We start from the raw sequence: 72,089 nt of genomic DNA, 5'->3' as shown, positions 1-72,089 counted from the left end.
ATGGGGTGGGGCCACAACATTAGTAACAAAGCAACAGAATTTCCGGAGGATGAGTCCCAGAAATCAGGATTTTAAAAAGATTCCCAGGTGATTCTAATGTGCAGCCAAGGTTGAGAACCCTAGAGAGAAAGAATAGTGCTGGAAATAGAAGATAAAGCCAAAGGTTAAAAGCTGGATCATCTAGGAACAGTGTTGAAAGGAGAAGAGAGGGACAGAATGGGACTGAGTTGGAAGAAATAAAAGACCTTCGATGTGGAGTGCTGCCTGTACAACCTAGTTTAAGGATGTAGCAGTAGGGGTGGGATAGGGAGAACAGAATCAACACCCAAGCAAGTGCTTGGACTGTGCTCAGACAACTGCAGTTGGCTCCCTCTGTAGAGATAGAATTTGGGTGGCATTACTGAAAAAATTTCATGCTGTCAGTGATAATCTACACCATCCAACAACTGGAAGAGTTCTGTTTGCAGTTAACACAAAGGCTACACAGCACACTATTCTGGACATTTTCCCAGGAGAAGAATAACCATTAAACAACTGTTCCTAAATCAGAGTCAAAGGTCGGAGGCAGTCCGGAAGTGACTGAGAAAGTTCTTTTCCAGAGTTTAGTATGAGACTAATATGAGGAGGAAATTTTGGAAAGGAGCTCAATACATCAGTAACCAGTTCACTGAATTCAGTTTACTGATTAAAACCTGTACTGTTAACCATTCTTTTCTGTCTCCAGGATGAAATCTTGGATGGATCCCATGTTTCACATTCATTTGTAATTATTAGCAAATAGTCTCATTTTCAGATGATACAATGCAAAGCTTAATTTCCCATTTATGCTTTGAGAGTTAGTTCTGTGCTTGCTTGAGCCTGATCCAGGTTATAAAGCCTAAAGTGCGGAAGGAATGTGTGGTCAATCTTTTTCTTGATTTGTCCCAATTCTTATACTTATCCCTTTTCATTATGCTCTTTTATGGCTCCTTCAGAGTTGGAAAGCAGGGAAATAGATATGTCGAGGAAAATGAAGATTATTTCCAAATTGAGTTCTTAATACTGTCATCTGTGGGGATACCTGACACAGGCCCTGTTTTTCTGGGCAGGCCACTTGCCATTAGCCTTCCATTCCCTTCCTCTGGCAGTCCATTACAGATCCTTTTCAGTCCATCGCAGGAATGAAGGGGTCACGTCCTTCCTCTAGGTATGTCTTTTGGGTGTGGTATCTTTAGACAATTAAGACCCTTTGGTCATACCCACAGCTGGTCTTCAGAACACCATACCTTTCCCTTGCCATTACTCCGAGTGCAGGGCAGAGTTCGACTCACGTTCCAATTGTTTCTGGATGAGTCAGGTACCAGTCCCTTTGTCCCTCAAAGTCCATGTCAGGTTCTCCAAGTGATTCTGACTCAACACCAGTTTTGCCTATGGGTGGTGGAAGTGGAATGCCTGGCTCTTGTCAGCTCCAGGGAAGGAATTTAGACAGCAGTGTGGGAACAAAGCAAGCAAATTTATTAAGGAAGCAAAGCAAATGGGTTTATTAAGAATACACTTGGGCCCTAGTCAGTTTGGCTCAGTGGATAGAGCATTGGCCTGCGGACTGAAGGGTCCCGGGTTTGATTCTGGTCAAGGGCACATGCCCCGGTTGTGGGTTCGATCCCCATTAGGGAGTGTGCATGAGGCAGCCAGTCAATGATTCTCTCTCAGCATTGATGTTTCTTTCTCTTCCCCTCTCCTTCCTCTCTGAAATCAATAAAAATATTTTAAAAATAATAATACACTTGGCATAAATCATAAGCATGCAACTCAGCTAGTCTGAGTGCCCCACCTGGTGGAGATTCAAGAGTTTTATACTCCCCCTACCCCCATATGTTTCAAGGTTCCCCTCTCCGATAGGATAGATTTCAAAGTCCCCCTTTTCATTGTAATGACTTTTCCCAGAATTTGTGAGAACATCTCCCGATTTTATCTTGGCAATTACCAAGACTGCTGACTTATTTGTTCAGTGGTGAGATAAACTCCCCTTTTTTTCTTTTTTTTTTTTTAAATATATTTTATTGATTTTTTACAGAGAGGAAGGGAGAGAGATAGAGAGTTAGAAACATTGATGAGAGAGAAACATCGATCAGCTGCCTCCTGCACAACCCCTACTGGGGATGTGCCGGCAACCAAGGTACATGCCCTTGACCAGAATCAAACCTGGGACCCTCCAGTCGGCAGGCTGACGCTCTATCCACTGAGCCAAACCAGTTAGGGCTCCCCTTTTTTTCTTTTCCCCTTCCCCTCCTCCTGCCCTAACAGCTATCTTTCCTACCTAAAATCCCCCAAATGCTTTTGGGGTTTTGTTTTTTGTCCCCCAGACTTTATCTGTCCTTGGGATTAGCTGGCACAGGTGGTATTAATTGGGTCTTTGTTCTCTATTTTCCCAGGGCAGGGTGATTTAAGCTATGTATTCTCTGGTTGGGGAGGAGAGGTATAAACCATTTGCTCTCAAGTGTCTTTGGTTGGGGAAGATATAAGGACTTGTGATTCACAAGCTGGCTACAAGCTGTGCAAACTGTTTGGCTTTGTTTTATTTTCTTTTTTCATTTTCCTCATTCCACTTGCCCAGGAATTTTCCTAGCTTCTTCCTATCCTGCCATAGTACTCCGACAGCTCTCTCCAAAGGAATTCTCACTATGAGCGTCAAGACCAATCGCCTGGCCTCCACTTTTATGCCCTGAAGGTAGATGATGACTTAAGAATCGCAAAATCAGTTTCTTCACAAAGTAGTTTCTAAAACTATCTGCATTTAGAACTATGCTCTACTATTTACTAGCTATATGACCCTAGACAAGATACTTAATATTTTAGTGTCCTTATTTACAAAGTACTGAAATCTTAAGAAATAAAACAATAGCTATAGCATAGGTTGTTTTAAAATTAAATGCATTAAGTAGTTAGAAGAGTGCCTGATCACGAATAATAAAGCAAACTCACATCATGTGCCTTCTGATAAGATGTGCTGTGAAATATCTAACATCATTAATGTGGGATTCATGGTAAAAAATATTTAATCGGAATCTAATCATGAAAAAATAATCAAACAAATCCAAGTTGAGGTGCATTCAGCACAACTGCAGTCTATATTTTTCAAAAATATCAAAATAATGTAAGAGCAACACTTTAGGTGGGGGAGGGGAGCTGTGGAATTCTTTTGGATTGGATTAAGACACTAGAGAGGCATGGCAACTAAATGCATTGCATAAACCTTGATTAAATCCTGTATCTCATTTTAAAATAAATACACACACACTCACACAGAGAGAGAGAGAGAGAGAGAGAGAGAGAGAGAGAGAGAAAGGATAAAATCAGGGCAACCTTGGATATTTAGCTATTAACTGAATATTAGAAAATAAAATTGTATCAGTATTATATTTCTTAATAGTTATGTTGTGGTTGTGTAAAAGAATGCCTTTGGGCAGTGCCCTCAGCAGTCCTGGATCTGTCTCTTGCTTCAACAGTGTTTGGACGGGAAAGACACAAAGATGCCCCTTCTTCCAACCTCCGGCCACTCTCCTGCATTTTATCCAGTCACCACCTTCAGAGCCAGCTCTGGGATCAGCCAACACAGAGGTGTTTGTTTTCCTACCTTAACTCCTTATTGCCGAACAACCATGAGCTCCCAAATTCGTCAGAATTATTCCACCAAGGTGGAGGCTGCGGTCAACCCCCTTGCCACCAGGCATCTGCGGGCCTCCCACACCTACCTCTCTCTGGGCTTCTATTTCCACCGTGACGATGTGGCTCTGGAGGGCGTGGGCCACTTCTTCCGCGAGTTGGTGGAGAAGAAGCGTGAGGGCGAGGGCGAGTAGCGTCTCTTAAAGTTGCAAAACCAGGGCAGTGGCTGCTTTCTCTTCCAGGACGTGCGGAAGCCTCCCCAAGATGGGTGGGCCAAACTCAGGACGCCATGGAAGCCGCCCTGGCCTTGGAGAGGGACCTGAACCAGGCCCTTGTGGAGCTGCAGGCCCTCGGTTCTACCTGCACAGACCCTCGTCTCTGTGACTTCCTGGAGAACCACTTCCGGGATGAGGGGGTGAAACTCATCAAGAAGATGGGCGACACCTGACTCACCTCCACAGCCTGGCCGGACCCCTGGCTGGGCTGAGCGAGTATCTCTTCGAAAGGCTCACCCTCAAGCAGGACTAGGAGCCTGTGGAGCCCAGAGGCCTTTGAGGGGCCCCTCTGCATTCCCCTGGTGTCTGGCTTTTACCTGAGCCTTTTCACTAAACTACTATCCATTCTTTTAACCACACTGAGGCCCTCTCCCATGCATTGGACCAAATAAAACAATAAAGCTTTTTGGAAAAAAAAAAAGCCTTTGTCCTTTGGAGACATATTGAGGTATTTAGGGGTAAAGTGTCATGATGCCAGTAGCTTATTTTCAAATCGTTCCTCAAAAATAATAATTTAGTGCCACAATACATAATAAATCTCTTAGAACAGTATTTGGCACATAATAATAAGTGTAGATTATGTATTATTAGTACAGATACTTAGACAACAGAAAAAATCACATAATATTACTCATTTGTTAAATTGAATGCACTGAATCATGATTTTCTAATTCCCTCTTCACCCATCACCCACCTTTTCCAGCTCCTAACACCCATCTTTCATTAACTTCTCCACTCCTCCCTCTAGACCACTAATATAGTTCCTAACCTAATTTACATTTTGGTAGCTAATATGATGAGAAGATGTTTTTCTAAATATGCTTTAATCTCTAACATTTAGATTCACAGCTGACATATTATAAAATCTTTGTACCATCAAACTCATACAATAACATGGCTTAGATAATTTTAAGGCTACATTTTATGGAATAGCTTTGTGGATCTCAACCATTTTAGAGTCAGGATTCTTTCATTCTCTTAAAGATTGAAGACTCAAGCTTTTGATTACTTATAGCTATCAATATTTACAATATTAAAAATTAAAAACAAATAACAATTTAAGATATGTATTTATTAATTCAGTTAAAAATAAACCCATTTCATGTTAATGTAAATAATATATTTATGAAAAATATATGTCCTCAAACATAAATCTCTTTTTAATGTTTGGCTTAATAAAAGACATCTGTTTTCTTTTTAAAATAATTGTAGTAACATACACATGACATATAATGTACCATTTTAACCATTTTAAAGTGTACAGTTCAGTGGCATTTAGTACATTCACAACCATCACCACTATTTTCAGAACATTTTCAGCACCCCAATAGGAAAACCTGTACCCATTCTTCATATTTTCTGATTTTCTTCAGTCAAAACAGCATATAGCAACAGATTAAATGTACAGCAGTGTCATTAGAGCTAATAAATGCTTTTAGCAAAATTGCATATTACATGGTCAATACATAAAAATCACTGGTATTTCTGTACACCAGCAATGAATGCATAAATAAGTGGAATGACAAATTGACCTTTCTCTCTCTCTCAAAAATCAGTAAATAAAAATTTTTAAACATCAAGAAGAATTAATACTTAGAAGTATATTTATTTAATCAATAAAATGCAAAAAAAATGCTGAAATGAAAGAATATAAATAAATGGAAAGACAGCCTGTATTCATGGATTGAAAAACTTATATTGTTAAGGTGGCAAATGCTGCCAAAGAGATCTACAGTTGATATAGCTATTGAAATGTCAGTTTTGCACAGATTGCCTTAACTTCATAAATGTTGAAAGAGGTAGATGTTAACCATTCTTATCATAATCTCCTGGTTGAAGTTTTCCAGTCCATTAGCAATGCATTTGGGATGCTCTCATTACACACATCCAACAAAACAATAGCAATCGTTCTTATGAAACTAGAATTTTAATGAGTAAAGAGGAGATATTTAGAGAAAGGTGAATATGGATCAAGGAAGATAGGACAAGGCAGGAAGAAAAGAAAATTTACTATAAACTGTTTTAGGTATTCATATCATATGCACCTCCAAGCTCTAGCCCATCCGGTTGCTATTAAAACAAATAATGTAGAAGGGCTAGTTAGCATATCTTATTAGATTAGGTGATGGTTTTACGGCTTTGCCTTATAAGTGACCATGAAATTTTTATATAAAGAATGATCCTTTCTCAAACTAATATCTTCTTTTGTTATCAGCATTAATTATAAAGCCTACATAATTTGTGTTTGACAAAGCCAAAAATAACACACAAGAAATTTTCTTTTGATGACTGGTATAGTAAAATATTCATCTTTCAATGAAATAAATGAAACAATAAGATGTAGAAATCTTTACAAATCAAATATTCATTTATATGATGTTATGATATACTAGTAGATAGCCAAATCTGTGGTATGGCCTTCAGGACAGGATAATGAAAGGGAAGTTAGTAAAGTTTCTATTAATAGACTAGATTCTCCTACAAAATAACAGGTTAGATTTAGAATTGAAAATGAGTCCTTTTCAAACAACAAATCAAAGAGATGAATTTCAGTGTGTTTCTTTTTTAACAGACTACTCACCGATCACCATATATCATTGCCAAACACTACTTGGCATGGAAAGGAAGGAAGGTTCCACTACTCTTGCTATATACCCCACTGAGTAAATCCAAATGTAAAATACTCTTTAAAGTCAGCAGGAATTCTTTGCTTCAAATAATTCTGAAGGGATTTAGAAGCCAGATAGGATTAAAGCGTGGGAAAAAAGGTGGAAAAATAATCTCAACCTTAACTGTACATAAAAGAAAACATGGTAAGAAGGAAAAAGAAAAACTTTATTTACATCCAACAACTGCTATAGAGGTTAAGTATGGTATATTTAAAATTAATGGGGGAAAGGGGCTTTAAATATAGACTCACTAATCAAAGTATGCAAGAAGGAAACAGTAAAAAATATCTTTAAAACCAAAATTGAGCAACCTCACAAATTTGTTTGCTTTGAAAACAATATTTTTAAACTAAATATTTGTAATCCCAATCAATCTGACATTTGATCTTCTCTCTGACTCAAGCCCACCTCCCTCTGCCTGAGTTACTGCAGGAGCCTCCTAACTGATCTCCCTGCCTCTACATAAGCCCCCTAAGTGATCCTTTTAAAACGTGGATCATAATATCCTGCTCTGTTCAAAATCCTCCCACGGTTTCCCATCTTACTCCAAGTAAAAGCCCAAGTCTTGGCAATGGCCTACAAAGTCCGATCTCCAATTTGGCTCCCGCTAACCTCATTTCCTACTGCTCTGCTCCCTTGTATAAACCTCTCCAGCCACACTGACCTTCCTGCTGTTCCTCCAATACACACTAGGCACAGTTCCTCTCAGGGACTGGGCTGGCAAGCCACTTGGTTGTTCCTTCTGCCTGACAAGTTCTCCCAGGTACCAACATGGCTCACACACTTACTTTCTTCAGGACTATGCTAGTCTATCATCTGTTAAAACAGGTCTTTCCTTACCCCCCCTATTGCAGATGACAAGTCCTCCCACCCAAAACACTCCAACCCCCTTCTCTACATACTTGTCCTCCATTAATTTATCACATGTAACATATCAATATTTTTTTTATTTATTTGTTTTTCTTTCTCTTCTACCACAAGAATATAAGCTTCACGAGAGCAAGGATTTGGGCCTGTTTGTTCAGCACATATACCCAATGCTTAAAACAGGGCCTGAAATACAGAAGGCACTTTAGTAATATTTGTGGAATGAATAGATGTAGTTTCTGTCTTGGTATATTCAGCAGTATCTTCACTTTAGATATATACAACCCACAGTTCTATGATTCTTTATATGAGCACGAAAGCTTTGCTTTTGAACTTCTTGCTTGGTTTTTCAGATACAGTTGTTTAAGCTGTGAATTGTCACAGTGGTCTGTAACTACTTGGAAAGAACCCAGACTAGAATGAGAAGGCACTATTGCTCTTCCATTCTCCCTTTATGCTTCCCCACCCCCTAATCTTCCCAACTCCATTAACACAATACCAAACCCCTAAGAAATTTAACTGGATGGCTGCTCTCTAGACTCTATTTTGACTTGCACTCTACTTCTGGATGATCACCTTCTGCCCTCATCCAATTCCATATACTGGGTCATCCCTCATGTTTTCCTTTGGTTAAACAGTTATTTAAATTCTGTCTGACCACCTTAGGTCTTTGGAGGAGTAAACACAACAGCCAGCAGTTTATAGGTTATAGGTTATTCACCCGCACCAATTTACCTATGTGGCAATAGTGATTGTAAAGATCACTGGAAACAAAGCATTTCAAGTTATAGTCTACTTAATTATAAACATGTAACCATTTCTTTCTGTGTGCACTATCTAGCTAAAGAATTTAAGAATAGTATTTGTGAATCTACTTTTTATCTAGTAATGTCTATGCAGACGGAAACATTAGGATGATCATTGTCAAGTCATATTTAATATCCTTGAATGAGTTACTAGCATTTATAAGCAATTCTGGATGCCTGAAGTATGCTTGACTGTTAACCACATTATTGCAGAATGGTGATTATGATAATCACTATGCTTTACTTTTATAAATTCTTTATTACTTCAAGTTATTAAGTATTACACATGTCTCCTCCCTCCCCTCCATTGACTGCTCCCTGACCACTCCTACCCCCTAGCACATGCTTTCACCAACCCGCTAGTGTCTGTGTCCATTGGTTATGCTTATATGCATGCATACTAGTCCTTTGGCTGATCTCTTAACTGCCCCCTTCCCTGCCTTCCCTCTGAGGTTTGACAGTCTGTTCGATGCTTCTTTGTCTCTGGATCTATTTTTGTTCATCAGTTTATGTTGTTGGGTAATCACTATACTTTAAAATCAGAGTGAACAGCAATTAGGCAGGTCATCTGGTGGTTCACCTCTAGCGGAACATATCTAAGTCATGCAATCTGTTGGGGATTTTTTTCTTCAAGATTTCTAGAGAAGAATCACAGTAATTTTCTCTACATATAGTTTGTTTGAAGGTCAAAGATGAGGGAAATTTTTTTAAGGTTTCATCCCATAATCCAGTTTTAAATTCATTTGTGCTTAAGTATCTCCTTAATGTATTTGCTAGTTTTGCTGCTAGAAAGAAGAATTAGAGAGAAAGACTGATAAAAGGATATAGGAAGGAACAGAGTAAAAGGGGAGGAATGAAAGAAATCAAGAAGAAATATAAAAACAATTCAATGTTTTGTTACTCTTTCATTTTTTATTTCCAAGGCTCTTGATCTGGTTCTTTTCTCTAGGCAGTCACTACTTGAATGCAAAGTACACACTGACTCAGGAATGATTAATAGATGGATGGTTGATTATTTGTTAACTGTGGACACAACAAGTCCACTTATTCAATGATAATATATGGTCAGTCCTAATATTTTTTAAAGATCTATTTTATTGATTTTTTACAGAGAGGAAGGAAAAAGGATAGAGAGTTAGAAACATTGATGAGAGAGGAACATCGACCAGCTGCCTCCTGCACACCCCCACCGGGGATGTGCCCGCAACCAAGGCACATGCCCCCGCCAGAATCGAACCCGGGACCCTTCAGTGCACAGGCCAATGCGCTATCCACTGAGCCAAACAGGTCAGGGCAGTCCTGATATTTTTTAATAATAAAAGCATGTGGTAATAAAAACTCAACTTATATATGATAATAAAAACTCAACTTATATAGAGAGGTCTAAGAAGAAAAGGAAAAGTCTCCTGCCTATTCCCCTGCCACATCTAGTCCTTTTCAACCACTGTTAAAAATTCCTTTAGTAATTTTCCAGAAAGAAAAATAAAATGCATTATCCTGTATCGATATATGAATATGTGAGGGGGTGTACATTTAAAATTTTATTCTATAGAAATAACATCATACCTCCTATATGGCAACTTACTTTTTTCTCTTTAAAATTCATTTTGGAGATCTTCCCATGTGCCTATTCATGGAAGTCCCACGTGTAAGGAAACCTTCTCTTTTTAAGCAGTGTATCCCAATGTCTAGAACAGAGGTCTCACATATACTTTCCTCCCAACAAGAAATTGTTAGGTAAATGAATGAATAAATCAGAAAATACAGATCAACTTCATTGTTTTGAACAAAAGAATAATATTACATTATTTAAATGTACAAGAATATATAGTCTGCTACTGATGAATATTTAGAATATTTGCAGGTTTTGGACTATTACGATAGTAAAATTTCCTAAACATATGTGTTGAATCATATCCTTATATATCTGTATGTGAATCCAAGGTAATTACTTAACAATAGTTCAGTCAATTGCGTTTTTAACTATTATACATATTGCCAAGTATCACTCCTAACCAGCTGTGTGAATTTACACTCTCGTTACAATACAATTTTTATTCTGGAGCAAATCTGAAAACTTAAAGGTAGTGACAGAAACACACATTCTTAGAAAATACATATTCTTTCATCTACAGCCTTTTAATGAAAATTGTGTCAGATGAAATCTCAAAAAAAAATGAAAAGCCTTTTGGCTTTGCTAAGCACTGGGGACATCCTTTTTCTCCAAGACAAAGTATTTGTTCCTACTGGCCAGCTTTTTGGAACTTGGCCAACAATTCATGGTTAACTGCCTCCTTTGTATATTTTAATAATAAAATATAATTCTATTATTGTTTTTTTTGTAAGAAGTTCAATAACTGCATCTTTGTGAAATATAAATAACAATTCAAGAGCATGCAGATGTCATTGAGAAAGTATTTATTTTAAAAAAAACAAGCTGCAGTCCTGTAGAAGTGCTTGAAACACTATCACTAGGGCTCTCACAAGGATCCCACTGCCTATTGACATTAAAATAAGAAAAGTAACCTATATGCAGAAGGAAGGTTGTATTCACATTAACATTCATGAAGGCTGAGCAGCTGAAGCCCTACACATCAAGTAGGGAATATATCCTTTGTCTCCTGATGAGAAAATGTCGCAGTGATAAATGGTTACAGACAGGGGTGTCACAAGGGCAAGGGCACACAGAACAGCTCTGACAAACTTAAAAAAAAAAAAAAATTAAATCTTCCTCTCCTGCAGTTCTTTTTGTCGCATTGTGGAGCACAGTGCCTATTCCCTCAAAGAAAAGAAAAATATTGAATACCGAATTCCTAAGCTTTACTGAGACACTTCCCAGAAAACAAAAAACATACACTTTAGAAATAATTTAAAACAAATCTTCAAAGGCCTCATGATGCATAAACACCGTATTCAGACATTTTGAAAAGAAGTGGTCTACACCCTGCACATTGCCTGTTTGATCTAAAACATATATTGTCATATGGTCGTCAAAGTAAAAGTCTGTAACGTCAACACTGGGAGACCTTAGGCCCATCACTAAAACGTTTTACACCAGCGATTTTCAACCTTTTTCATCTCATGACACACATAAACTAATTGCTAAAATTCTGCGGCATACCAAAAAATATATTTTTTGCTGATCTGACCAAAAAATAGGCATAATTTTGATTGATTTACAAAAAAGGGGGGGGGGATTGCTAACCCTTTTTGCTCCAAAATGACTTTTAAAAAAATCAGGTGCCTATCTATACTTGTATATAAGGGTTTCTGGTACCTAGATTTAACCAATCAGATGCAACTTATTATGCATGTGACTAATAAGATGCAACTCTATTATATGACATATATGTCCCCAAAAATGTATACACACACTTTGATTAATTATAAAGGCAGTGTTTACTAAAATACATTTTATTTTCAAAATTGAGCTACCAGCTGTTAAAGTGTGTATATATTTTTTGGGGACATCCTGTATTCATGGTTCAAGACAGGGCATGGACACCTAATGCTATTGTTGTGTTGGTTGTCGTCATTTTTTTAAATTTGACAATCTAAAAGAAAAGAGCTCAGTGGCCCTGACTAAATAGTCAAGTGTTGCATGTTTAAAAATCCTTGCAGCACATACACGGGTTGAAAATTGCTGCTTTACACTTCTTTACCTAAATTCAAATACTCATTTAGTAAAGTCCTGAGGAAAATCACGTATGAAGTCATTGGACAAACTAATCTGTTCGTTATTATCTCATACACCTCAACTGTAACCACCAATGACTTTCAGTTATTTTTCAAAACAAAATAAGTTACAATTTGTATGTAGTTGGCTTTGTCTCATTGAAGAAAGGAAGCCTGAGAACCAGGGCTAGAGGGCAAACATTTCCCAGGGCCTGACTCTAGGTGGCTCGCTTTCTTTACCTATAAACACCAAGGCTGAAATAATCATCTTTCGCCGCCAAAGGTTTTTTTCCTCCAGTGTTTCGCCTCTTCTGCAGAGGTCTAGACTCTAGGCTTCAGCATGAAGAGAAATAAGCGTAGGACAATTTTATAACACACAGGCGCCAATACTGTGATTATGCGCGTCCATCCCCACCCTGCAGAAACCTCCAGATGCAGCGCAATAAGAAATGCACAACAGCCTTCGGCAAGTCCCCCGCGCCGCCTCACTCGGCGCTTTCCCGACAGTGTGGTCCGCGCTGTGCAGAAGGACAAAGACACCGCCGCGGGCCCCCCGGGAACCGCGTTAGCTGAGAACTCGGCCGCGGTGCCTCCAGCGGGGCGGGTGGGGCGGAGCCTCCAGCGGGGGCGGGTGGGGCGGGGGCGGGGCCGCGGCGGGGGCGGGTGGGGCGGAGCCTCCAGCGGGGGCGGGTGGGGCGGGGGCGGGGGCCGCGGCAGGGTGGGTGGGGCGGTGCCTGCAGCAGGGGTGGGTGGGGCGGGGGCGGGGCCGCGGCGGGGGTGGGTGGGGCGGAGCCTGCAGCACGGGCGGGTGGGGCGGAGCTTCCAGCGGGTGGGGCGGGGCCGCGGCGGGGGGCGGGGCCTGCAGCAGGGGTGGGTGGGGCGAAGCCTGCATGGGGGGCGAGTGGGGCGGGGCTTGCAGCGGGGATGGATGGGGCAGAGCCTGCATGGGGGGCGAGTGGGGCGGGGCTTGCAGCAGGGGCGAGTGGGGCGGGGCCGCGGCGTCCCTGCGCCTGCTTGCCAGCATGGCAGTTGGAGACCGGGTTCGGAGCAGGCTGCTACGCCCCCGCCCTCCGCCTCCCCCCACCCGTCCCACCTCCGCCCACTGGACGCGATGACGCACCGCAGGTTTGCGGACGTGGCGGCGGCGCAAGGCCGGGAAGGCGGAGACTTTGGCCTTGGCGGTGGCGGCGGCGGCGTAAGAGGAAAACGGTGGCAGCCAAAGACGGGGGTTCGGCCATGAATTTGCGCGGGACGGCAGCGGCGGCGGACTCTGGTGCCGTCTCCTCGTGGCGTCCCCCTTGCTAACGGGACAGGTAAAGATGGCGGCGAGCGGTGGGGAGTGGCTCCGTCCCGCGCGGCAGGGTTGGGCCCCCGCCGCGTTCTCCCCGGAGGCGACGCGGGGCCATTGGCCCCGGCTGTGGCGGGGGCGGTGGAGGGGACTGAGGTGGAGACCTGGGAGACCAGCCCCCACCAGAGCCCCGCGGCACATTGTTGGGGAAACTGAGGCCCCGGGGAAGGATTCCTACGTGCCGGGTTCCCGGGTCCACGCAGTTTCCGCCCCAAACACTTTCTCCCACCACTTGGTGTCTGTATTGCACATTCGCTGACGGCATCTTGTCCACATCGCCCCAGTGTCATGGTGTGTGACATGGACACCTGGGGTTGAATCGTCGCAGGGGGATGACACGGAAAGGAAAAGCTAGACGAGCGGAATGGGGAGGGAGGGAAGTTACGTTTTTAAACACGGAATTGGCGCTGCTGCCCCGGTGCTGAGCTCCCTGGTCCCCGGGCGGGCCCTCCGGTTCCGCGTCTCGGGAATGTCGCCGCGAAACGCCCCCAGCAGTGACCCGGAGCCAAGGCGTCCGAGAGCCGCGGTCCCCCGCAGGCCGGGCTGACGCAGCCGGTGGCGGGTTTGTGGCTGCTCGAAACCTGCGGACAGGCTGGCTTGGCTTCCTCTCCCGGAGGGGAGATCCGTGCCTTCTTCTCGCCCAGAGAGAATGAAGACCAGTGAAGAGAAGCGAGTCAGAGGACCGAGGACTGTGTCCCTGCTAATCTCTCCACAGCTGCTCAGATGGTCGTCCGCCCGGCCAAAGTCTAGCTTCTCGGTCAGTGAGACACAGCCAGTCCTTGACGATTCAGAAACAATGCCAGCGGGTGGTGTTCTGCTGCCTGCATCTCACTGCCAGGGGGAGTGAAGAGATAGTGAGACAGATAAAGTCCAGTCTTCAAATATTATAACTACAGGCCCGGTGCACGGATTACAGGGGTGGGGGGTGGGGGTCTCAGCCCAGCCTGCACCCTCTCCAATGCAGGGCCCCTTGGGGGATGTCTGACTGCGGGAATCGGGGGCCAACCAGGCAGTTGGACTTCCCTCTCACAATTCAGCCGGCTGGCTCCTAACTGCTCACCTGCCTGCCTGACTGATCACCCCTAACTGCCCCCCGCCCCCAGCAAGCCCGATCGCCCCTAACCACCTCTGCCTGCCAACCTGATCGCCCCTGACTGCCCCCCCACCCCCACCCCTCTGGTCTGGTCCCGCCTCACTGCCCCCTCCCCAACCCCTGCCAGCCTGGTCGCCCCTCATTGCCTCCCCCGCTGGCCTAGTTGCCCCCAACTCCCCGCCCCTGCGGCCTGGTCGCCCCATGCAGCCTGCTGTTTGGTTGTTACTGTTACTGTGACCGCGTCCCAGACAATTTGCACCTTCCTCTATTAGTATAGATATATCATGGACAGAGGTTGATGTAAACATCTAAAATGGTTTTTGGGCATTGCTCAGTGACTTTTAGCTGTATGTACTGAGCCATTGTGGGGTGCAAAATATAAGGTAGAAAAATTCTAACAGGTGGCATAACTGGGACAGTATAGCCATGTTTAAGCTGCGGTATATTAAGTGGTTATTAACTTTTTAAAGTCATGGACACCTTTTGAGAATACGGAAATCATAAATACTTTACCTAGAAAAATATGCACACATATATAATGTGCCTATGAATCAGGATTCACAGGCATTCCCTAGATTAAAGACACAGGATAGAAAATACTTGATTAAATAAATGGAAATAAAATAATTATTTAAGGTGAAAGTGAGATATTCTTTCAGCTTTTTGAATATTAAAGCATCCCTAGTTTATTATGGTGCTAAAACAAGATGAATCACTTTACTTGTTCAAATTTCTTGAAAGAATTGACCAGGCCTTCAAAATTGCTTTTGAGATGCAAAATGTGGGGAGCTTTCTTTCTTTCGTAGCTGTCAGGAGTCAGGAGTCCCAGTGAACGGTAGGTAATCAGTAATGTAGCACCTGGAGGAACAGGTGAGATAATCTACTTAATATATAACTATTAGTTATCTGTTGTCTGAATGGAAACCTTTGAGTTTTTAAAGCATTTTGTTGCCATAGAGCAGGGTCAGAAACTGGTTTTCAAGGGTTGGGTTCAATTATATGAAATTGTTCCAAAAAATCTGTAAGTATGTGCCTACATAGAAAGTATAATTTATTGTCATCCAAACTTCACAGACTTTTGGAGTTTGTGTTTTCTGATTTATTTTTTTTCATTTTCTTTTGGTTCTTGTTCATAATATTCACAAGTGAACTAAGTCCTTCTTTTTGAGACATCATTTTGCCTTGGCTTTTATGACATACGGTTTCTTTCTCCTCTGAACACTCCTTTCCATGTTCTTTGCATGTTGATTGTCCTTCACCAGGATATTAAATGTAGCAGTTCTTCAAGCTAAAATGGGAATGTGGAATTAGTTTGTTCTCATATATTTCATTTTTAATGAGAATAGATCAACTTGATGAAGGTGAGCTGAGAGTGAGTGTGCAGTAAAGCAAAAATAATTTATTGATACATGTTTTTAGCTTAGGCCAGCTCTCATTCAGTCTTACAATGCCTTTTCTGAAAAGCTTCCAGAGAAGAAAAATCCCTGGTCAAGAGCAAAATCATGACCTATGTAGAAGTCACCTACTGTAGTAAATATAAAAAATGATGTCAACATGATCCAAGGAGGTAGGTAGATAGTACAAAAGATATTTCAACCCCACATGAACTTAAAGTGCAGAGCAAGCCAAAAAGTTTTGGGTTTATAAAAGTATTTGTGTATGTATCTATAAAACATTGTGTGTGTGTGTGTGTGTGTGTGTGTGTATACACATACATACATATATATATTCTCACATGTTTTTAAGATAATGTAAAAGTAGTTATTTTATTCTCATACTCAAAATAAGGGGAACTTAATTTTTTTTACCTAAAAAATGATTGTAGCAATTTTTTTCTTGTTAGCCAGGCCAGTGTGGCTCAGTGGTTGAGCATCAACCCATGAACCATGTGGTCACTGGTTTGATTCCTGGTCAGGGCACATGCCCGGGTTGTGGGCTCGATTCCCTGAAGGGGCCGTGTAGGAGGCAGTTAATCCATGTTTCTATCTCTCTACCCCTCTCCCTTTCTCTCTGAAAAATCAATAAAAAAACATCTTTTTTAAAAAAGAAAGAAAATATAATCACCTTACATGTTTTGTGATATATGGTCTAAAGAATGGATTACCTCTTCATCCCATACCATTGTCTCCACTGCCAAATATATTCACTGTACTTCGTCAGGTATAAAACTTGAACCTAAATTTAAAAATAACTAAAACCATTCTTTAAAAAAAAAAACACCGAAGTGTCCTGAATGTATGATTCATGTAAAGCCAGTCAAATGGATCAGCTATATTTTAAACTTTTCTCTGCTTTCTCCCCCCAGGTTTTGACATTATGGCAGGGAGGCATCAGAATCGCAGTTTTCCTCTTCCAGGAATTCTTTCCAGTGGTCAAGTATATACATTTGGAAATTGTACAGAAAGTGATGTTTTGGAGGAGGATGCTGAAGTATATGAGCTTCGATCCAGAGGAAAAGAGAAAATCCGAAGAAGTACATCAAGAGATAGACTAGATGACATTATAGTATTAACAAAAGATATACAGGAAGGAGATACTTTAAATGCAATAGCCCTCCAATACTGTTGTACGGTAAGTTTTGATTTTGCAGTAGCAGTCCAAAATAAATTATTTGTTCATAACACAAATTGAAATAAATTCTGTGCCTTTTTATTTTGCTCCTCCTCCCCTTTTCTTCTTTCCATAGAAATCTGTATCCTGTTGGTGGATGTTAACTTTTTAAATTTTTAAGTGAATACTTGATTTTCTTGTTATTCCTAAATCCATGCTTCTATTTTCAGTACTGAATAACACCCAAATATGTTATCTTTTTCTCCTTATCCAAGTAATAAGAGAATGTAAAATCATATAAGGAAGTTTTTCCTTGCCCCAGTTTCCTGATAGCACGTTGTGTATCTTTTCATACCTTTTTTCTGCTTTTAAGAATACATATATATAAAATTCATGGGAGGTTGGTGGTTTTTGTGTTTTTAAAATTGGTTTATAACATGCCTGTTACTCTGCAAGTTACTTTTGCCTTTTTCACTTCTTAGTTTATCATGGATATTCCCTCATAGATCTAACTCGTTATTTTATATAATTATATTTTATATAATTTTCCATAGTATGAATGTACCATAATTATTAAGCCATTCTCATACTCATGGGTAGTCAGGATTTTCGCTGAGTTTTCTGTTGTGCTGTACATATCTTTACAACTATATCTTTAAATTGAGGTACTTTTATTTCTGTAGAATAGATTTCCAAAAGTGGGACTGATAAAGGAAAAGTCTATTTCTTATTTTAGTAGATACTAAACTAGTTTAAACCCATTTTATACCTGTGTCATTTCAATCTTGCATCTTTAGCATGAAATCTGTTTTCATGTAAACACACTGATAGGGAAACTGTTTAGAACATTGGTTTTCAAACTTTTTGTTCTCATACGTCCAATAGAATTTTGAAATGTATGTACCTCGCACATTTATTTTTAATTTAAATTCTTTATTGTTTAAAGTATTACATGTCTCCTTTTTCCCCCACAGACCTCTCCCCAGCCACGCCGCCCGCCCCCCAGTACCTTGTACATTTTAAAGTGAACTTCTTAAATACTTCCTAATAACTTAAAATAGCTATTACAAAGATATCATTTCTATAAAGTCAGTATTGATATTTAAAAATAAGACTGTTAGAATAGTTTTGAAATGTATGCACGGAATTCTAAATATTAATTTAGGATTTGCTACCTGAAATTATTCATGTAAAATATAGATATAATATATATGCTTTTTTATAAGTATGAAATTTCATACCAGTTTTTTCTCTTTGATTAATATTTTCATCCTCACCCCCAAAATTTTTCAAAATGTAAATTATTGCTATACTTGCAAACATTTTATGACTACCTGTCATAGTTACCTGAAATAGAAACACACACATACAGGATGTCCCCCCCAAAAAATGTGTACACACTTTCATAGCTGATAGTTGGTGAGTTGTATGTATTCTTTGTATATTTTGGAATATTATCCCCTTGTCAGAGCTGTTGTTTGCAAATAACATCTCCCATTTGGTTAGTTGTCTTTTTGTTTTGTTGGTTGTTTAATCTTTTTGTTTTGTTGGTTGTTGATGAATCATTTGCTTTAAGAAAAAACAATCTTGAGGTAGTCAAATGACAAAGACCCTTTATCTTTACTGTCTCTCATCTCTTTACTCTTCAATCCTCTCTCCCTGCTCCCACACACATACACTTCAAGGGAGATGATTTTTCCCACAAGAAATTCTGTCTTCATTGGACTTGATCAGTAATCCGCCATTGATCCAGTTCGCCACTCCCTCCTAAAAACTCTCTTTGTTTGACCTGGATACTGCAGGTTTCTGATTTTCCTGTTACTGATATTTAAGAATAGCTGATATTTACATAACATACTATATACCACTTTTCTAAATGTTCTTTCATTGATTAATCTTTACAACAACCTTATATGGTAAGTAGTAGCATCACTGTCATTTTACATGTGGAAACTGGATTTCAGAGAGATTAAACACCTTGCCCCAAATCATACAGCTGGAAAGTGTCAGAGCAATCGTTCAAACCCAGATAGTCCATGCTTTTAATAACCACCCTCATCTATGACTTTCCTGGTCACTCTTAATCTCCTTTGTGGATTTCTTTTACTCAACATACCTCTCAAATGTTGGTGTTCCTTAGGGGTCTTTCTTATGTTACCTTTTACTCCTGTCTTTTTCTAGTGAATCCATCCTACTCTTGTTGCCATTTTGCTGGTAAACCACAAATATATATCTCTAGTTGAGATCATTCATCTGCATTTCAAACTTATATGCTGGAATCTACTTAAATAGCTGACATCAGGCTGTTAAACATGGGAGATAGTAAAAAGTTAGTTGGTGATTTCCTAAGACTGGTAGATCAAAAGTTGTGTAGAACTGTTATCCACAAATAAAATATAATCTCTCTGGGTATGATAACTTAATACTACTAATAATTAAGCAACTCTTTTTCCCCCCTCTCTGAAAATAAGTGGGATGAATGATTATTGCTACCTCTATTTTGATTTAGAATTCAATGGAATGTTTTGTTTTGTTTTAACAGGTAGCAGATATCAAGAGGGTCAACAATCTCATCAGTGATCAAGACTTTTTTGCCCTTAGGTCTGTCAAAATTCCAGTAAAAAAGTTTAGTTCATTGACTGAAACACTTTATCCTCCAAAAGGAAGACAGGCTTCACGTCCTTCATCTGTTGAATACGTTCCAGAGCAACAGGAAATTTTGTCACTTAATGATTCTCTTTCTTCCAGTGAGTCAGCTGGTAGCTTTTTAAAAGAAGTAGACCGAGACATAGAACAATTAGTAAAATGTACAGACACCAAAAGAGAGAACCTTAACGAGGTAGTGTCTGCCTTAACAGCACAACAGATACGTTTTGAACCTGATAACAAAAACATTCAACGCAAGGATCCTTATTATGGAGCAGACTGGGGAATAGGATGGTGGGCAGCTGTAGTGATAATGCTGATAGTGGGTATAATAACGCCAGTATTTTATTTGCTCTATTATGAAATTTTAGCCAAAGTGGATGTTAGTCACCATTCAACAGTGGATTCTACACATTTACATTCAGGAGTCACACCCCCATCACAGCCGAGAGAAATGGAAAATGGAATTGCTCCAACTAAAGGAATACCATTTGGCCAACAAGATGATCATAAACTGCATAGTCACAATTCTCAGTCTCCTGATGCTCAACACAAAACATAGCAATTAGCTCGTTATTACAGTGTTTATGGTCACAGGTTCATCTGGAATGTGGTGAATCAGTTATATTCAATAACCACTTCAAAAGCAGAAATTCGGAAGATTGAAGATGCTTTTGTTTTTCAGGGTTTTTTTGAGCCATTTACAAATGGATTGAGTATAAAATTCCTGCAGTTGTTAGTTGATATTGAGAACAGTAAATTTATATGTTGTATCAATGTTTAAAGCAAAAATGTATTTTATGTGTCCAGGAAGTTCTTAACTTGGAAAACATTTTTCTTATTCAAGACCAGTTATGTTTAAATTTTATTTAAATAATTAAGGTTATTAATGTTTATTAAGTAGAATAATGATAGCACCAGATATCTGCAACTGAAAAAAATTTACTACTGTGAACCATCAAAATATTTACTTGCAGAAGTTTGTAAAATTATTTATGATAGCACATACTTACTACTCTATTTTAAAACTTTTGAAAACAAGTGTAGCACATATGCTATGAAGACGTAAGTAGACACGATGTAGGAAAGCGATGTGTGATGTCTGTAATAGAGGCTAAGGTAGAAATTAAATATTTTTAAGCCCTAAAATAATGTGTTATGGTTGAGAAGTTGCCAATTGGTCACTAGAACACTGGATTGGGTAAAAAACCTAAAGTGATCCTTGTCTCTTAAAAAGAGTGCTGCCTCCGCTTTTGATTTTTAAGTCATTATATTGGCCTGATATTTGAAGCACTTTTGCAATTCTTTGAAAAGTGGTATACTTGTATAGGTTAGCATAATTTAGAAAATAATTTCCTACATACTGTGATAATATGTTGCTGTGTTACATACGGTAACATGCCTTAATTACATTTAATGCCTTATAAAAATATGTAAGCTAATATTTTTAGAATTAAAAGGCATTATTTCAGATGGTCCAGTGGGATTCATTACATAGGCTGTATAAATTTGCCTCCACTTTCACTATCAAGCACAAATTAATGGGGTCAAAACAAGTTTTCACTGTCTGCCTCTGATGTCTGTTGCAGAAAATGGTTCATTAAGCAAAAGCAAGAGTAAAGACACCTTTGGCATTAGCAATAACAGACACATTGCTTTATTTGTTGATACCTTAAACTTTTTCAAAGAGAAAAATGTTCAACTTAAATCTTTTTTCCCCTTGAACTATAGCATGAAATTGAGAAACAGAAGCCAAAAGTGTAACGGGGCCACTTTTTAAAATCTGCTATGGATCTGCCAGATAAACATTTGCATACTGATTTCATATAGTTTTTTAAAGTATGTGTTTTTTAAAAATGTAACTAAAATGATTAATTAGAAGCAAGAGTTGGTGGAATCTGGATTGCCTGTTTTATGTATAATAAAGTATGTACCTTAAGATCTGTAATACAACCTCATTTTCTGGGCATTATTTCCTAATTTTAATGTTTCAGCTTTTTGACCACTTTGTATTTCAAACTCTAATCTTGATACAAAGTGGTGTAAATAAGCATATGTGGTAAATAGGATTTCATGTATCTTCAGCAGCAAAGTGTAAAAAGACAGGACAAAGACATGAAGTAACAAAGCCTTTGCATATGTTTGAGGACCTTAGATAATGACCAAAAAGTGTTAATGTGGAAATTGTAGCAAATTGATTCTTTGAGTAACTCTTTAGTTTAAAATGTAAAAAATTATTTTAATGTGCCTTGGGCATCTTGAGAAGAAGAGTGCGATCTTTGTAATTTATGCTCAATGTTAACTTGGTCAGTTTACATTGTATTTATTAAGCCTGCTGAAAAATCAAGTTTTAGGGAAGAAAATACCAATATTTTAAGGTAGAATGGATTAGATGTCCTTTGAAGAACTTTGTTTACATCAAAGTGATGAAATTAAGGAAAGTCAGTGATTCCTTTTTGCTAGTGGTACTTTGAGATTGTGATAGAGAGGTCTGGTTTCCAGGATAAGTTATTTTTAAAGTAGTGAGGTGTACTGTGTATTTATTAGTGTCCTATTCCTTGAAGCACACATTATACCTGAATTATATATTTTTAATTGAATATAATTATAATTCTGTTATATATAGAATTATAGATTCTAATTGTGTCATTTTTAAAAGAAAAAATTCCTAAACATTTAGTAGAGAATAATTTAGCTTTTAAAAAGTACTAATATACCTCAAAACTTGTAGCAAATGCAGATTACTTTGTAAAACTTAATAAAATAAGAAAAATTGTGAATTTTAATTGTGTTGAAACCCTTATTTGAATTTACTTTGAGGTTTCACAGAATATATATATATATATATATATATATATATATATATATATGAAAGTAACAACTGTGTGAATCATTGCATTTGGTTCACCTAAAAAATGAGTTACAAGTGAAGAAAACTCAAGGAGGAGAGTTGTTTTTTTTTTAAGTTGGTACCAATGGTTAAGGTTGTTTTGAACTAACGAATGCTCTTTAAGGAAATTTGATGATAGAGTCTGCTGGACACATTAAGAATTAGAAGACTGCAATGTTAAATTAATTTATCCAGAGGACTTTTTGTTTTCTAAAGCTTTTTCTTTTTCTGGATTCTATTTGCTGTTCAGTGGCCTGAAGAGTTCTTTCAGTGAACCATAATAGTTCATTGCTTAACAATTATTTTTAAAGGTATCTACTTCTAAAATTACCTACTTGGGAATATGAAGGATACTGCTGGAGTTTTAGAAATATGAAGCAAGGATTCAAAGTGCTATAGGGTTAAGATGGAGTTTTTAGCGCCAGTTTTAAATGGCGCTTTGTGATGGGAATCATTTGCAATTACAACAATGTTGCTCAGGAAGTTAGTATTTTCTAAGTATGTGCATATTGCACTGTTAGATCATAGAAATATCTGAATGCAATATTTAATTCTTTATATATGCAAACACTATAAGTCTTTTGTATAATGTATTTTATACAAATGCAAAATGGAATTGTAGAGCATTATTAGTATGTACATTTGTAAAACTGGTTTTTAAAACTTTTTTCCCCTTTTCATATTTTAAAAAGATCTTAAAAATAAAGTTTCTATTTTATTATTCAATCTAAAATGGAAGCTGGTGAATTTAATTGAATAAAGCAAACCTTATTTCCTCTTTCAAACTAGTTGATATAAAGACACTATGCACTATGTATCCTGGCCGGTGTGGCTTGGTGGTTGAGTGTCAACCCATGAATCAGGAGGTCAGGGCACATGCCTGGGTTGCGGCCTTAATCCCTAATAGGGGTTGTATAGGAGGCAGGCAAAAAGGTGATTTTCATTCATGTTTCTCCCTCTCCCTTTCTCTGAAATCAATTAAAAACAAACAAAAAAACACCCCAAAACACTATGTAAGATAGAGCGAATTGCCAAAGGTTTACTAATTCAAATTTCTCCCTTGTTATACTGAAAATTCACTGGATTACTTATAGGATGTAAATGAAATAAAACAAATTTCAGATGAAATTTCTTTGAGGGATCTTGGATCTCATGGAAGAAGACCTCTTAAAGCAGGGTTCAGAACTTATTAGTGAGTTGTAGCTCAGTCATATAATAATGTGCTCTACTTATGTGTAAATTTAATTATGAAACAAAAAACCTTTATACTTAATTTTTAAAAATTACCTACATTAGCAAAAGAATTGAAGTTCTTTGGAGTTTTTATTTAATGGAGGGGTTTATGTAATCCTTTTAGCATTTTTACTATCATCTTGCTCTTAAAACTGTAATTACATCTTTTTTTGATAAAAAAAAAGTTTTTATTAACTCCAGGACTTCTACCCATATTAAGGGCAAACCACAGACACTACATTTGAGGTAGTGGGGAAGGAAGGTTAATATCCTCTGAATTTGTTAGCATTCTCTTGAATGCAGTGTTCGTCAGTTCATGAAGCCAATGATCACACTAATATTACACTGGCTGCCAAATCTCTTGGTTTTTTATCATGACTGTAATTACCTTGAGTTTCCTGTTGATTTGTGCAAGAATATTTGATACTGGCATCCCTGAGTTATTTTACCAGATAAAATCTGTATTAATAGCCTTAACCGGTTTGGCTCAGTGGATAGAGAGGCTGCGGACTCAAGGGTCCCAGGTTCGATTCCGGTCAAGGGCATGTACCTTGGTTGCGGGCACATCCCCAGTAGGGAGTGTGCAGGAGGCAGCTGACCGATGTTTCTCTCTCATCGATGTTTCTAACTCTCTATCCCTCTTCCTTCCTCTCTGTAAAAAATCAATAAAAAAATATATTTAAAATCTGTATTAATAAGTAAGCTTTCCCTGTCAAATATATTTAAGTAGGTTCAAAATAAAACAGGACACAATTTTGTTTTGTATGAATTTAACATGTAAACAAATACAGAATAATAAGCACTAAAGCAACAAAACAATATTTGCTTGTTAGCAATTTTAAAGACACTTCACCAAGTACTTTTTTTATATATAAGATGCTATCTCTGCATTAAAGTTTACCTTCCTATGGAATAACTTCACAGTCTGAGATTTTAAGCTATAAAAACAAGGTTCATGCTGGCAAAGGAACCTGCAAACATCCTGCCTGTTCTCTTCTCTTCCAAAGGAGACAGACAATGCACTTGGGGAGATGTCTGGGGCTTCCCAAAGCAAACCCCTGCCCAAAGGGCTGTCGTACCACCCGCAGGACTAGAATGTTGAAGACAGATGAAAGCTGGGGAGAAAAATACCTGTATCTTTGGTGTATCTGCCCTATTCAAGCAATTATCTGTAGATTTACAATAAAGCAAGCAAACAGAAGCACAGAGATAAGCTTTATAAATTAAATGATATTAAGATACTAAGGAAGTGAGAGAATAAAACACATGTTAATTATTAATCCTAAATGACTGCCCATTACAACTAAAACTTTAAGTGGGGTTTCTACTCTAAGTACAATCAATTGCTGCTTTAAAGCAGACTTATTCATATTTTCCATTTAAAATCTTTAAAATTTTTTATAAGTTTCTTTAAAGAAATACTTCACATATGAACAACATAAGCACTGGACTAATAATGGTCCTCACCCATCTTGAATTATCTGAGGAAACATTACAATGGAAAGTGATCTTTTTCCTGAGAAAGCCATTTTACAAAATGGCACAAGACAATATAAATTTTCCCCACCAGAATACAAGATGGAAAAGTCAGATAACAATATATCTTGTGAGGAAAACATGTTTGTTTCTCAAAACAGTGTTTTCAATCACTTTACAAGCTATAATTTTTTAGAGGGCCAGACACATTTAAATAAAGAAGAGATTATTTCTAGATACTAAGAGAATGAGTACATATGGTAAGGTCTGGTTGGTCTTTAAGCAGTTCTTAGAGAAAACTGTTTACAGAAAATCAAGCTCAATTTCAAGGTTGAGTTTAATGGTAAGGGTAGAAATAGAGTCCAGGATTCCGATTCTCAGGTTAGAGGGTAATGGGTGATATCTTCCCAAAAGGGAAAAATAAACATTTCTTTTGGTAGGTAATACTAATAATTTTTGAAATATATAATATGACTTCCCTTCAAAATCTTTGGCATTTATGAGTCTTTAGAGGCTAAGGTTTTTAGGTATTCCCCCTCATTCTCACTATAAAAAGTCAGGGGAGCAAGTTTTTAATTAAGACAAAAGATTAATCTTAATTTCAAAGTGACCTGAGTTTTATTCTGCACTGTTATATAAACCAATTGGATGGCTATAAAGTCCTTTGAAATAAAAGAGGCCATCATGCCGCGCAGGTTGCACACATGCATTCTGCAGTGAGATTTATGTGACTAGAATTTACCCCACACTTTTGTAAAGTACAAATTTAAATGTCTAATTTTTCATAAGTCCAATTATTTGAAATATCAAAGTTATTACAGTGAGATGATGATTATTTCACATATTGTGTGGTATGAAGTTACCAAATTCAAGTATACTTAATATTCCTCCCAAGTCTTTACACTGGCTGAGATGTAAGCTATAAAATTTATATAGCTCTGACTGATACTTTTCTCTGTGTATATTTTTTATCACAAACTTCTAATCTCATATGCAATTTTAAGAACTCAGGTAGGTTTATGGAGTCATCATATAGTAGCATAGAACATACCATGTAAAAGTAAAATTATTTTCAAGTATTTTGTTTGTAAAGTGCTCCATGTGCAGTATTAAATCAACTTTCAGGTTACAGAAACCCACTATGACGGCAAGTAATAGTTTTATAAAAGATCAGAAAGCAGTTAAATAAAAATAATTTTTTCAAGTATGAATATATAGATTAAAAGATGCAAAAACTCTTTAGGCACATTCTAATCCAAATAATACCAAAAATAAAATTTTCACTTGAATGCATAAGAGGGATAAAGAGGCGCTGAGGAATGTCAGAGTGTCAGAGACTAATTGGTAAAGTAACTAGTGTGTAAACTCAAAATGGTACTGAATATTTTGGTAACAAATATTGTCAATAAAACAGAAACAAAAATACTTACTCATTCCTTATCAGAAATAAGGAAATAAATCTGTCCAAATGCTCAGAAGCTGTATCATAGAAATATTTTTTGGGAAACTTCATAGCTAATAGGTTGCTTCATCCATGTTGTCATCACTGTCTACGATAAAATCATCTCCGTTGTCAAAGTATGAATTAATGTAGTCATTTTCCTAAGTGAAACAATAGATTCCTCAGTAAACATTGAATGAGTAGTAACATTATTATTAAGAAACATGTAGGCTGTCCCTTTAAGTTTACAAATACCAAATTTAGGTAATAAAATACATCAGGCTTAAAAGGAATCTCTGCTATGCCATCTGCTTAGAAAACACATTAGTTTTCACTCGCATCTACCTGTGCTGCATTCTTCAAGACCACCACCTCCTATATTCTCAGGCATCAACTAAGAGAACATGAAGGGAAGCCTATTACACTTTAGTAGGATGACACATTTAATTCATTACTCCGCAATGGGATGATATATGGTTAGCTAAAACACTAAGCACTTATTTAAAACAAATGTACAGACACTTAAGAAACAGCCAATTTTTACATTAACCTTAGACTACACTAGAACTAAGGTTTTCAGTCACAATGCACAACTGAGCAAAAGCAGAGGGAGTTTTGCTTCCTATCAAAAAGGCCTCAAGAAACCAAATCAAAACTAGAGGATGCTATAATACATTCCATCTACAGCAACTCAATTTCCATTAGGTCAAGAGGGATTAGCCCCCGGGAATATTCCACTTCTTATGGCTAAGATTATTACCCATATAAGTGACTTAAGATAACTCTATGCTTTCTATCAAAAATTCAAAAATTCTCAACAAACAAGTGCTGGTGAGGATGTGGAGAAAACTCTAGGACAATGCTGTTGGGAATGCAGACTGGTACAGCCACTATGGAATACAGTATGGCAGTTCCTCAAAAAATTAAAAATGGAACTGCCATTTGACCCAACAATCCCACTTCTGAGAATATATCCTAAGAATCCTGAAACACCAATCAGAAAGAATATATGCACCTATGTTCATAGCAAGCATTATTTACAATAGCTCAGATTTGGAAACAGCCAAGTGCCCATCAGAAAATGAGTGGATAAAAAAACATGTGTTAGATTTACACAGTGGAATACTATGCAGCTGTAAAAAAGAAGGAGCTCTTATCTTTTGAGACAGCATGGATGGACCTGGAGATGATTATGCTAAGCTAGTTAGAAAAACACAAATAGCACATGGTCTCACTTATATGTGGAATCTAACGAACAAAATAAACTAAGGAACAAAATAGTTCCAGAGGTATGGATGCATGGAACAGAATAACAGATCTCAGTAGTGGTTGGGAGTGTGTGAGGGGATGGGAAGAGATTAACCAAAAAACATATATGCATATATGCATAATCCATGGAAATAGACAATAGCATGGGGAAGGCCTGGGGTGGGGCGGGGTTGGGTGGAGGGAGGCAAAAAGAGAGAAAATGGGAGACATCTATAATATTGTGAACAATAAAAAAATACTATTTTATTTCTGAATATAAAAGTGACGCATGACTGTATTATACAACAGTTTTAAATGTAAAGATTAAAAGAAATTTAAGAAAATTACTAACCAACTGCAAAGTGTGGACTGTATTTGGATTTTGATTGGAACAATTTTTTGAGACAATCTAAAAAATTTGAACAATGGCTTAATAGTTGATATTAAGGAATTATATTTCATGCGTTAGGAATAATACTGATACTATAATATTGTTAAAGAGGAATTTTTGAGTACATACTGAAATATTTATGGATCAAATGATACAATGCCTAGGATTTGATTTATAATAATCCAAGGCAGATGGGTTTTGAAGTGGGAGGACAGGAACAGACTTGGTGGGTGAATGACTGAAAGATCAGCAATACAGTGATCATTGTTAAAGTTGGGCTGTTAGTTTAAGTCACTAGATTTTTGCACATGATTGAAATCAACCACAATAAAAAATTAATGTCCACATCTCTACTATCTACAGTAGGAATTAGGACAGTAAGAAATAGGGACTATTCCCAAAAGAAAGTCTCCTGGATATCATCTTATTTAGTATCTCCATGGTGGAATTTTATATATAAACTAGAGGCCCAGTGCACGAAAATTCATGCACTGGGGCGGGGGGGGGGGGGGGGGGGGGAGGTGTCCCTCAGCCCAGCCTGTGCCCTCTCACAGTCCGGGACCCCTCGGGGATGTCCACCTGCCAGCTTAGGCCCGCTTCCCTAGGGAGCGGGCCTAAGCCATCAGTCAGACATCCTTATCACTGTGGAGGAGGCAGGAGAGGCTCCCGCCACCGCTGCTGTGCTTGCAGTCATCAGCCGAGCTTGTGGCTGAGCGGAGCTGCCCCTGTGGGAGCCCACTGACCACCAGCGGGCAGGTCCTGCGTTGAGCATCTGCCCCCTGGTGGTCAGTGCACATCACAGCGACCGCCTTTAGGGTCAATTTGCATATTACCCTTTTATTATATAGGGTTTATATAAATAATGCAAGAAAGGTAAATTGTATTATTCAGATATATATTTCATTACTCTGTCTTTCCTAAATACTGTAAGTTTCTGTATCTGGCTAAGACCCTTACCATTTCCAGGATGTTGGCTTGGCTTCTCTAGTGCCAAGTAATCCAACAATGTTTGGAAACTGGCTGAAGCCTGAAGCCAATGTATGGAGGAGGCATGGCATGGCTGAGAGATTGAAAATATGGAAAAGGAAATGCCATAAGGCATAAGGTCTCAATAAAGGGCAGGACAATTAGCTCTAAACAGGATGAAGGACATTTCTTTTTCCATTGATAAAAAAGAGAAGGAGGAGGGAAGATAGTTAGTTTGAAGACAGAGGAAATGAAATAAAAGAGTTTTCTCTTGATGGTTTTATTTTCTGTATGAAGGTGGATGCTATATCTGCTAAAAGTGAAAGAAAGGGATTAAGAAGAAAGATGATCTAAAATACTTGCAATGGAGAGCTGACTTGACAAGAGAAACAGAAAATGTATTAGCCAGCCAAATGGGACTAGTGTTTTTTTTTAGGGCCATCAGTTTTTATGATTCTTCAGAAAAGCTCAACAGGCAGAATTGGAAGGAAAAGGAGGGAGACAATGTAATTGATCAAGTTTGCTTTGGTCTTGAGTATGTTCTGGGAGACCAAGGGACAAGAGCAATAGCAACAAAGAAGTTGAAGGGTGAGCAAGGGCTCCTTAGGGAAGAAAATAAAGACAGGGAACCAATAAAGTAGAGATAGAGGATCAGAGGGTTTGGTAGTTTTAATCATGTCAGTTCGGAAACAAAGTGAATGACCTGGAAAGAAAACGAGACAAATGTGATATGTTTAATTTAAAAATGTTTAGAGTTAAAATTTATCTGGAAGAACAAACAATACTCAGAAAAATCCTGAAAAAGGGTAACATACCCTAAAAATATTAGAAGATTTTAGTCATTAGAACAACGATGGTTCAGAAATAGAACAATGGAATAGAGTCCAGAAATGTCTCTAAATAGATGTGGGACTCTAACAGTTGAGAAAGGAGAATTTTAAATCAATGAAGAAAACAAATTATTTCATAAATGAGGTTACCAGCTGGCTAGCTATCTGGAAACAGGTAAAAATAGATCCGTATCTCTCCTTTTACACAAATATAAATTTCAAAAGAATATGAAATTTAATGTAAAATAATTAAAGCAAATAATAAAGATTTCATAGTTGGAAGAGTTTCAGGGGAAGATTCAGTGTGGTGTGAGAAGCTGAAATGGAGTGAAGACAAAGATCATAGGAAAGGAGAAAAAACTCTCAGCCTAAGGTTACTGCATGAGGTCTCTACAAGTCCCAACGAGGCATGACCAACCAAGTTACCCTGCTCAAAAATATCTGGGATGATTCCAGCTTATTTTGAAACATACCATGTTTCTCAAAGTTGGAAATCTAAAATCCAAAACACTCACTCCTGACTCAGTCAGATACCTGAGGTTGGATTATAAATGTTTTCCTAGTGTCTACGTGCACTGTGTGGTATAGGGATTTCCCCCTCAGACCTACACAACTAAGCCCTTAACTGCTGTTTTACTAGTAAAATTTTATGTCAATAAATTTCAATTAAATCAATCTTACCTATTTCCTTAACTGGTGGACTTCCACTTACAAAGTTGCCTATCATTTTATTTTTAACTCCTATATTCAATTTGGCATCATTATAACAACAATGCTATAAAAATTCTCTTGATAGAAAGGAATTGATGCCAGTGATAAAAATATGTCCCTGGGTCCCATCAACTTGGTGCTCATTTTCATCTATTCCATATATCTGATTCCTTACTGGATAATTCTTAACCTTAATTACTTTGTTATCCTTACAAAATAGACCATTACCTCTTCTTGCTCTTCTTCATCATATTCCTCTTGTTCTGCAGCATCATCTTCCTCCTCCTCCTCATCTTCCTTACTTTTCTCCTTGCTTCCTTCTTTTTCTTCATTTTCCTCATCTGATTTTTCACCATCACCTCTTTTTTCCAATTCCTGTCATAAATGAACTTAATTAACTTTTTTTGGTAACCCAATAGACTTTGACATCCCTGCTCAGCCTCAAGAGAACACTGTCACCTATCACCTTATTCTAATTCTCCCTTTCCAACACCTCCTGGGCATCATATAGGAAATTGTGAGTTAACCCAAGAAAGGAGGAGCTCATTGTCTTATCATGACACTAGAGTTTTCTTTTATTTCATTACTTCATAATTGGGTCCCAGGTGATGCTGGGGGATCAGCTCTATACACAGTGCTTTATTTTTGTGATTTTTATCACACCTCAGTCAAAAATATTGAATCGACTCAGTTTATGGAGAACTTTCAGAATGTTCTTTTGTTTCCTTCTAACATAGAAGGAGAAAAGAGAATGTAATGGTACTATTTCCAAATGTCTATGTTTTAGTTCAGGGGTGGGCAAACTTTTTGACTCGAGGGCCACAATGGGTTCTTAAACTGGACCGGAGGGCCGGAACAAAAGCATGGATGGAGTGTTTGTGTGAACTAATATAAATTCAAAGTAAACATCATTACATAAAAGGGTACTGTCTTTTTTTTTTTTTAGTTTTATTCATTTCAAACGTGCCGGATCCGGCCCGCGGGCCGTAGTTTGCCCACGGCTGTTTTAGTTTATAAGTGAAATTATTTAAAACAATATCAAGTCATTTTGGGGTGAGTTATCCTATTTGTAGATTATCTATGTCTTTTTTATTTCTTTTCTTCATTATTTACTTCCCATTTTCCAGGAATTTTGCTTCTTAATTAGAAAAAAGAAAGATTAACTCAACTCAGGTCAAAATTAGCACTTATTAACAACTCTGCAAGAAGAGGCAAAAAAGAGATACAGAGTTAGAAAACTTTGCCTGATGATTCTACTTATCCACTCTGTTAAAATCACTATGCTATCATCTCATAACTTTAACAAATCCCCATATTCTTTTATGAATACCAACAATATTCTTCTATTTGATAAAAAATGAGCTGTCTTCATTATTGTCACTATTCAATCACTAAAATGTTCTACACTTAATTTGCACAAGTGATAGGATTTCACAAACTTTCTAGGAGGTGGGCACAGCAATAATTTCACATATTAATATTCATAATTAAGGCATAAGATCACTTTAGCTAAGATGTGAATAATCTTAAACAGTAATCATAACACTAATTCATAAATTTGCAAATACTACATCCTATTATAAGATATTTGCTTAGTAGAGTAGATATAGAGATGAAAACACATTTTACATTTGGAGCAACTATAACTTAGTTATTCCTTTATTGGTTCGTAAATATTTATTTTTAGAAATTTCTTTATTATTCAAATTTGAATTTAAGGAAATAAAAGGCAACAAAAAAACTACATCAGATAAACTCAGTTTCCCATCAAAATTCAAACTCTACTTTCCTGTCACTTCACCCCACTTAGAACAAAAAAGACCTCTTATCTTCATACTAATCCATCTTGCCTTATGTAACTTATTATTACAATAGAATGTGTGCATGTTTTATAAGTGGCAATCCTTTGGAAAACTGCAAGTAAACAAAATCATAATTATAGATATTTTAGAGTGTCTATACACACACACACACACACACACACACACACACGTACACGTACGCATCTCTTTCTGCCATCTTTCCATGCCACCATAATGGTGTACATGAATGTCCTGGCTGATTCTCTCAGGACCATGAACAATGCCAAAAAGAAGGCAAACTCCAGGTTCTTAATAGGCCATGCTCTAAAGTCATCTGGTTTCTAACTGTGATGATGAAGCATGGTCACACTGGCAAATTTGAAATTATTGATGACCACAGCGCTGGGAAATATGTTGTAAAACTCACAGGCAGGTTGAACAAGTGTGGAGTAATCAGCCCCAGATTTGATGTGCAACTCAAAAGATCTAGAAAAATGGCAGAACAATCTGCTTCCATTCCATCAGTTTGCTTTCATTGTACTGACAACCTCAGTGGGCAGCACGGACCATGAAGAAGCAAGACGAAAACATACAGGAGGGAAAGTCCTGGAATTATTTTTCTAGGATGTAATACATACATGCAAATACAATGCCTCAATGGACAAAATATATATACACACACATATATAATGATGCTATGTTAATATTAATTAATATATGGATTTTTTTATTTTCTGTTTTAATGAAACCATAAATTTGTGTAGGTAAAAGGGAATTGTAATTAACTATGTGCAAGGTATGCACTGCATTTGAAAAATCATGCTATTAGCTATTATTTCATAATTATCAAGGAAATTATTTAAACTAGTTATACAGAAATATAAAATTCATTCCATACTTTATATCCATTATTGCCACCTCAAATACCTTTAATTTTTTAAAAAATGTTTCCATTGATTTTAGAGAGAGGAAAGGAGAGGGAGAAAGAAATAGAAACATCAATGATGAGAGAGAATCATTGATTGGCTACCTTCTGCACACCCACTACTGGGATTGAACCTGCACACCTGGCATGTGCCCAGACTGGGAATCAAACTCTGATCTCCCGGTTCATGGGTCAACAACACTCAACCACTGAGCAACACAGGCCGGGCTCAAATACCTTTAAATAAATAGCTTCAACTTTATTTCTATGACATAGACCTAAATCAAACCCATAAAATACCTGATCAGTTAACAAATAGCAGATTTATGGAATTTAAAAAATGATCTAAGTACTACACACATTGTCTCATTACTTCATTTTTTTTGCATTAAGCTACTAGTTTAGGTTCATCTATGTAATAGTTTCCATTTTCTCTTCTATGAGATTTAACTATTTAGCCTACTACTTTACATATTTGTTTTAAGAATAATGTGAATAATATAATGAGAAAACACTTTAAAAACAATTAATTTACAGATAGGAAACAGTTCTTCTAGTTTAAATATTAAATGGCCACCCTATTATAGTTCTCTTTGTGTGTCATGCAAAATAGGAAGCTCAAAGGTTAGTTTACTGGTGTCTAGTGATTCACATGTTAATTATGAAATCTGAGTGTATGTCACTCCCTCTCCATCCACAGAAGTTTTATTACAATAAAACTTGCAACTGCTTTTGTTGAAGAAATGAACAGTAACAGAGTCACCTGGAAGCTAATTTTGCTCTATTAAAACTGCTCATTGGAGTTTCTAGATTTGAAACTCCAGTCTTAACAATGTTTGTACTGGAAAAGGTGTTCCAATGCAGGGACAAAGAAAACAATCTGATCTGATGAGAAACCGCATTCAGAGGTCCAAATCAATCTTCTCATAGCACGTGCCAACTTAGCAACTTCTTTCCAGGAAACCTTATGAAAAGCCAAAATCTGTGTTCAATCAATACAAGTTGGGTAGGTCTGCAACCTCATCGATCAGTCCACTACAGTTAAACCTGACAGTTAACGCTATTCCTCCAACACTATTCCTCTTGGTTTTATTTTCAGCCATGTTTTCTCCAGCTCTAGCACTGGTCAAAATAAAATAACAAAAATATGAGTTTCTGTTACCATGTAGCTGGCCAACTTGGCCAGGCAAGTAAAAGTTTTAAAGTAAGGAAGGGATAATAACACCCATCTCATCTGTAAGGAACAAAATATCGCCTATTGTAATGAAGTCTTAAGGACATAATGAATGTAAATCATCAAAGAGCCTGGTAAATAATAAGTTTTCAATAAGTGCTGGTGGTTATCATTATCATCATCACCATCAATGCAAGGTACTACCCGCATGATACAATAAATTGGTATGCCCTTCATGGACAGTGATCTGTTAATATTAATCCATATTATACAATACATGTAACAACCATCCCAACAAATCCACTTCTAGAAATCGACCCTAAACATGTGAAATGACATACTTGACATGAATTCAGCATTGTTTCTAGTAGTGAAACACTACATGAAACATAATGTCCATTAGTAGTGTATTGATTTTAAAAAATTATGGTTCATTCTTATAATGCAGCCAAAAAAAAAAAAAAAAAAAAGAGCCTAGTCTATACAGACTGACCTGGAACTATCTTAAAGATATTTTAAGTGATAAAATGAAAATACAAGAGTGTATATGCTATCTTTTGTAATTAAAGAAAAAAATTGTGTTTGCTATGCATAAAATATTTCTGGAAGGATATATAAGAAACTTGTAACATTGGTTGTCTACAGGAGGGGAACGGAATGGGTGGGGGAATTTTCAGTTAATTAAACTTTTGAATTTTACATCCTTTTGGTTTTGAAATATAAAAATAAGTTCCATAAGTTATGTTTTTCCCTCAATATAATCTTCTACAATTAACAGGAGACATTAGAAAATATTAAAAAAGTACACATACAACAATAGGAGAAAAACTGAAAGGTTTTTAAAAGAAATACGTTTTAGGTATGTAACTCGTTTTTTCCCCATGCATAATTCAAATGTAAGGGAGAAATAGGAACAGAGTAGAAAAGGAGGCAGGTGACAGAAGGCGAGGCAAGCTGACAGGCGGGTGGTAGAGAAGGAGAGAATGGTGTCCCTTATCTCCCAGCCAACGATGTCAAACCTCTCGGCTTACCTGTGTGCTGGGCTCGGATCTGTCAATTCCACATGTTATTAAAATGTTAGAAAAGGTGAAAAGGCTGAAGAAGGCAAAGGCGGTATGGCAATTTTTTCAGTTCACTCTTATAAAAAGAAGGAAACTTTACCTCAATTTTTTTCAATACATCTGCAGTATTAGTGAGTGAAGTGCCTTTGCCAGTATCGTTCACCTTTTTGGATTTGGGACCTGTTGAAGTAAAACCACTGTTAACACATTTTTGCTAGTAAATAACAGCAATGGTATATTATATATCTTTGCCTTCTAACATGCTGCCTAGCATAGTGGTATGCCATACCAGGCAATCACATAATTTGCAGACTGAATTGATTTTCTTAAAGAATAAACAACAAAAATCAGCACACCTCACCAATTTTCCATGATGATAAATAAATGATAATCACCTAATAGGATATTTTCTAAGACTGAAACTAGATATCTTTTTACTAGTACTGAGAATCTGTACTGGCAGTTAATGCCACTCAGGTTAAAACTGCTAAAATATTATCTCCAATAGAGTCACAACAGGACCAATGAAAAGCTCTCACAAATATATCATCTGCACTGGCTTCCTGTTCACTGATCAGTGTATTTTACTGTAACTAGGGCAATTTTACCAAGTTTGGAAAATAAAAAACAAGTGCAGAATAAATATGCATTTGCCAATGGTTAAAGAGATGAGAAAGAGGTTATACTCAGTGCAACATAGCACTATATTTGGAATGAAGATTAAAATGGTTAATGTGAACATATCTATCATATGAATTTGAAAATTTAAAGCAACATAAATAAAATGTGTTAATGCCTTTGGGATATTGTTTTAAGCCATATAAAAATATTGCATTTTAGGCTGTTCTGAAACTGCAGGGACTAAGGAATTATTTCACACATAGGTCCTGCCAATCAGTTACCAAATCATCATAATATACTACAAAATTGTCATTGTAATAAGAAAGTATTAAATTTCTTTCCCCAAATCATGATAAATACCTAGAAATTACTTGGCAACAAGAAAATATGGCTCAGAAAGATGTAATTTTGTTAAAGATTAATATTTAACCTATAGAAGAAATTTTTAGTTGTGGTGGATGATCCATAACTAATGAATTATAATTTACTGTGTCATTCCAAATTGTCCCTTGGGTAATCACCAAGCTCAGAATTCCCAAACATATATATTAGTGAGGTTTTGCTGGAACAAAAGTAATGGTTAGATTTAATAATGGGTAACTTTCTCGGTCCCCCTTGTGGGCAAAGTCTGTTTAATTTGAACTGTAGCACATAAATATATAGTATCATAAATGAACAAGATCTCAATATCTATATATATAAAAGGCTAATATGCAAAGTGTCCCCTTGGAAGTTCGACCAGGAGACTGGGAGTTCAATCGCTCGCTAAGGTGTGCACTGGCCACCAGGGGGCAGCGCAGAAGGAAGGCCCTGGCCAGCAGCCAGAAGGCCCCAATGGGCCCTGATCACCGGCCAAGCCTAGGGACCCTACCTGTGCACAAATTTCATGCACTGGGCCTCTAGCATATTATAATATTGATGCCAGATAACATTAGCTAAAAATGTAATTTATTCACACCATTAAGTCTTTTTCTTTAAGGTTCTTTTACCATTTTATTTAAATTTCATAACACAAAAGTCTGCTAAATGGGTACTAGAGAACAGGGTCAGGTAAATAAACTTATTAAAATTACTAATTTCTTAACCAAGAATGTAAACTGTATGCTCATGTCCACTCAGAATCTTTTCCTACTTATTATTCTCACTTTATATAATGCCTAATTCATATATGTATAAATGGGGGAGAAGTGTCAAATTACCAAAATTTGTTAAAAGACTGTTTTAACCTCAAAATATTAACATGAATTATTTTTTCATCTTTGGCCAAATATATGCTATTCTGGCAAATCAAATTCAAGGAGTAGTCATGGGGACATCTGATTTGTATCCAAGTCAGAGACAGGTTTGGGTAACCTGGGAACCTACTACTCATAATTGGCATCTGAAATGGGAAGCAGACTCGTGGGACTGAGCCCTTAACCTGTGGGGTCTGTGCTAACTCCAGTTTCTGTCAGAATTGAATTGAATTGCAAGACACCCAGTTGATGTTGCAGAGATCTGCTTGGTGTGAAAAAAACCTCCATATGTCTGGTGTCAAAAATAGTGTGATTGGTATTAGAATGAGAGTAAAGGAGAAAAACACAGGAGTGTGTTGTCCTACAGATTGTTATCCAAAAATATACCAAAAACTCTTAAGACTCAACAATAAGAATACAAAAACCCAATTTAAAAAATGGGCCAAAGACCTTAACAGACATCTTGCTGAACAAGATATACAAACGGAAGGAAACATATAAAAAGATGTTCCATATCATAGGTTATTGAGGAAAATTAAAACAAGATAATAGTAAAAATCTAGACCACTGAAAACACTAAATGCTGGCAAGGATGCAGAGCAACAGCAACTCCCATTCATTGCTGTTGGGAATGTAAAATGGTGCAGCCACTTTGAAAGGCAGTTCAGTGTTTCCTTACAAAACTAAAACCATGGAATCCAGCAATCATGCTCCTTGGTATTTACTCAAAGGAGTTGAAAACTTATGTCCACACAAAAATGGATGTCTATAGAAGCTTTATTCATAACTGCCCAAGCTTGGAAGCAACCAGGATGCCCTTCAGTAGAGAATGGATAAAAACACTATTGTACAACTAGACCAGAGGTAGGAAACATCCGGCCCACGGGCTGTAAACTCCCAGCAGTCATTTGGTCTGGCCCTGCCAAGGTATTAGGGGTGAGTTAATTACATTTTTGACCAAATATAGCAGGCTGATTTTTAAGTTGATAATATTATATGGCCTACGAATAATGTTTTGAATATACAAATGGCCCCTGGCAGAAAAAAGCTTCCCTACCCCTGAACTAGACAATGGAAGATTATTCAACACTATAAATAAATGAGCTATCAGCCATAAGAAGTCATGGAGGAAACTTAATTGCATATTACTAAATGAAAAACACCAATATGAAAGGCTATAGACTATATGATTCCAACTATATGACATTCTGGAAAAGGTAAAACTATGGAGTCAGTGAAAAGAACAGTAGTTGCCAGGATTTAAGAGGAGGAAGGGATGAATAGGCAGAGTACAGAGGATTTTTAGGGTATTAAAACTATTCTGTTTGATAGTATAATGGTGAATGCATGTCATATATTTATATTTGTCCAAAACCATAGAATGTAAAACACCAAGAGAGGCCGAAACCGGTTTGGCTCAGTGGATAGAGCGTCGGCCTGCGGACTGAAAGGTCCCAGGTTCGATTCCGGTCAAGGGCATGTACGTTGGTTGCGGGCACACCCCCAGTGGGAGATGTGCAGGAGGCAGCTGGTCGATGTTTCTCTCTCATCGATGTTTCTAACTCTCTATCCCTCTCCCTTCCTCTCTGTAAAAAATCAATAAAATATATTTAAAAAAAAAAAAAAAAAAAAAAAACACCAAGAGAGAATCCAAAGGTAAATTATGAACTTTGTGTGATAACGATGTGTGAATGTAGTTAGTTCATCGACTATAACAAAGGTGGGAGGTGTTGGCAATGCGGCTATGCGTGCATGTGGAGCAGAGAATATATGGGAAATCTGTATTTTCTGCTCATTTTTGCTGTGAATCTAAAACTGCTCTTTAAAAAAGTCTATTAAAAAACATAAACAGGGCCTGAAAAAAAGAAAGGGGTGTATGAGTGGAATTTCTTCTCTTGGTTACTAACCCCATTGTTCTTAAACTCTGGCAATTCCCTTTTTCTCTCTTCATTCTTTTTAGCAAAATTCTCTAGACTCCTCTATGCTGTCGCCATTTCTTAAACTCCCATTGCAATTTTAACCCATTCTAATCTGCTGAATTCTACCTCTACAGATCTTTTAAAAAGCTCTCACTGAAGTCAGCAATGATCAACATGCCAAAAATTAATTTATATTTTCCAATCTTTATAGACCTCTCAGCAGCACTGCCTAGCGTCCTTTACCATGGTTGCCCACCTCCTAAAATACTCTTCACCTCTGAATACTCTTCCGGAACTCTACTCTCTCGTTTCTCCTCCAACTCCTTTTTCTCTCTTTCCATCTCCTTTCTTTACTGAATCAGTTTCCTCTACCAGCCATTGAATTTTGGTGTTCCTCCAAGCTCAGGCTTTGGCCCAAGTTCCTTAATTTCACTCTAGACACTCTCATTCTTTTTCATAGTCTCAATTATAGTATCTATTCTGATGACTACCACCTCCCTTTTCAGGTCCATTCCCTCTGTATCCAACAACATATTCAACTTTGCTATTTTTATATCTAAAAAAAAAACACCAAAAAACAACACAGCAAATCCAAACCCTTAAATACTATCTTTGAATTAAACTTATGATTTTCATTCTCAAACCAGATCTTTCTCCAAATCCCTCCCCCAACCTTATCTTAGTAAACTCCTATTCATTCTTTTTTTTTTTTTTAATATATTTTATTGAATTTTTACAGAGAGGAAGAGAGAGAGATAGAGAGTTAGAAACATCGATGAGAGAGAAACATCAATCAACTACCTCCTGCATATCTCCCACTGGGGATGTGCCGGCAACCCAGGTACATGCCCTTGACCGGAATCGAACCTGGGACCCTTGAGTCCGCAGGCCGACGCTCTATCCACTGAGCCAAACCGGTTTCGGCCATTCTTGAACCTAGAGTCCAATTCCATCTCCTCAAAAAGCTTTTCCCTGACCTCTCAGTGAGGACAGTGGGTTTTTTTTTTTTTTTAATCATTTCACTGTTTATACTACAGTCACATGCAAATTGGCACAATTGTTCCATAACAGAGAGAACAAACAGAGACCTGTCATGCAAGGTAAATTAAGGGAAGGCTTTCCTAGAGCTGGAGAAGTACCACAGAAACACAGGATGGCTGCAGCTATGTCAGACAGCAGCACCAGGGGTGTGGGTGGGTAGGAATGGAGGTGCTCCTACAGTAGCTGGCCTCCTTTGTATTGGCCTGAGACCACTGTGGTTCCTAAGGGGAATTTCCTAATATGCTTGGTAAGCCGATCACTTGTAACCATTTATAATTGGGGTAGGGTGACACTTCTGCAGAATAAATTCTACAAGTTCCTAGGCAGGTTCTCTAAATCTCATCTGTGATCAATAGTTGGTAAATTAGGATTCTGCAAGAGTAATCCCATAAATGGACATCCAGGGAAGTTTTACAACCAGTGAAATTAGACCAAAAAATAACCACACGAACCAAACCTACACACTGAACTAAAATGATGTCACGTCAGGACTTCTGAAAGAACGAGCGCAGGCAAGAAGAACCAGAGCAGGCAAGATTACTCAAACAGAAGATCCTCATCCTTCTCTTCAGCCAGAAGACTGGCAGGCTCCATCACCTCTCCAGCTACTTTCCGTTTCTCCAATTCCCTCTCAGTTTTTTTCCTTGAGAATCTTTTTCTTCTCATGTATTTTCTTTAACCTACAGAATTCTTCTCGCTCTCTCTCATCCAGCTCTGCAATGATATAAGCAAGGGTGTGTTCAATCCTGGGAATGATGACATGTTCAATGGCATTCACACGCCTGTTGGTTATCTTAATAGCTTCATCCAAAGTAACAAAGGAAGTCTGCAGCAAGGCGAGTTCCACCAGTAGCTCCACTGCTTTAGCATAGTTCCTCTTTAATTTAGCCAGTTGTTCCCCACCTCTGGCTAAACCAGTCAGTTCATAACTGTCAGTTCCTTCATGGTAATGTTCAAATATTGGCAAGGTAACACCTGCTACATTATCTTTCTTTGCTCGAATCTTCACTTGGGCGTTATTCACATTTTGGATAACTGTGGTGCTGAAGTCCCCTGCTGTGAACTTGGCCTCAGCAAGTGAAAAGGCAGCTTCTCTCATCACTTCACCCGTCAACATTTTAGTCTCTATGATCTTCTTTAGGATCTGTCGAAATCGAAGAGTTAGGGCATCAGATTTTTTCTTCAGGTTTCGACCTGTGCTCCTTTTAATCGAGCCTTCATGATGGTCTGCGACATTCGAGAGGGAAAGATTTCAATTAGGTCTTTGCCCGACATTCTGGCGATGTTCGGCTTCGGTTCCCGGTGAGGCAGTCGTGGTTGCCACAGACCCACCTACAGCGTCTTCTTCCACCGCAGTCAGCTGGTTGTGTCACTTGATTCCCCCACCTCGCATTGCTAGGAGACCGCAGGGATTCGCACTCTTCACTTCCGCTTCCTGTTGGCACCCCGGATTTTTGCTTTTAATGTTGTTACTAATGTAAGCTCCATTAGGACAAGGACTGTTCCCACTTCGCTCACTATTTAACTGCTCTTAGCAGTGTCCAGCAAAAGTAGATACTGAACAATTATTTACTCAGTGGAATTATGAAAGCACAACACCATGGAAACTTTCACTTTGGTATTTTATGTACATAAAGTTCTATTCTACCAATCCCCAAATTTTACCAATTCCAAATGTGTCAACTAAAAAATGAAAAATCGGGCAATATAACCATTTACAAATTTTCAAATATGCAAATAAAATTGTCTACATAATTGAAAAGTCTTTCCTATCACATCAAATTCCATAATTTAAGAAAATCAACAAAACGAGCTTTAGCAAAATAATCAAAATGTCAATATATTTTAAGAAAAGGCATTCAGAACACTAAGTGTAGCTTCAGATTGACCATTCCACATTAGATAGAATTTAAGCAATAACCTTTTCCTACCTGGATTGTTATTTTAGTCAATGTACCTTTTTTGAATTTTTTCCTTGGCATCATCTCTCTTGGGAGTCTTCTCCAATCTGTATGCCCAAAAAAAGAAATATAAAAATTGCAGTTCCTTCTACAAATTAGTGGTACTGGACATAATTATTTCAAAAATACAACAGTTGCTCAAGCAATGAAAATAAAATTTCTTAAAATCTGATTGTACAGATTTAGCCTGGGTATCAAAATATCACAAGAATGTATTTTCTCCCATGAAGAAAAAGTGTTCATTAAAATAGTTTTAAAATAGTGCTATAAAATGGCTACAACATTCTTTTAACAGCTATTTATAAATAATGATTTTAAAGACAGAAATTTTCATAACAAGCAAAGTGTAGAAGAATATTTTTCTACATAAAAAGTTTTGGGAATGAATAGATATGAAAAGTTATTCATGATAAATTGTTGATTAACAAGTTTTTAAAACAATATATAGAATCCCCTTTAAAAATAAACCTAGCATAAGCGTGCTCTTGCTCTGTGCCTTTCCTGACCCCTCTTCTTCTTCACAGGCACGTTACCTTTACTCCTCTCTCTCCTAAGTTCCAGGGCCTTCTTTTGCCTCTAACTTGTGTTCTAGTAGCACTATCCAAGTCACCCTGACAGGTCACTTCATTTCAATGGCAACTTTTTCTTTTCTTTTTTTAATGTATTTTATTGGTTTTTTTTACAGAGAGGAAGGGAAAGAGATAGAGTTAGAAACATTGATGAGAGAGAAACATCAATCAGCTGTCTCCTGCACACCCCCTACTGGGGATGTGCCCGCAACCAAGGTAAATGCCCTTGACCAGAATTGAACCTGGGACCCTTCAGTTTGTAGGCTGACACTCTAGCCACCGAGCCAAACCGGCTAGGGCAACTTTTTTTTTTTTTAATCTGCAACATAAATGAGCTGGATGAGATCTCTCCAGCCCCTTCCACCTTGTCTATATCCAATGCAAATTTATGAATGTTGTGGGGGAAAAAAACCCCTCTTGAGTATGATTCTTTTGAAAAGGCATCTTAACAACTAAAAATAGTCTATGTCTGCTTGAAATAAAGGAAGATCCATGAGCTTAGCTTAAAAACCCTTAACACTAGATTTGTTCTTTCTTCAAAAGCTATCAAAAGCTTTCTTCAAAAGCAAGTCACTCGGGAGCACAGAACTGAGTACTATTGGTACTACAGACTGAAACTGTGATTGTGGCAAATTAAAATGGAAAACCCAAATGGGTCTGCCAAATCCTAGTGTATGTGTACGTGTGTGTGTGTGTGTGTGTGTGTATATTTTTTTTTTCAGAACTTCCACAAAAATACTTCAGTATAAAAACCTTGTCATTTTAGTTTTTATAAGATATACATTAATAATTGTGGAAAAGAGACAGACTCTATTTTACTATGGTGAAATAGAAAATTTGTCCTACGAAAATATGGTATAGGAAAAATTGCCATTAATTATTATTTTCACATTCTCAGTTTTATAATTACCTGGTATCCACTCTTCTTTGTACACCTTCATATATCTTTTACTATATCTTTCAATATCTAGAAAAAAATTTAAAAAGTGTTCATTAGAAAAATCAAGAATAAACCTGGATTTAAGCCATTCCTTTAAAATAACTGAAAACACCAGATATCTTTTACTTCACATTCAGGGAGGTTTCCCACATTTGTACATAATGTATCCCTGAACACATATTGAAGAGTTCAATGAGCGTTGCGCATTTAAGTAAGTGTCAAGAAGCAGCTGCGTATGAATGGCTGGAATTGAGCAGAAACCCAAACTTTAATTATAGTTCTTAGAATCAGACAACCTGACTTATCTCTGAGGATAGTCACAAAAGCCAAAGACATTGTCAGGAAGCCACTTACATACAAGGGCAACGAGGTCTACTCAGCATCTTCTATTTTCTTCTGCTGACACTGGTCTCCAGCTCCTAATCCAGTGATGGCGAACCTTTTGAGCTCGGCGTGCCAGCATTTTGAAAAACCCTAACTTAACTCTGGTGCCGTGTCACATATAGAAATTTTTTGATATTTGCAACCATAGTAAAACAAAGACTTATATTTTTGATATTTATTTTATATATTTAAATGCCATTTAGCAAAGAAAAATCAACCCAAAAAATGACTTCACGTGTCACCTCTGACACGCGTGTCAGAGGTTCGCCATCACTGTCCTAATCTGTAAACCTTGTGTAACTGGGATGTATTAAGTACCTCAGTGGGGATGGAGGGCTGTTTGCTCACTTCCAACACGTTCAGTTAGGCTTCTCTATTAGCTACTTTTCACAACCCGCTGGGGAGGAGAGTGCGGAAAAGGGGAGGAGTAGGCGAGGTTGGACTCCATGGGGCCATGAATGAGCAAGCTGAAAGCCTTCATGCCAACTACTGAGAACTCTGCGGGGACCTTCTGAGTTTGCCAAAAATGGATGAGTCACAACTGTGTCTCTTGCTTCTGCTTTGTCCACTTTGCCACAAAATCAAGGCCCAAATATGTAATGATTTTTTTCTATGGTAAGAAAGTGCTTCCAAATAATACTAAGACCATAGCGTTAGACAAAGATAACTAAAAATAACTAAGGCAGATCAGAGACCAAGAGACCAGGCTTTTCTAGGTATGTAACTGTTTGACATCAATCTTGCTCTCAAGTTTTACATCTATAAAGAGAAGTTGGCACAAATGAGGATTTCCGGCATTTGCATTTTATAATTTCTACAAAACAGATTCCATATTTTGAAAAAAAATTTAACCCACAGTATACTAAGAAAAACAGTTATTACCTGCTTTCAATGAACCATTTTTTATATTTTTAAATTACTTTCAAATAATTTACAGAAGAATAAGAGGAAGTACTGGGACCCAAATAAAAAGAAGCCAATATTTTGAATAATATTTCACCAAAGATATAATACATGGACAAAAAGCACATGATAAGATATTGAACATCATTTGTCATTAGGGAAATTCAAATCAATACCACAATTAGATACCATTTTATACTTAGTAGGATGGCTAGAACCAAAAAGACAATAACAAGTGCTGGCAAGGATGTAGAGAAACTGAAAATCTCATACATTGTTGGTGATGGGAAAATGTGCAAAATTTTGCAAAAACAGTTTGGAAGTTCCTCAAAATGTTACATATAGAGTTAACATATGACTCTAGATATATATATACCCAATAGAAATGACTTATGTCCACATAAGAATGTATACATGAATGTTCATAGCAGCATCACTCATAGCAGCCCCAAAGCAGAGCTGACCCCATTATCTGCCAACTGATGTATGGTAAACAAAATGTGGTATATACAGAAAATAGAATATTACTCAGCCATAAAAAAAATGAAGCATTGATACATTCTATACCATGGACAAACCCTAAAAACATGCTAAGTGAAAGAAGCCAGTCACAAAAGGACACATATCATTTCATTTGTATGAAATATCTGGAACAGACAAGTCACTAGAGACAAAGCAGATTAGTGGATGCCATGGGTTGGATGGAGAATGGGGGTGTGATACTACTGATTATAGGGTTTATTTTCTGAGTGATAAAAAGCTTATAAAAATTAGATAGTAGTATGGTTGCACAATTCTGTGACTACACTAAAAGCCACTGAACTATATACTTTAAAAAGTGAATTTTATCTCAATAAAGCTGTTATTTAAAAAGGATAAAAATTATCAGAAATTTTAATAAGAAATTAAGTAAACTCAAATCTATATTTCATTATTTTTCGGTTTTGAAGGTATATTTACCTAAAATGGCAATGTTCTTTGAGTGCAGCTAACTGTGCATCAGTTGTCTATTCTGGGATTGTCATGCACAAACCCTGAATACATGTGTTTCATAAATACTATCCTGATTCCAGATTTGAAATGCATCTTTAGTAAGTACTAACTTATTACTTCTGATTCTTCTTACACTTGCACTATCTAAATGATTCAAATTACAAATGCATGTCTAATAAGGTTCTAGCTTATCATTACTTCCAATTCTTCTTATACTTGCACCATCAAAATATAGTACTTTAAAAAACTTTGATGGCTCACATTTTTGTTGAAGAGAGGATGAGCCAGCTATCTTCTTTGGTCTATAATTACAAAAACATTTTCATTATTAAATTTATAATCACCAATTAACATAAATAAACCACTAAATCGTTTAATTTCTACATAATCTATTTATTTTCAATCATCTTTGTCTTTGCCTTCAGCATTTGTCCAGTTACAAACTACATCAAATAAATTTGGTATATTAATATCATAAAAATATATATGGTCACATGTCATTTTAGCAAACAGGATGTTCCAAATTCTTTTCACAAAAAATATGTAAATACATGCTTTTCAAAGATTAACTACATTAGAATACCATATTTCCTTTTTATCCTTAAAAATATGTTGTTTATTCATTGATTCTTGAGTTTGACAAAATTCACTTAGGATATTATCAAATGAAGACAGTCTGAAATTTTGTTTATATAATCAATTTCATCATTAGTAACCAGAGAGCTGCTATCTCTGTCTCTTCGCTTTCATCTTCTAATTTGTCTAGTAATTGGGAGACATCTTCCTGTCAATTTTCTTCTCTTTGCCATATGAGCAGAAAAAATTTAAATTCTCAATTGTATTCTATAAAAGCAAAAACAAAAACAGAACTACAAAGACAAGAGACTCTCCAGACTTCTTTTATATCTTCTTAAAAATTAATGTAATACTTTAGGCAACACAATAGGAAAACTAAAGGGTGATGGAATAGTGATTGATGATTTATTCCAATATTGCATAATCCTTCTATGTAATTCTATCATTCTTCTATTTTTTTAAATATTGTAGTCTTTTTTTTCAGCATAGTGCGGAGTAATGAATGAATGATGAAATAATATCTACAATGATGAAACACCAAAATGTTTCAAGGCAGGACAAATAAGATCACTAAGATTCCCAAATGTATTTTAGATTAATAAAAATGTCAAATGAACTGATATGGTAATGTTAATAAAAAATGAGGTGTTTTTCAACTTAAGTATCCATTAACAGATAAATGGCTAAAGACAATGTGGTATATATACAATTCAACCAAAATTAAAAAGGAATGGATGAATAGACCTTGAGGACACTGCGCCAAGTGAGATAAGTCAGACAGAAAAAGACTAATACTGTATGGTATCACTTACATGTGAAATTTAAAGAAGCCAAACTCTTAAAAACAGAGAGTAAATAATAGTCAACAAGGGCTATAATGTGCCTTACAAAGAAAATGCATACATTAAATGTCTTCCTTCAGGCATGAGTTATATAGTGTTGTTGGTTGTAAATGCAATATTAATGAATTAATAGTATTGATTATATTATTAATGAATCAATAAATGTTTTAAATAACATTTTAAAAAAGGTGTTTTTTTGAAAAATTTTAAAGTAAATTGTCTTGTCCTTTTGAAGATCTCTATGAAAAAAATAAAAGTTACGAATACCAATCATTACATATAGTAAGAACTGCTCAAAAAGAAACTCAAAAATTAAAATAGGGTTACATGGATCCTAATGGTATATATATCAAGAGTTAATAAAACAAATTCCATTTATTCAGTAAAAGGCATTATGGCCATATCACAGGTAAATTCATAATTTCCACTGGGCTTTAAGTTCTGAAATGGCTTACAGAACCATCTCCTCTGTCACTCCTATTTCTACAAAAAAATCCCATGGCTCAGGAACCTGAGCTGGGAACCACTGGACCAGATGATCTCTAAGTACCTTTGCAGCTAAAATTCAATAAAATTCATTGGTGTTTTTCCTTTATTATAAAAATAATAAACTTCATTGTAAAGAAAATACCAATCACTTCTAAAATTCTACCTGAAAACATAAACAAACCTTGAAGACATCACAACGTTAAATGTTTATTCTGTGCCCCAGTTCTTTGTGACAAATCTCAGTGCCCAAGCCACCAGCGACTTGATTATCAGGAATTCTTGTGATATCCTGCCCTATTTGCTTGTTCTAGTCTCTAGTAATTTAGTTTTTTACATTAGTTCATAAGTATCTCTTTCCTAAAGCACGTAGGTGGCAAGTGATGGCAGAAGGCTGGTAAAGGTGCAGTGATGTAACACTATCTAGAATATATCTCCCTCTCACAGTTTATTTCCATTCAGTCTGGCCAATTCTTTTTCATTCATGGTGTGTATAGTATATAAACGTGTGTGTGTGTGTGTGTACATACAAATATATATAATACCATATTAACCTATATAAACATATGTATGCTTATATTTTAAAAACCGCTATTTTCAACCATAATTTTTAAAAAAACAGATTACATCAGGAAAGAGAGTTAAATATGAAGATTTCAAGGAGAACGTACTTTATTAGTTTAGAAAATCCTATACAAATTTTCTCCTGAATAAAAAAAACAGAAGCAAAAGACTCCTATATTTTTAGATATTTTATTGTGCAGTTATCAAAGATAAAGAGTCTCTTAAAAAAAAAAGAAAAAAGATAAAGAGCCTCTTTATCCAGGTACAAACCAACCACTCCCAGAAACCAGCAACGAAATTATGTTCTTAATGTGCCTGTCTAAAAGACTCGCATGAATACTTTAGTGACATGACACACTTGTAAATTAGACATTTGCTTTAATACCAAGCACATTTGGTTAAATAAATTTGTTTTGCAGTCTAGAGAAAAGACTAATTTAAAAAATATATATATTTTTATTGACTTCAGAGAGGAAGAGATAGAAACATCAATGATAAGAGAGAATCATTGATTGGTTGCCTCCTGCACACCCCCTATAAGGGATCGAGCCTGCAACCGGGGCATGCGCCCTGACCAGGGATCAAACCCTGACCTACTGGTCCATAGGTCTAGGCTCAACCACTTAGCCATGCTGGCTGAGCAAAAAAGACTAATTTTTGAAAAGATTAAAGTATACCCTACATTGTTATTTTTCTAATAAGAATGAATATTTATTAGTTCATTTAGTGTTACTTCTTAAAATCTTTAATGTGAGAGCTTTAATTTCATTTTTAATTCAAAGAAATAAAAGTACGCAACATAATCATGAAAGTTAAAAAGTTCAGTATGTTGAAGTAAAAAAATTCAGTATTTTTTAAGTAAAATTATCTCTTTCTTATCAAACCATTATGTAACGTCAAGAAGTAATATTTTGAAAAATTAAATGAACCTGTCTAAAAGGCTTCTTATAATTACAAGCACATATAATATTACTTTACAAGACTTCCTTTTGACTCTTAGCCAATTCTAGCTTCCAGAGAGAGGGAAAATGGAATGCATTTTTATTACTAATGGAATGTGATGATACTATATGAATTTCTCATGTTTTAATGATGTTGTTTTGAAAACTCAAGAATGCTATCGATCTCTCTAATTTCACCATTCAAGGGCAGAAACTGAAAATCAATATAGATCTACTTTGCTAAATAACCACTCGGAAATGGGTTCCCTGCTTCTAAAAGCACTTCCCACTTCCAGTCTGAGACTGTCAAACCTTCTCCAACTCAATCTTCTCTCTGACCTTAGCATAACCAATGAATATGTGTTTTGTATTCTCTTATATCTGATTATAAATAATAAGCCAAAATATAGTTAAGGCGTTTAAAATTTTTAACCAAAATATGAAATAATCAGAGGCCTGCATATAGATTTATGTATAAGGATAGTAATCATGGCATTATATATGAGAAAAAAAAATTAGAAACAACCTTAAATCTAATAGCAGGAAATTAGTTACAATTAATGTTATATCCACAATGAAATACCATGTAGTCATTAAAAATCATATTTTCTAAGAATACTAAGGATAAGCAAAAATGCTAATAATATACTACTGAGTAAAACAGGAAGATACAAAGTAACATGAATCCAATTTTATAAAAAGAATACACATGCAGCCCTAGCTGGTTTGCTCAGAATTTAGAGCGTTGGCCCTCAGACTGAACGGTCTAGTGTTCGAGTCCAGTCAAGGGCATGTACCCCTGGGTTGCAGGCTGGATCCCGCGCCCTAGTCAGCGAGTGTGCGGGAAGCAACCAATCTACATCTCTCTCTCACACTGATGTTTCTCTCTCTGTCTCTCCCCTTCCCTTCCACTCTCTCTAAAAATCATACAATGGGTGAGGATTAACAATAACAACAAAGAATACACATATGGAAGAAAATTTCTGGACTGTACTAGAAAATATTTTAATCTAGACATAAACATTATAGATGAGTTTCACTTTTTAAGTATGTTTTGTTTTTCATAATTTTTACCGAATACATAAAACTATTGTGAAAGGTAATTCCACAAATAAAATATCAAAATTTTTAATATACATTTTCTGTTAAATCAACATAAATACACTTTTTCAAGGTAGGATAATTCCTGACCAAATCGAATCAGTCAGTACTGAATGATCATATATCTTGTGCCAAAGCACTGTTTCATCTGTACACACTGAGCCACAAAATCGGAGTCCAATACGCACCTTGCTTTTCTTCAGGTGTTTCTATAAAGTAAGGCATTCTTTTCACAGTTTCTCTCAACTCCTGTTTTAAGGCCAGCATATAATCTTCACCCTCTCCTGTTTTCAGTGGCACTGGTTTATAATCTGTATCCTGTTTAAGTTAAGAGACAATGATTTTTTTAAATAAATATTTTGATATCCCTTTTGCCCACATTCTGGAAAATGTCAGTTTTATTGAAAAACTACATTTTGTAGGCAATAAGCTTTACAATCAACTTAAAAGATGTTGAGTTTTTGTAATCTATTTAACCTTTTAGCCCATTTGCTCTTATTTTAGAGGTAGGAAAGATGGTTAATTTTTCTATTGGCCTTAATTTTCCTGATGACAAAATAATCATTTTGCTATACAGTTTGTTTACTGCGATTTCATATTTTAAAGATCAAGGCACCCAAATGAGAGTAACTGCTTTCATTTTCTATTAACCTCAACAGTGGTGGTAGTATTGGTTGGAGCAGTAGCATAAAAAAAGTAATAGTAGCAGCTATCATTTAGCAAGTGGTTACTAGGACTAGGATGTACTCAATATTCAACATCTGTGATCTCATTTAAAGTATCATCAATATTTCCCATTTTACAGTGAAGGAATTGAAGAAGTGAACAATCTGTAAGCCCATAGAACATGTAAAGCAGGAGTTTGAAATTACATCTTCAATTTTTAAAAGTTACATGCACACACACATATTCATAAAAAAGTAGATCCTCAGGGCATATAGTAAAGACATTTCTGGTTGCAGAGGTTAAGTGTAGGATACATTTTCAAAATTTTACTCCAAATTTGTCCATTAATTCTACAACTATTTATTGAGTGCCTACTATAAGTCAGACATGGTTAGACAACTGGATATACCATGATGACTAGTCAAAGTTCCTGCCCTCAGGAAGCTTACATTCTAGGGGAGAAAAACACAATAAAATAAGTAAACAAATGAGTTAATATGTAATTTTGGGTAGTGATAAGTGCTATGAAAAAAAGGAAGCTGGGTAGAGGAAAAGGTGACTGGCAGTCCATGGAGGTTGGAGGTGGCTATTCTACACAGGATAAGCATGCATGACCTCTTGGGGAAATCCCGTTGGAGCAGAGAGCTAGATAAAATTAGGAAGCCATCTATGCCAGTGATTCCCAAAGTGGGCGCTACCGCCTCCTGGTGGGCGCTGCAGTGATCCAGGGGGGCGGTGATGGCCACAGGTGCATTTGTTTTAACTTTTTTTGTATTACCTTTCTATTCTGAGTTCAATAAATAGTTTCATAATTTCAAACTTCAATGTTTCTAATTTACACCTTTCTTTACTATATTTTACGAAAAAGGTAGAAACATTAATACATATATCTTTCTGTTTAATTGCTATTAAAATTTTTAAAAACTTAATTTCCAGGGGGCGCTGAGTAATATTTTTTCTGGAAAGGGGGCGGTAGGCCAAATAAGTTTGGGAACCACTGATCTATGCAAAGACTTTGGGAACAGATGGCTCCAGCCAGAGAAACCAGCAGAGGAAAATGCCTGAAGGAACAAGGAGGCCAGGAAGGCTAGGGAGAGAGAACAGTGCGGTAGGAAAAGGGTCAGAGAGACATCAAAAAGGCCAGATCAGACAGCCTCTTAGCCGGTAGTAAAGAACTCCAGTTTTATTCCATGTATAAAACAACAGTGTATACTAAGAGCTCTAGTGTTTAGAAGTAATCCCACACATGGACAAGAGCCTTGTTTTAAAAGAAATAAACATAAAGTGGCATTATACCTATATCTGAGATATTTATCTTTGTTTTTTTGGTTGTAGTGAATATTAGAAAGGCAAAAAATATCAAGAGCAAAAAGTAGAGACTCCCTATGTGAGATGTCTAGATCCCCAGATAAACGTGCCCAGGTCCTCTACTACCATACATCTTTCAACAAGAACTTTTCCTTTTGGAATAGGAAAAAGATTCCTGGAAGGTGTATCTGGTTATTGATGATTTTTTTCATTGTTTCATACTGCAACACATGCTCATCTGGAAATGTAAGCTTACTTTTTAGACTAACTATAAAGTGAAAGCATTAGACATTATGCCAATTAAGCCTGCAGCATACTCATTAGATTTAAAAGCAACACTACATGTAATAGAAGCACTTACCGTTTGAGAAACAGTAACAAAATTTAAATTTGCTTTAATAAAATAGGGAGATAAGCAAAAGTTCAGTGGGGAAAAAAAGGCCAAATGGTAAAGTAGGGAGCAAAATTAAATTCTACAGATGCAAGGTGAAAAGAAAAGCATTAAGTCAAAGTCTGGTAGAATGAGAACTGAGGACCACAGTAAAACCTTTGCTTTTAAAAAATATTATTTAACAATATAACATATCAATAACAGCAATCTAAGATACATGAATTTTAAAAAATATTTCTTAGTTCACACAGGACTGAATATATTCATGGAAATGTATGTATATAGTTTTGTTTTCTGTATTTTGAGAAAGCAATCTGAAAACTAGAAAAGGTTCAGGGAAGAACAGTAGAAATATTTAAATCAAAAGTAAGCGAAACATGCTCTTACTTTCTTACACTTAAGGATGTCATAATGATATCGTATATTCAAGTCCTATATAGAATTTTAATTTTCTCTGAAACATGAAAAAGCACACTGTGAGAGTTCATTGTTAATGTACTTACAGGAAATAGTGGGGGTGGTTTCAATACTACATCAGGTAACCTTTCACCTCTGCTAAATCCAACTGCTTCAATATTGAAGGTATAAGCAGCACGTCCTCTTCCTTTATTCCCAGCCATTGGAACTAGTTATACCAGAAATGTGGGAAAATTCTGAAAATTAAAGAGTAAGATTTATTGGATCATATGAAAAATGAAACCAACATTTTAAAGCAAAATACACTCTACCCCTTAAGTAGCATGGGCAATTTAAACACTTCTGGAAGGCAAAATGTTTAAAGAAATAACCATGTGATCAACGGATTCCTGAACTCCTCACATCTAGTCATGTTTGACGGTGGCCTCAACTACCTCACCCAGGCCCTGGGTGGAGACTGACGCTGGGTCTCCTTCAAGAGGCTGCCCCAACCACTGCACAGCCAGTTAATGCAATTTTCTCCACTCCTCTGTGGTTTGGCAACAAGATCTCTTATCTATGTAAAAGTATGGACAAGGAAAGGTCAGGCTGATGAAGAGAGGACACTGCTTTTTCATTCAACTTGAAGACTATTAGTCATACATACTTTAAATTTGTAAATGGCCCTGGCCTGTTTGGCTCAGTGGACCCATCGGCCCTCGGAAAGAAGGGTTGTGGGTTGGATTCCTGGTCAAGGGCATACTTTGGTTGCAGTCTCAATCCCCAGCTCTGATCAGGGCGTATGCAGGAGGCAACCAATTACTGCACCTCTCTCACATCAATGTTATTCTCTCTCTCTCTCTCTCAAAATCAATGGGAAAATATCCTCATGTGAGGATTAACAACAACAAAAACTTGTAAATGATTATTTCTTTAATCCTAGAATTTGAATGTTAGAAAAGATCCTTGATATCAAGTTCAGTGTCCTCCCTTTAGAAATGGGAATGGGCTCAATAAGACTCTGAAGAGGTCCATCCAAGCAAAAAACTTAAGTTCAGAGAAAACCACCTGAAATTGACATTGTTAAAGGTAGGATAAAACTGTACTCTCTTCAACTATGGGGGCAGTAGAGGTGTGACAGTACTCAATGTCCTGTACTGAATGTCTGAATTGTCTAAAACATGATTACATTATAATGTGACAACTGAGCTGGCACCGCATTAACAGGATTCCTACCCTAAGGATTTTTCACCACAGCTCTGCATTTGACTGTAGTGAAGATTATAATACACACTTTAAATATATTTTTTAACCCTCACCCAAGGATATGTTTGCTTTTTATTGATTTTAGAGAGAGGGAAAGTGAAACATGGATATTAGAGAGAAACATGGACAGGTAGCCTCCCAGGTGGGGATAGAATCTGCAACCTGGGTATGTGCCCTAACCAGAAATCGAACCCTCCACCTTTCAGTGTTAAGAGACAATGCTCCAACCAACTGAGCCACACAGGCCAGGGCTAATACACACTTTTAAAATCACTTTTCCCATTGATAAGGTTATCATTCAATCCTGTAAACTCAAAAAGCAATATGCCCTCCCATACCAAATTAAGAGTTCCCTCCCGCTTTTCTCTTGTCATTTGTTTATTTATTTTAAAACCCGGCATCATTGTACATACAATGCTTCTCCAACTTGAAGGCACATATGAATTACCTGGATACCTTGTTAAATTGCAGATTCTGATTCAGTTGGCCTTGGGCGGGCTTAAGAATCTGCATTTCCAATAAGCTCTCCTGAGCTGCTAGTTTACAGACCACAATTTGAGAGCAGCAAGGCTGTACCTTGTCCCATATTTTGGATTTGAATGGTTGTATACATGAGATATGGTTTAACACATTTCTCTATTCCCTGTAGCTTCTATAAACAGGTGGACTAGAGGCTTACTTAAATTTGAGTTCGCTTTTTAACAAGGATACTTAAGAGATGCTTGTTTCCTACTGCATCACATCAGGATGCACGTGGAGTGTCTGTCCCGGTGATGTTCTGGTCAGTGGGTTCAGGAACTGTCAGTCTGTTTCATCTGGTATAAAGTTCCCCCTAGTTTTGATCTGATGATTTTAGCTGTCATTGATGATCCATTATTCCATTATGGATTGCAATATGGTGATATACACATTTTGTCATTCTTTCTGTATTTATTAACTGAAATTCTACCAGGAATCAATTCCTCTCATCCACTATTTAGTTACTATGAAACACAATTCACATAGGAAAGGTGCTTATTTTAACAACCAAGCTCATTTCAGCTGTCCACACTAAGAGAAGAAAAATATCCAAATGGCCTTGTTTCAATTGCTGAGTCATTAAAGCATATGCTGAGCTTACTGAAGGAAGGTCTCCTAAGTATGAAAATTGCTAAGCAGAGGGCTCATACCTTTACTCTAAGAAACGAACTGTGGGAGCCCAGTAGATATGGCTGAGGCCACTAGGTAGAATTCCAATCCAGGATTTGCCACCAGAACAATTGTAGGCAATGCCTTCCAAACTTGCCTGATCATGAGAACTAGCTGAAAGACTTATTAAACGGAGTCCCAAGTGATCAAGACCTCAAACCTACTACACCAGAATCTTTGGAGGTGGGCCTTGGGAAGTAGTTGGAAAACTCACCCTAAAAAGGGAATCCATTAGCTACCACTGTTCGATGGGATATCCCTTGAGAAATACCAAACTCTGCTGCCTCTAAACTTGTTTTTATCAAGCCACCTTAAGTGCTATCTTTAGTGAATGTACTGCCCTTGTCAGAGAAAAATCAGTCCTTGTTCTTGAGACACCCTTAATAATTACATAGCATTCTGGCCTATAAAGCCATCTCTTTTTAGTTTGGTTATCATGAGTCAGTCAGTTCTCTTATACCTGGAGAAACGGCTACATTCATTTTTTCTTCTCTTGCAGAGCTGAGAGGCAGTCCCTTGGCTCTGGCAACTAACTCATGGGAAAACAGCTTACAAGGAATGCCTAAGCAGCACTCTTTGAAGTCCTTTAAGCTGACTTAACAATTGCTTTGTTTCTTTTTCAACTCTTTCTCAAACAAAAGGATTTTTAAACCAGCTTTCCCCATTTTCTCATTATCCAAGTCTTCCTTTACTTCATTTGGCCAATTTCATTGAGTCATTCACTCAACTAATATTGAGCATCCCAGGCACAGTGGCAGGAGCCAGGCAGCACTGAACAAAACCGGTTGCTGCCCTCAAGTCTTACATTTCAATGGAGGAAAGAACACAAAGAAGTAAATAAATACGTAACATAATATCATCTGTTCTTTATGTGTCTCCTACAAAAGGATGTTGAAGTCCTAACTGCTGATCACTTGAATGTGACTTTCCTTATCTTAATATATAAGGAGGTAATATGCAAATTAGGCCGGGACACCGTAACAGGATGACCAGACAGGAGGTGGTTGCATGCGCAGGTGAGGCCCAGAGCGGAGAAGGAGACAGAGACAGGGGAGCCTGCCCCAGCCAGTGTGGCAGCTCCGGCGGCCCGGAGTGGACACAGGCAGAGGGGTCAGGGGCGGGAGGGCCTGGAGCTGGCCGAGCCACTGTGCCGGCTTGGGCAGCCCCTGGAGCGGACACAGGCAGGGGGGACCTGGGGCAGAAGTCAGGCATGGTCCTGGCCGCCCACGGCACCAGTCAGGCGCGGGTCCCGGCCACCTGCGATGGCAGCCCACGGGGTGCCCCCTCGCGCTATTTCAATCATGTACTAGGTTTCAATCTAGTCCTATATAATAAAAGGCGAATATGCAAATTGACCAAACGGCAGAACTGGTCACTATGACGCGCACTGACCACCAGAGGGCAGACGCTCTACACAGGAGCTGCCCCCTGGTGGTCAGTGTGCTCCTACAGGGAGAGCACCACTCAGCCAGAAGCCAGGCTCATTGTTGGCAAGCACAGCCGCAGTGGTGGGAGCCTCTCTCACCTCTGCGGCAGCGCTAAGGATGTCCAACTGGGAGAGGGCACAGGCTGGGCTGAGGGACCGCCCCCCCCCCCCCCCCCCCCGCCCCAGCTCCAGTGCACAAATTTCGTGCACTGGGCCTCTAGTTTGGAAATAAAATCTTTGCAGGTGTAATCAAATTAAGGTGAGATCATACTGAACTAGTGTGGGTCCTCTTCCAATTACTGGCATCCTTATAAGAGGGAAATCTGGACACACAAAAAGATACACATAGGAAAAACACCATGTAAAGGTAGAGACAGAGATAGGCAGTACTGCAGCTGCAAGCCAGCAAACACCAGAGCTAGGAGAGAGGTACGGAACAGACACTCACTCCCTTAGCCTCCAAAAGGAACAAACCCTGCCAACACTTTGATTTCAGACTTCTGGCCTCCAGAACCATGAGAGAATAAATTTCTGTTGTTTTAAGCCATCCAATTTGTGGTAATGCGTTGTGGCAGCCCTTGAAAGTCAGTACAACTCTGAAAAATAAAAATCATGGTAAAGGGATACAGAATAACAAAGGAGTGTGGTAGTGGCTTTTTCATCATACAAGGAAGGCCTTTCTCTGGAGGATAAATCTGAACAGTGTGCTAGAGAAGGCCCATGAGCCAGATGGAGGGATGGGGTAGAGATAATTAGAGAGAGAAGTAACAGCAAGTACGGGGAGGGGAAGCCACAAGCTGGGAGTGTGTGAGGAACAAGAAGCCCATCCCCCTGGCCACTGTGTGGCTCAGAACATCATCCTGAACACCAAAAGCTAGTGGGGATGGCGGGTTCAATTCCCAGTCAGGGCACATACCTAGGTTGCAAGTTTGATCCCGGTCAGGGTGTGTGTGGGAGGCAATAGATTTGTTTCTCTCTCACATCAATAATTCTCTCTCCCTCCTCTCTCTCTCCCTTCCTCTCTCTAAAATCAATGGGGGTTGGGGGGGAAGAACAAGCCCATGTAGTTGGTGAGTAGCAAGAAGAGGTTGCTACTTGTGGAGCCCTGTGAGAGCTGTAGTAAGGGGTTTGGCTTCTATCTTAACTTGTGATAGAACTACACTCATGAAAATGCTGAAATGCAAAGGTCCTAATGGTCCCCAATGGCAAAATCCACTAACCTTTTGTCTTTGTTCCTGCTCTTGGACTTCCAACACACACAGCTCATTACTGCCTCCTCTCTACAGACATTCTCATGTGTGGGCTCTAATAAACTCCAGGTTCTTCTACCCCACTGATCATTTTATTGGTCTATTTCTCTTCTTAAACCCCCTAAAAATAAATTTCCTTAAGGTTTAATCTTTGGTCTGCTTTTTTTTTTTTTTTTTGGTCTTCAGAAAATTCTCCCATTCTTTGGGTTTGAGGACCTTGCCCACATCATTACCTCCAGCACTAATAACCCCATGGGGACAACCCCATTTTCAGCCCATGCACTTACAACTCAAAGAATATTTGGATAACACCTTAAACTTAACATACTGAGATAATCTTCCCTCTACACAAGCTAACTTGTCTTTCATGTATAAGATCCCTGTTTCTATCCATTGGATATTATTTCCCCAGTCACCAATATTTGAAGATTTTGAGTGAGTCAGTATCAATTTCTCATTCTGTTCCACCCCTCCTATCAAATCATACATCTAATTCTTCCTTCAAAATGTCTCTCCCTTTTCATTTCTTCTACCATAATCCAGCTCAGTCCTTTCCCACCTCATTTTTTAACTGCAAATTTTGTAGTATACTGTGTTCTTCCTGTTTAATTTATTCTTCCATATTATTCAACAGTTTTTATTCATATATATAAAGCCTAGTTCTGATCATGCTCCTCTCTTCTTCTTCCCTCTTGGCTAGAGAATTAAATCCAAACTACCTATCTAAGCATTCAAAACCCTTTTAAGACAGTTGCACCTACCCTGCTGACTCAGTCTTCTGTAATCATGTCTTAATTACCATTCTCTCCACTGCAACTTCCTCCCTCTTCCTCCCTGACTGACTGCATCTGTTTTCACCTTAAGATCCAGTTTCAGTCCCTCAACATCCACAAGAGTCATTTCATCCCACCTTGCTCTTGGAAAGATCCTCCTGCATTTTTATTTTTTTTATTTTTTATTTTTTGCGGGGGGGAGAAAAAAGGGAAGCCCAGTCAGATTGGGGGGCCGTGGAGGTCCCTGCCCTGTGGTGCCAGGTCCCAGGCCCCACTCACTGCTGCTGCAGGTGTGGTTGGCGACGCATGAGGCCCCCGGCTGAGTGAGACCCGCCTTGCAGCTCAGGCAGTTCTCGTGGCACCTGACTAGGAATTGAACCAGGACCTCCTGGTTCAGAGGTCGATGCTCTAACCACTGAACAACACCAGCCAGGGCTGCAATATATGTATTTTTTCCTGCCCTGCCGCCCTCTCCTCCCCCCATGCTTGTCTCCAAGACCTGAAACTGAGAGCCACCATCAGGCGGTCAGTGTAGTGGCAGTGGGGCTGCTGTAGCACTGGAATGGAACCTGTTAGCCACAGCACGGCCAACAGGTCACGAACAGTGCTTCCTCCTGCATTTTTCAAACTTGAGGTGATACATATTGGTACACAACTTAATTCTGGAAGAAATATAGACATGCCCCTTTTGGGAAATGGGCCTTTTCCAAAGAGAAGGAGTTTCATTTATGTTTTTTATTTGTTTCTTCAACTGTATTAACAGGAGAGAATTTACAGCCCCCCCCCCCCCAACACACACACACACACACACACACACACACTGCCTTCCCTCAAATTCTTGAGAACCCAGATCATGACTTTCTTCACACATCTAGCTCAGGGACTTGCACATAGGATAGTCCTGAACAGAGTGGAAAAATTCCAACTAGGTTAGGAAAATACTAAAAAAGGCTGCATCCTCACCAAAAGCTTTAGGAGGATAGGGAAGAAGAGCACACCTATCCTTGTATGAAGGCTTATTAGTAGATGCCACAATAAGGGTTTTCATAATTATCTCTTATAATGCTGTCTCATGGGTCTCCAATTTTCCCTGGCTGACTCTGGAGGTTAGTCACGTTCTCAAGAGAATTTTTGAAGACTAAATGGATGTTTCGATAGCTGGGAGGTGCGGGGGGTGGGGGGGTGGGGGGGAAGGGGGGGTAGTGACCTCGTGTTAATGGTGGGAGTGATATGTGTGGCTGGCAGAGCTAAACCCAGTTATTACCCACTTTTTCTGTCCTCACTAAGTGTGGCTGCCTGCACTTTCCTTAGTTGAACCTTTCTACCAACTTCCTTTGCTCTCTTTCAAGAGTGAACAAACTAACAAAACAAAAAAAAGGAGGGTGAAGGAAGAATTATCTATCTATCTATCTATTTATTTTTGGAAGAGAAGAAAACCCTTATCAACAACGCCTTTCCCCAAGATACAGGATAAAATGCCTACAGTGAAGAAAAGTCTGCGGCAATGATTCGTGCCTGAATCAATCGCGCAGTCATCGGATCTGAAAACCTACCATCAGTCAGAGCATAAATTCCTCTCTCACTCACGGCAAACAGTCCCAGGAAGAGGAGACGATTTTAAACGATTTCGAAGGGGTGAGAGGTAAAGCCATCTCTCAACAACCCTCAACCCAGAGGCGCTTTCGTGAGCCTCCACCCCTGCCTTTCCCACCTCCGCCACGTGCCGCGTGAACGCCTTTCCTCCCTCCCCCTCTCCCCCGAGTCCTCAGTGGTTTCTTGTTACCTGCTCACCAGGATCGAGGCTCGGGCAGCAGCGTGCGGCCGAAGCGCCGGCCAGCAAAGAGCCGACGCGGACACGAGGCGCCTCCGCTCCGACCAGGGTTCCGGGGCCGGAGCCGAACCAGCTCCACGCGGCTGGGAGCCGAGTTCCCAGCCCCGCCAGGTAGCCCCGCCCACTCCCCGAGACCCCGCCCCCCGGGCTAAGTCTTTTAGCCCTTGGCAGGCGCCGTAGTCGGCCCGCGCCGGCGGCCAGTGCGCACCGCGGGGCCGGCGGTGGGCGGGCCCGGCGCCTCCCGCGTCTCGCTCGGGCCTCCGCAGTCGGGTCCTCGGCGGGGGACGTGTCGCTCTCTAATCTCCCGCGGGCTCCGCGGCCCTGGCGTTCACGCCCCCTCGCGCTGCGGCTGCAGAGGCTGCCATTGCTCTAGCGCCCGGGTGCGGCCGAGCAGCCCCTGCTCTCTGCGGACCCGGCCGGAGTGCGGTGGGCGCTCTAGGCTGCGGCTCCGCGCCTCCCCCCTGCTCCCAGCTCTCCCCCCGACCCCTCGCTCCCCGCGCCAGCCTCCTCCCCGCTCCCTCCTCGCTCAGATCGGATCGCCCCACTCCGCCGCAGAGCCTCGAGTCCGGACCGCCGGCGGGAGGCACACACGCCCACACCCACACCCGCGCGGCCCGGCCGCTCCCCTGCCCAGCATGTCGGCGCTCGAATGGTACGCCCACAAGTCCCTGGGCGACGGCATCTTCTGGATTCAGGAACGTTTCTACGAGTCGGGCAACCGCGCCAACATCTGGCTGGTGCGCGGCTCGGAGCAGGACGTGGTGATCGACACGGGCCTGGGGCTGCGCAGCCTCCCGGAGTACCTGCACTCCGCCGGCCTCCTGCAGGACGGCGGCGCCCGGGAGGACGCGGCGTGCAGGCCGTTGCTGGCCGTGGCCACCCACGTGCACTTCGACCACTCGGGCGGCCTGTACCAGTTTGACCGGGTGGCCGTGCACCACGCCGAGGCCGAGGCCCTGGCCCGCGGAGACAACTTCGAGACGGTGACCTGGCTGTCCGACAGCGAGGTGGTGCGGGCGCCCAGCCCCGGCTGGAGGGCCCGGCAGTTCCGAGTGCAGGCGGTGCAGCCCAGCCTCATCCTGCAGGATGGTAATGGGCCCTCGCGGGCGGGCGCGCGCGTTCTCCGCCAGGGAGGGGGTTGGGGAGGAACTGCCCGAGGGATGGATGCATGCCGCCGAGGTGCATGACTGCTAGGGGCTTGTCACGTCGCAGAAACGCCACCCGTGTTTCTCCCATCCCCGAGTTCCAGCCCACTCCACCGGAGCCACGTCCACGGCAGCCTTCCCTACCGGAGACCAGCCTGGGCACCGAGTAGCGGTGCTGAGCACTCAGGGAAAGCCGGCCCCACCCCCTAGTCCGTGCCTTGTGTGAGATACAGTAGCGCTGCACTTGTGATGAGAAATGTTCCGTTCTTTTCCCGAAGACCTGTCTGACATTTTCAGGCGCTTTTCCAGCGAGAAGACTTGAAGAACGACACCTCACAGACTGCAAGTCATGCTCTGTGCTTTTGAGAGCTGCTGACTTCATCTGCTCGGTGACCATCGGCCATGAGAAATGCCCACCTGTAGGCTTAGAAAACCTCTAGAGAACTGTGGTTCCAATCTGCTCGTGCAGCCTTATCTTCCAGATAGATTCCTGTTCTTGATGTTGCCTCCCTAGAGAAAAATCTTGGTAGGGTACACAAGAAGTAGAATATGTCTTGAGTCTACGCTATGACAGATATCCTGTCTGGTTGAAAGCAAGGCCTGAGAAAGATGAATAAGGAGGTTATTTCCGGTGATAGTGGACTAATGTGTAGATATCCTTGGGCCTCTGTGAAAGGTAGGATAGGGTTCAGAGAGAAACTAATGGAATGAAATAAGAGTAGGACCCCAGTCTTCCCAATCCCATGCAGGCACTTAAATAATTGAGGTAATTAGACACAGTAGTACCATTTGTATATTAATTTCCTTTATTCTTTTTAGAATACTTTGTTGACTTCATTTTATCCACACAACACATTTGAAGTGAGCCAGCGGACACCCAGTTAAATGGCATGCCTAGAGTGCACAGAGCAAGACAGTGGCATCAGTTAGGATTTGAACCAAGGCACCACAGCTCAAAGCATGCTGTTCATACATAAATCCTACTCCATAAATATATTATGGTAATTCTGAGTAGAATGTGAAATCCCCTCCTTTCCATTCTATTCTTGAAACCATTTTAATTTCCACTTTAATTTTTTAAAACATCCTTCGCTGAGGTAAAAAAAAAAATCAAGTTGCTACAATACAATAAGGCTGATTGTATGACCGGCCAATTTGACAAATAATGAAATATTCTACAAAAATAATTTTGTCTTGCAGATGAGATCCTGGTCACTTGAAATGTAAAACATAGACAGCACGATTCTATACCTTACACCCCACCCAAAAAGTCCTTTCATTAAAAATTTAAATCTAAATATAAAGAAAACTGGTTTAGATGGTAGTCTTATATTACCTAACAACTTGAGATGAAAGTAAGGTACATTTAATGTAAATTTAATGTCCTTTTACATTATTGTATATTTAATGTAAGTTTAACATAAATTTGCATTAAATGTAGTTTTAACTACTATATAGCTTGATAAAATTGATATTTTTACTAGTAAAGGTAAGATTTCCATATAGTTGATGGGTATTCAGACTAAATTTTTTCTGGCATCCAGACCAAAAAAATGTTGACATTAGTATTTAAAATATATTTAAATTGTTTAAATGGATAAATTACTTTTGATTCATTTCCATTTGCTCTCTGCCAGCAATCAATGGTGAAAGAGTGATAGAATAACTGTTTCACAGATAAATAGTCCAGGCAGGACTGACTATCCCATGTACACAGCCACTTTGGCAAAGAGGTGGGACTAGAATCCAGGTTTACTAAATACCAGTTATAGCTTTATAATTATAATTAAAGTATTTTGGAGCTGCAAGGGGCCTGTGAGCTACCTATGTGGTATTTTAAGCCTTTGAAGGTATGAAAAGAAAGCTTGATATTTACCAAACACTTTGAAGGTGATCATACTGTGTTAAATCAAAAGGTATGTGGTGTTTTTTTGTGTTTGTGTTTTTTGCTTTGTTTTATTGTTAGGAGCTGAATGCCTCACCCTCTCAAGTAGTATCTAATTTCCTCTTTTCTGGGGAATATTAATTTCCTGTCTCTTCTGCATGGTGTGGTCTGCTAACTTGCTATTATCATAATATGGATGCCTGGAAGGAGATATAAAATATTTATATTAAAAGTGCATACACAGTTATGCACACACATCAACAGCACATACCCAAACAGCACAACTTCTTCATTGCTTTGGTTAGAACATAAGGAAGCTGAAGTCATTATTTTATTACATTTCATTTAAGCGAATGGATGGTCACCTGTCTTGGGGAAACATAAATCCGTGCACTGTATTACTAATCCAAAAGCTGACTTGTAAATGAGGGACAAGGAGGACAAGGAGAGATCATCATACACTCCACCATCTCTGATGGAAAACAACTCGCCCTACGACTAGTGAAATAGTGTCTTCCTGTAATAAAATAACAATAAATCATAGGTTGATATAGCACATTATTCTTGAATGGGTACACATTTTGCCTATTTTTAACAATATTCAAGTGATATGAAATGCAGGCATTTTGGCTCCTATTATGCACATTTAAACTATTTGCCCAGAGTCACCAACATACAGAATTAGGCAAAAGTAGGTTTATAGTTGATCGTATGGAAAATAATAATACAAAAATAAACTGTTTTGCATACTCACAACTGTAAACCCATTTTGTTTTTGAGCAGCTGTTTCAGGTGGACTTGAATCATTTAGGGACAATTTAAAAAAAAAAATATTCCAGAAAGGTAGCTGATTGAATAAGCACATCTCATTTGACTTCCTTCTAAAACCCCACTAAGACTACTATAAAGGGACCGTGGAATTGTTTCAGATGCTGGAGAGTACTAATTATGATGACGGAGTGAGCAGTTTTATCCTGTTCCAGCAAGGGAAATCAAGAGCCAATCCAGTTTGCACTGCAGGAGCCTTAAAAGGAATTAGCAATAGCTGGTACCTAAGTGGAGGCTAAGGGAAGAATACTACTAAAATGAGAATTGGTTGAAAGCCATTTAAGAGGCTGTTAAAACTCTAGAACCCTTCTTAGTAAGTGAATGCCCATCCAGTTAGTTTGTTCTCTGGAGAGAGGAAAGCAGAGGGGTTTCTTGACTTGAGGGATGGCAAGTACTATTGAGTACAGATGTTCAGAATGGAAAATAGGAAGGATGTGTGTGCATTCCCTTCTAGTTCCCAGACAATGAGAGCCAGGCATTTATCCCCCACCTCCTCCCTCCTAGAAAGTTGAAAGAATCGGATCTGAGATATCTGCTCAGACATAGAGGAAAGACTAAGATGCTGATCTCTAATCCTTGGCTTGATCTTTCTGCAGTGAAGCCTATAGGTCACTAGGTCCCATGCATGTGTTTCTAGCAGCCTTTTCATCCCCCCCTCATAAACAGGCAACCAAGCATTATGAAAAATCTGTGAAAATTCTCTAACGAGATCAAATACTAAAACAAATAGCATAAAGCAACTTGGATGGTAGGATTATCATTAATATCATCAGGGGGCTACAGAAAGTATTGCATTCAAGATATTCAAGAGACAATAGGATGCTTTCAAAATAAGCAAGAGACAGAACAAACACGCACACACACACACGAAAAGGGCTCTTGGAATTTAAGACATCCAAAAAACTTAGTAGAAGATCCAGAAGATAACATTGAAAAGTTACAAAAAGAGCAGATAGGTAAAATGAAAACTGGGAAAGAACCAGTAAAGGAACAGTTTAGAAAAGCCAACATTGGAATAGTAGCAGCACAGACAAAATAAAGAAAGTGGAGGCAGGTTGAAACGGCCCCGGTGTGGTAGGGACGACCCCGGTGAGGTTGAAACGGCCCCCGTGAGGTAGGGACGACCCCGGTGAGGTTGAAACGGCCCCCGTGAGGTAGGGACGGCCCCGGTGAGGTTGAAACGGCCCTGGTGAGGCTCAGAGGGCCCTGGCGAGGTTGAGACTACTCCAGTGAGGTTGGGACAAATAAAGGGGACCAGTATGGACTGATGAACAGGGGTAGATACAGAAGCAGAGCAACATTGAACAGAATGTTAAACTACAGTGGGAAGCCTGGGGAGGGTTGGGGGGGGGGATTAAGAGACCAACTGAAGGACTTATATGCATGCATATAAGATTAACCAATGGACACAAGACACGGGGCGGGGGGGGGGGGGGCGGGGGGTAGGGGCCGGGGGAATGTCAAGGGGGGGAAAAAAGGAGACATATGTAATACTCTTTGAATACTTTAAGAAATAAAAATTATTAAAATATTAAAAAAAAAAAAAAAGAAAGTGGAGGAAAAGAAAGCACAGTACAGATAATTCCAGAAAATATCCCACAGCTAAGGGATGTAAATTTCCAGAATGAATGAAACCAGAGTTCCAGCAAAATAGATGAAAACACTTCCAACCCAAGGCACCTTACTGTAAAATTTCTGACTACTTGGAATTAAGCTTCCAGAAACTTTAAAAAAAAATAAATTTTATCCTGTAAAGGAATCTGGCCGTGACTGGAATGCTGGGAAATTTGGGAGTGTCTGATCCCATCTCAGTGTAATTGCTGGGATTTAAGACAAGACCAGGCCAGACTCTGCTCCCAGCCCCTTGCCCCATTGATCTGTTTTGTATCACTATAGTTTATTTTTTCTGAAAAGTTTCTACAAATGCAATTATATAATATATAGCTTTTGTGTCTACTATTTGGTATCATGTTTTAGAGATTCATCCATGTTGTATCTATTAATAATTTACTCTTTTCCATTGCCTAGAAATAATCCAGTCAATGGACATGAAATATCTCTTCTTTTGTTTAGGTCTTTTTTCCCCTATTATTTATTTTTATTGTTGATAGTATTATAGATGTCTCCCAATTTCTCCCTTTTTGCCCCCCTCCACCCAATCCTTGCCCCACCCTAGGCCTTCCCCATACTATTATGTGTCCATGGATAATGCATATATGAAATAAGGTATTTTTAAAATTAAAATAAAACAAATGTCACCCTTCCCAACCTCTTTGAAACCATTTAAATGTTCTTCTATTCTTTAATTAAAGTCATATATGCAACATGTTTATCTGCAAACTCTGTTTCTATTTACAGGGGATGTAATCAACCTTGGTGACAGACAGCTCACTGTTATGCACATGCCCGGTCACTCCAGGGGCAGTATTTGCTTACATGACAAAGACCGAAAGATTCTCTTCAGTGGAGATGTTGTGTATGATGGATCGCTGATTGACTGGCTCCCATACAGCAGGATAAGTGACTATGTTGGAACCTGTGAACGTCTGATAGAACTAGTGGACAGAGGTCTGGTAGAGAAGGTGCTTCCTGGGCACTTCAACACCTTTGGTGCTGAAAGGCTTTTTCGGTTGGCATCTAACTATATTGCAAAAGCCGGGATATGTCACAAAGTTTCTACTTTTGCTATGCGATCTCTTGCAAGTTTAGCCCTACGTGTAACAAATTCTAGGACCTCACCATAATACCTATTCTAATAACCTATTTCGGTTAATTCTATAAATTAATCCAGTTCACTTTGTGCTGGTTAAAATGATTAATGGTGAGCATTTTAAAAAGTGCTATTATACTACTGTTGTATATTAGAGGGGGGAAAAAAAAGTTTGAGAATGAATAAGCCAAAAAAGAAAGTTCTTAGTTTAATTTTTTTCTTTCCTCCAAATAATAAACCTCTTAAGTAAGATTATAATTTCCCAAAGCTGTCATCTTGTAATATTTGCTCTAGAAGTGACATAAAAATATATAGGAAAGCAAGGAGGCATTTTGTAGTAAGAGAACTATCCTTGCCTCCCATTTGTCTTATTTCCTAGATGACCTAGAAAAAGGGCAAGAAGTGTTATGTTTATACTCCAAACTTGATATTTTTACTATATTATTTAAAAGTAAAGATTCTTGGGTTTAAAATACAGTAGAACTCGATATAAACTAAGATTTAGAATGACAGCTAAAACAATTCATTGTTCTGATACAGAATTTTTATACTTCATTTTATTTATTCTTAATGTAATTATCACATACATTATGTGTTGTATTATTTTACTTAAAAAAGTACAATGGAGTTTGTTTTATTGCAAAGCTTTAAATGTAAATTATAGAGTGCTTCAGTAAAAAGATGTTATATATTGTTGTTTGTTATTATGTATGTGTAATATTTGTAATCATAAAAGTGAATTTCAAATGTCTTTAATCTAACTACAAATTGTCAGATTTCTCAAAAGGACACTGTCAGGCAAACCTGAAAAATATACACATTGAGAATAATTTTATTATATCCTGTTTTAATGTTAACAGCTATTATAAACAAAATTTTTCTTGTGAAATAGCAGCTTCAATATATGTCATATTTTATAGTATCAAAACAACTATAGAGATCTACAACATCCTGGTCTGAACCATTCTTTTATTTAACATAACATACACATGAAGACTTTTCAAAATAATGGAAAAATGTGCATTAGATATTGACTTAGAGTGAATTGCCTTTTTAATCCTGATTCACAACACCTATTCCTGTTCAGTATTCTTTGTCCTGAATGAAAGGAAGTTTACATTTGTAAAGTTATAAGAAAGATTATACCACTATTTAGTAAAATGTTTTGGTTTGGTGCTCTTAATTATTAAAAAATCTTTTGGAATAGTTCATAAAGGCTTTCTTAAAAAGTTTTTTCACTCCTTTTTTATTATTGACATGTCCAAGACCAAACTGAAATAGCTTTGGAAATCAGATTTTCAGTTTTAGGAAGGTCCAGCAATTGATTTCTGAAAAATTATGAAACTTTTCCTACCCTCCACCCACCCAGGTTCTTTAGTTTTTTAGTCACTCAACACACATGTGCACACACCCACATGCATACACACAGTCACATACATACATGCACAGTATTGTGCTAAACACTGTGGAAGCTTAAAAAGTCAAAGAGACTACATCCTAACTGGAAGTAGAAGGCAAACAAAATGTGGATAATATATGCAGATTGAAGTTGACATGAATTACGCATGAGTGAGTGTCAGGGACATAAATGGAGGGATGTGAAATTGGGTTAGAGAAAGATTCCTAAGGAGGGGATTTGAGTCATACTTGGAAGGATGATTTTCTAGGTAGTCCAGATAGAAAGAAAAAGATTCAAGATAGGGATGGAAGCATTGCTGTCTAGAGGAGCTATTCCCTGTGACAATTTTAGTTTCAGGAATCTTAGATCTTCCAAACACCAAGTATTTAGCATGAGAAAGATGGGTTTGTGATTGTGTATATAAGAATAATCCTTAATGACAGACAAGCTGTACCGCCACGTGTGACCAAATGAACCTTTAGTTAAAATCAGTAAGAAGGCCATGATTGTTCAATGTAAAATATGGGCATTTCTCTATGATAGTCATTTAAGGCTGTAGGTCGGTTTCCGTTGATAGTGCAACATCAAGAATATAAATTTGGTTCAGGGCAACTCCAAACAATCACTTAACGAGCCTTAAATATAGCCATTATTTTTTATATCAGTAGCACAAAAGAAAACCAAAAGTCCTTAACCATTGACCATTTTATCGTACTTTTTTAAAAGGGTATAGTATGCACTAATTTTTATTAAGAAATACTTAAACCCACTGAAGGTTTTATTTCTTAAAAGTGCAGTTTTCCAAAACACATTGATTTAATTTTTTTAGTTTTTCAAATTGTACCAAAACATAAGACTTTGATATTTTACTATTGCTTCAATATGAACAAATTGGGGAAAGCATCTATTATTCATTTAGTCCCATGCCATGAATTTTAAAATGTGCATTGTTTAATTTAATCCTGGCCCCAGTGCCAAAAAGTAACTGACCAGCCTCAAACAACACAACTTTGGACAAAGCTGGTAATTGAACATAGGTCTCTCTGCCTCCTAAATTGTGTGCTCTTTCTCTTATACCTGCCCAATAACATAAAATTGGCAAAGTGTATTTTTTTTCCAAGATGCCATATGTGCCAAGAATAAATCAAGTGATGTTAAAGCATAATAATAGCATATTTTTAAAAAAGCTTTAAAAAATATATATATATATATCAACCTGACAGTGACCCTTGTTGTAATTTATGCTTTTTGGAAATGATAGCATGTAAGTATAATTCAAAGTTGTCAAAATGTGAGAAATTTAGGAATAATTTTTATTGTTAATAACTGAATCTTTGGAAATTCATTTTTCTTATTTAGTGTTTCTTTTTAACTGAGACGTCTTAAACACAAACTTTGTATGTTATCCTGATATAGGTAAGTAAATGATTACGTGTAGTTGTTATTATATGGATAATAATATGAATGTGACATGCACAAGTTGTCCTCATAATTTTCAGATAAATGTAAGTAAACGTGTGTGATTATTATTAAAGTGGACATTTTATTTCAATCTCTAATTGGTATGTTTTATGATGTTAATAAATTCCCATTTAATTTCTTGCAAGGATATTTTCCCATGTGAAGTGCAGTTTTGAAAAGCTGGTAATAAGATGTCAAATTGATGGGCAAAAATAGAAAACCAATAAACCAAAAAATACCCAAATAAGCTTTAGTAGTTAATAAATGTGACATTTCAAATCAATGGATAAAGGTAGACTATTCAATAAGAAAAATGTAAGCCACTATAGGGGAGGAAAATATTTTCCCTACCCTTAGGTTCTGTGGCTGGGCCTAACAACTAAACTTACAAAAGACATTAACAGGAGCAAAACATACAATTTTTTTGCTGTTAATATTTTTATATGTACATGGAGGCCTTCATATATAAGAAATAAAAACCCAATGAAGCAGATAGGCTTGAGAGCTTGCATGCCATTAAAAAACACACACAAAAAGATAAATTGTGAAGACTGACATGGTAGGAAAAAGAGGTTTGGGCTAGGGTTGATAAATTGTAGGAAATGGACTAGGAAATAAATGGGAATAACTAATTAAAAATAAGGGTTATTTTAGTAAGTTTGTTTATGCAGATTAATTTTGATTTCAACTCCTGTCTCTAGTAATAAGAATGTTCTCTTCTTGTACAGGGAACCCTTTTCATGGGAAATTTTATGCTCTGTGTTAGAAAGAGGGAGGTCAGAGAGCCCTTCCTTTTCTCAGTTCCCTTCAGCTCAATCAATATGCCAAAATGAGATATTGTGTGTTCTGATTCCCTTCAGTACTTATTAGAAAAATGGGTAAATTATATGAACAGGTTATTCATAGAAGAGGAAACACAAAGGGCCAGTAAATATATACAACTAGAGGCCCACACTACATTCGTGCACTGGGGGTGGTGTCCCTTAGCACGGCCTGCACCCTCTCACAGTCCGAGACCCCTTGGGGGATGTCCCACTGACAGGGGGAACAGGCCTAAGCCAGCAGGCAGATATCCCCCAAGGGGTCCTCAGCACTGCCGTGGAGGCGGGAGAGACTCCCGCCACTGCCGCTGCACTCACCAGCTATGAGCCCGGCTTCTGGCTGAGCGGTGCTCCCCCTGTGGGAGCACACTGACCACCAGGGGGAAGCTCCTGCATTGAGCATCTGCCCCCTGGTGGTCAGTGCGCATCATAGCGATCGGTCGTTCCGCCAGTTTGGTCGATTTGCATATTAGCCTTCTATAATAATAAAAGCGTAATATGCTAATTAGACCGGATGTCCTTCCATATGACCTTCTGGACAAAGCCAGGG

The 72,089-nt window shown here is 38.3% G+C and overlaps 3 protein-coding genes, 1 non-coding gene and 3 pseudogenes across 11 annotated transcripts; 4 read left to right on the top strand and 3 right to left on the bottom strand.

Moving 5' to 3' along the window:
* Nucleotides 1–3,638: 3,638 nt before the first annotated feature.
* LOC139008115 (ferritin light chain pseudogene) lies at nucleotides 3,639–4,170 on the top strand (annotated as a pseudogene).
* Nucleotides 4,171–13,046: 8,876 nt separating this feature from the next.
* LYSMD3 (LysM domain containing 3) lies at nucleotides 13,047–23,129 on the top strand. Of its 2 annotated transcripts, none has more exons than XM_070412318.1 (3): nucleotides 13,047–13,247; nucleotides 16,681–16,946; nucleotides 19,468–23,129. In XM_070412318.1, exons 2-3 carry the CDS (start codon nucleotides 16,692–16,694, stop codon nucleotides 20,131–20,133), a joined length of 921 nt encoding a protein of 306 aa, XP_070268419.1. In that variant the 5' UTR covers nucleotides 13,047–13,247; nucleotides 16,681–16,691; the 3' UTR covers nucleotides 20,134–23,129. The 2 variants fall into 2 exon arrangements, with proteins under 2 accessions (XP_070268419.1, XP_070268420.1); XM_070412319.1 differs by lacking the exon at nucleotides 13,047–13,247 and adding an exon at nucleotides 13,293–14,039.
* POLR3G (RNA polymerase III subunit G) lies at nucleotides 13,522–61,376 on the bottom strand. 7 transcript variants are annotated; one of them, XR_011471201.1, is made up of 9 exons: nucleotides 61,243–61,376; nucleotides 53,664–53,813; nucleotides 50,984–51,113; nucleotides 43,976–44,032; nucleotides 42,493–42,543; nucleotides 35,820–35,899; nucleotides 30,986–31,132; nucleotides 26,601–26,772; nucleotides 13,522–14,113 (listed from the first exon to the last, which is right to left on the bottom strand). XR_011471201.1 is itself a non-coding variant. In XM_070412322.1 (9 exons), exons 3-9 carry the CDS (start codon nucleotides 53,778–53,780, stop codon nucleotides 26,686–26,688), a joined length of 669 nt encoding a protein of 222 aa, XP_070268423.1. In that variant the 5' UTR covers nucleotides 53,781–53,813; nucleotides 57,885–58,032; nucleotides 61,251–61,376; the 3' UTR covers nucleotides 24,506–26,685. The 7 variants fall into 7 exon arrangements, 4 of the variants coding, with proteins under 4 accessions (XP_070268423.1, XP_070268421.1, XP_070268424.1 ...); XR_011471200.1 differs by lacking the exon at nucleotides 13,522–14,113 and adding an exon at nucleotides 15,066–15,663; XR_011471203.1 differs by lacking the exon at nucleotides 13,522–14,113 and adding an exon at nucleotides 15,073–15,233.
* On the top strand, nucleotides 32,794–33,183 carry LOC139008748 (small ribosomal subunit protein uS8-like; annotated as a pseudogene).
* LOC139008746 (V-type proton ATPase subunit D pseudogene) lies at nucleotides 41,015–41,814 on the bottom strand (annotated as a pseudogene).
* Nucleotides 59,944–60,069, bottom strand: LOC139009664 (small nucleolar RNA SNORA54). The gene has a single exon (XR_011471384.1). It is a non-coding gene; the product is annotated as a small nucleolar RNA SNORA54 (small nucleolar RNA).
* A 241-nt stretch (nucleotides 61,377–61,617) lies between the features above and the next one.
* On the top strand, nucleotides 61,618–70,798 carry MBLAC2 (metallo-beta-lactamase domain containing 2). The gene is made up of 2 exons (XM_070412317.1): nucleotides 61,618–62,379; nucleotides 67,507–70,798. The coding sequence occupies exons 1-2, from the start codon at nucleotides 61,926–61,928 to the stop codon at nucleotides 67,890–67,892; spliced, it is 840 nt and encodes a 279-aa protein (XP_070268418.1). The 5' UTR covers nucleotides 61,618–61,925; the 3' UTR covers nucleotides 67,893–70,798.
* The last annotated feature ends 1,291 nt before the right edge of the window (nucleotides 70,799–72,089 follow it).

Source organism: Myotis yumanensis, unplaced genomic scaffold, assembly GCF_028538775.1.
Source record: "Myotis yumanensis isolate MYYU_CA2020_CCGP unplaced genomic scaffold, mMyoYum1.0.hap1 SCAF_4, whole genome shotgun sequence".
NCBI classification, from domain to species: Eukaryota; Metazoa; Chordata; class Mammalia; order Chiroptera; family Vespertilionidae; genus Myotis; species Myotis yumanensis.
This window is presented reverse-complemented; position numbering and strand designations above follow the sequence as displayed.

Coding starts and splice junctions, on each gene's coding strand:
- POLR3G (XM_070412320.1), bottom strand. CDS start 53,780: ATGGCTGGGAATAAAGGAAGAGGACGTGCTGCTTATACCTTCAATATT. Junction 42,544..43,975: donor CAAAGAAGAGTGGATACCAG/GTAATTATAAAA, acceptor TTGGGCATACAG/ATTGGAGAAGACTCCCAAGA. Junction 31,133..35,819: donor ATGTATTGAAAAAAATTGAG/GTAAAGTTTCCT, acceptor CATTTATGACAG/GAATTGGAAAAAAGAGGTGA.
- MBLAC2 (XM_070412317.1), top strand. CDS start 61,926: ATGTCGGCGCTCGAATGGTACGCCCACAAGTCCCTGGGCGACGGCATC. Junction 62,380..67,506: donor CAGCCTCATCCTGCAGGATG/GTAATGGGCCCT, acceptor TTCTATTTACAG/GGGATGTAATCAACCTTGGT.
- LYSMD3 (XM_070412318.1), top strand. CDS start 16,692: ATGGCAGGGAGGCATCAGAATCGCAGTTTTCCTCTTCCAGGAATTCTT. Junction 16,947..19,467: donor CCCTCCAATACTGTTGTACG/GTAAGTTTTGAT, acceptor TTGTTTTAACAG/GTAGCAGATATCAAGAGGGT.